We start from the raw sequence: 69,671 nt of genomic DNA, 5'->3' as shown, positions 1-69,671 counted from the left end.
GCAGAGCTATGACAGCACAGTAGATGAGGCACTGCTGTTAGGGCACATCAGACACGCACACATGAAAGCCACAGTCGGCCCCCTCTCCACAGGAGGAGGGAGGCATCGGTGTTCTTTGCATCACAGTTCATAGCCGAGGACAGGCGGATGAATTACCAATTTAAAGTTTACTTGCCAAAACCCATAAATGCAGGTATGTCATACAAATATTCTGCAAACGGTTTCCAAGTCAATGAACCAGGTTTATACGGCTGCAGAATTTGGCATCCTACGGTATTGTACACGGGATAGTTTTAGGTGTGTTGGGCCTACTCTATTTGCGAACAATTTTGTCGACAGTGCTCTTCTAACAGTGACAAAGGTCTACTATTCGGTGAGGGTATTTGTAAAAGATCTACTAACTTCGCTGTATGTCTGTAACTGAGACAAAGGTCTAGTAGGCCTTTGTCTCAGTTACAGACAAAGGTCTAGTGGTCTAGTACGCCCATTAGATATGTGCAACTGGCAGCTTCTCAGACCTGAGAGATCACGTCAGGACCAAGAGAGTCCGGGGATGGATGAAAGCAGTGTTGGCTGTGCGTGCACCTCCTAGAGTAATGGCACGAAACATAAGCCTTTATATGCCACACCAGAAGTATTGTACAGTACTTGTACAGTTAAGCAGACACTAAAGAGATCTGTAGATTGACGCTGAACGCATTTCATCTCAGGAGAACAAGGGTACTGTACTTCGGGTTAGTTGTACTGCATGACTGCAGGATGCAGTCGGACTCAGCGACGTCCTATCTTTCGCTGCACAGCAAAGGAATTGCTACGGCATTGCTTACGGTAAACTCTTACGTCGCTTGAGCAATGTATTTGTTGAGACTTAGCGAGAACCATCCACAGTGACGCACTCTTCTTCACGTTTGAATTTCAGAATTCTGTGACTGCTTCTTTCCGAAACCCTGTAAAAATAGTGCTGGGTAATCGTGCTGGGTAATCGTGCTGGGTAAGCTCTCTACTTTTTTTGTCCATACATTCGCTTCGCGGGAGCCATGTGTTGTGGAGAGAGTATCTTTCTTTTCTTATCATGAAAGCAACCTCAAATAAGGACACGTGCCATCTAGACTCTGCGTAGCCTGGCGGACATGTTAAAGCTTTATGTGCCTGGCGTGAAGACGCGCTTCACCAGAGTGACGATGCGCCAGGTTGGCATGTGGTGTTACAGTACGTCTATACCACACCACGCCATTCCCAGAGTAGAGACAACAATAGGATGGGGCCGCAGGAGCGAGCATGGCGGGAAGAGGGATAAGAGACATCGATGGGAACGGAGGAGGCTCCATCGTGATTTCCTCCATCTCACGTCGCAAAAATGCAGCTCACCGCCTTCAGTTGATTACAGCTACTGTACAAGTACGAAGGTACAGTATTCGTGCCACACCGTATCCATTTTGCAATTGCACCTACGTATCAAGAAAGTACGCAACGCATCCATCAGTCGTCGTCTGTAATCTCTGCCCTGCCTTTTTCTGTAGCCCTTGAGTTGCTTACAACATTTGTGCTTAGGGTGACCCCACCGCGCCTTGCCCAAAATCGCAAAAAGCAGACAGTTGTCCTCCGGTAATTGGATCTACTATCTTTTAATCAAGCCGCGCTTTGGGGGAGGTGGTGATTCAGAGATGAACCCCACCGCGCCTGTAACACGATACATCTATTCATATTCAGGGTCACCCCAATTAGGCTACAAGTATGTCGTAGAAATACATTTGGCGCAAAGAAGCAAGCTACTGCACGCGTCTGTTCCACAATTGGCGGCAACTTTTGCTCGTCACTTGCCCGCTCTCCATAATATGTAGGCTCCTGTTTGGGAATTATCAACTCGGCAAGTACACCACGCTTTCAATTCGCGGCGTTCTCAGACACTGCGCTCTCAGCAACGCACAGGGCAAGATTCTCCTCGTCTGACCACCCCAGTCCCTTACCCTTTTTCCTCACTCTTAATGCCGAGTCATCAGTCCTAGTAACCACCTCAGCCATTGCCTGCACTTCTCAGAAGACGAGAAGGAGGGAGAAGATGGGAAATGTCCACGAGCGAAGGCTGCACAACACTCCTTTTTGCGTCCCACACTATTGATGGGACTTCAGTCAAAACAGCCCCAAAGCCATTTGGAAGAGCTTTGGTAGAGCTGTAAGCACATGAAATTCAGATGTTTTCTGTACCGTTACTATAGAACGAAGCTCGCCCAAACGGCGCTTTGGACAAAAATCTCGACCAAATAATTTTGGTTTGGAAAAGAATCCTTCCCAAATTCTAAACTTTAGGACAAATGGTGGCGCGGTGGGGTTCAAAATTTCTTCCGTCGGTCCGAACTTTAGTCCATCGGTCCAAACTTTAGTGGTTGGAATTTTAGGACAGAAATTTTGTTGGCGGTGGGGTCACCCTTACAGGGGGGGGGGGTCGCGATATAGTGCCATCTTTGTTAGTGCCAGCTCCAATATAGTGCTACCGTTCTGCGGGTGGCACGCATTTTGAGCCAAAAATGAAGGGTCTCCAGAGAGGCAGTTGGATGGACGTACTGCCCGAGAGCCACTGCCGCCACGGAAAGTTATTATGCAGTTGCTACCTCGAATAGACTATGGCGGAAAAAGGCAGGGTCGATGATGCAATTGGACATCTGAAAAAGTGTAGGCTGGCATTTATAGCTGCGAGAAAGGAGGAAGTCAATGCGACGGCTCGGCAGCCACTAATAACAGAAATGCTTGATTAGACTTGAGTCCGTAGTGAAGATACAAAGCATGAGTGATGGCGTCCTGCGAGCGATCTTTCTGAGCAGTGATGCAAGGAAGTGGCTGCAAAAAAGCCGTAAATCTCATTATCTAACAGTGCCTGGTTCGATATAGTGCCGTTTTCGGCCCACTGACACAGGGTAGCACTATATCGCGACCCCCCCTGTACATGATTATCCTGCATGGTTTCCAAATCTTAGATGCCTAAGGGTGACCCCACCGCGCCTTGCCCAAAATCGCAAAAAGCAGACAGTTGTCCTCCGGTAATTGGATCTACTATCTTTTAATCAAGCCGCGCTTTGGGGGAGGTGGTGATTCAGAGATGAACCCCACCGCGCCTGTAACACGATACATCTATTCATATTCAGGGTCACCCCAATTAGGCTACAAGTATGTCGTAGAAATACATTTGGCGCAAAGAAGCAAGCTACTGCACGCGTCTGTTCCACAATTGGCGGCAACTTTTGCTCGTCACTTGCCCGCTCTCCATAATATGTAGGCTCCTGTTTGGGAATTATCAACTCGGCAAGTACACCACGCTTTCAATTCGCGGCGTTCTCAGACACTGCGCTCTCAGCAACGCACAGGGCAAGATTCTCCTCGTCTGACCACCCCAGTCCCTTACCCTTTTTCCTCACTCTTAATGCCGAGTCATCAGTCCTAGTAACCACCTCAGCCATTGCCTGCACTTCTCAGAAGACGAGAAGGAGGGAGAAGATGGGAAATGTCCACGAGCGAAGGCTGCACAACACTCCTTTTTGCGTCCCACACTATTGATGGGACTTCAGTCAAAACAGCCCCAAAGCCATTTGGAAGAGCTTTGGTAGAGCTGTAAGCACATGAAATTCAGATGTTTTCTGTACCGTTACTATAGAACGAAGCTCGCCCAAACGGCGCTTTGGACAAAAATCTCGACCAAATAATTTTGGTTTGGAAAAGAATCCTTCCCAAATTCTAAACTTTAGGACAAATGGTGGCGCGGTGGGGTTCAAAATTTCTTCCATCGGTCCGAACTTTAGTCCATCGGTCCAAACTTTAGTGGTTGGAATTTTAGGACAGAAATTTTGTTGGCGGTGGGGTCACCCTAATCTCTGGGCGCACTGCCAGCAGGAGACCACGTGAGGCTGAAGGAGGCGACACACAGTGCGTACATAGCCAAGTACAGTGAACCCTCCCGATAAGGATCACTCTCCATATGGATATCCTCCGTAAACAGTCTGGATCCAGGTCAATTTTGGGATGGGTAAAGTCCTGGGCGAGCAACACTTGTCAGGCAGATATTGGATTTAAAAAAAGCATGTATCTCTCTCCTATTGGCAGATGGTGGTGGTAAAGGTTGCGCCGTCGGTTCCTGGGGTAGTTATGCACATCGTTAAGGCCGTGGCGCTGCGACCGACGCCGGATCGCACACAAACGCCAATTGCGCGACAGTGGACGCGGCTCCGTTCCAGTTGCGGGTGCAGTCTGAAAGAGGAGATCGAGGGAAGGGCGGCTGGGGTATTTTTTTGGAGAGGAGATCGCGGATACGCCGCGCGCAGACGGCGCAGCGGTTGCATGTGAGTTGGCTCACTGCCATGAAGAGCGCACTGGGTGCGTTGGTTGCGGCCGTGAGAATAATGCAAGGAGGAAGAAGCCGCTCTATTCGCTGGAAAAATTCGTAGGAAGGGAAAGGGCAAATCGTAAGCTTGTTCCAAGAGAAGTGGCGCTCTCGTTCATTACATTTGGACTTAATGTCCGCGATGAAAACGTTCCAGATTGGATGCGTGCTGAGGGCACTCGTGGTAATATAAAACATGCGATCGAGAACCCTTTTTATCAGTCGTGCTTTTCCCGTGCTGTCGTGACAGGTTTGCTATGTGACGTCATATACAAAGTGGCCGTAAGCGCTCATGACAGGCATGTGAATATTCACAAAGATACGAATTTGGGTTCAAACGGAGATATTGAGCGAGCAGCTAATCTGCTCCTCTCTGCTCCCATGTGCGCCAGCTGCTACCAAGACTGGGGTGTCCTCACAAAGAACTCGGCACGAGCGAGAGCGAAAGCGACCAGCGCGTATCAGAGATGGAGAGCAAGACGGCGGTCAGAATCAAGGGTCGATATTGGACCTTTCGGTTGCCGAAGAATTAAACCCGACGCCAATCACTGCTACGTTTGTGTAAATGGAGTTGCCGTTGTGTCTACTGAAACGCGGCTGTCACGGGCAACGCGACTGTGCGCAATTGGCAGGACCGACTGGGCGCAGTTCACTACATTGTTCGCGAATACAACCTCCCTGCCAGCCGATATGATCGAGGCTCTTCGCGATTCTGCGGCCCAGGCGAAAGTATGCTCAATTCACAGCAATGCGATTCGAAGGTGTGAGGATGCGGTCCACAAGCAAAAATTTACTTGTGGTCTCTGCCGGCGGCGACTACCTCGAAATTCAGGCAGGCGGCTTTCTGTCCCGGAAGATGAGGAAGAGGCATTTGAATTTGAGTGCAGAATGGCGTCTTACTTTGGTCGGTCTGTGTGCGCAAATTGGACCTGTGAAATGATTGTATGTTCGCATTGTCGTCACTTGGCTTGCGGATCACCAGGTGAAGGGCTGGAGCTAAATGGATCTACTACATTCGGGAGACAGGTGCGCGCTGCCCAAATCTGCATATCATGGGTATGTATAAAGCTTTCTGTACTTCCTCCGGCCTATATTTCGGAAAGATGCATCTCTGCGTCACGGATTCTAGGCGAGCATTCGTCTGGCAAAGCAGTCATAGTTCGGTTACGTGATGTCAAAGCAGTCTTTGCAAGCTGTTCTACTCCAGGAAGAGTGCCTGACTCACGCACCATACGCGACTGCGTCATGCCTCACATTGCATCCGTTGGAATTAGGATGGAGATCGCGCCCGGGAGGGTAGGGGCTTTCTTCTACAATTCTACAAGCGCCTATTTTCTGGCTTTGGAGAAGCACGCAGCGGAGCAGACAAGTAATCGTAGCGCAGAGGATCTTTTGACTTTATCTCAGCTCGCAGAGCAGAGACAAAACGACCTTAAGACGCTCGTCAGGTCGTTTAGGTTCGACGCTGTTTTCAGCTCTGTAGTCGCTGCCACATTTTCTGCGGAGTCCTCCATTGAAGCAGTTCCACGTCGTTTGTGGCTTTCAGAAATGCTCACGCTCGCGAGTCGCGGCGTACGACAGCGAGCGAAGCGACAGGTTGCCGTAATGAAATCAGCGGCATTGGATGGCGACAAGAGCGCACAAGCTATCGCGAGAGAATGCCGCACATTTCGTGACATATTTCCCTTCAGCAACACATCAATTCCACCTTTGGATGGAGACGATGTACCGCCATCGCTAGCCCGATTATGTACTCAACTATACAAACTCGAGATGGAGGCTCGTCTTGTAGATCACCGAGAGCGAAAGACTGGCCCCCTCATGCTGGCCGCGTCGTCTAGTTGCGCTACATGGATGTCCAATGCTGCACACACAGCTCTAGCAAGGCTTGGCGTTATAGCACCGGATAAAACTGCATATCGCGTACAAAATGCATTCGAGACTATGCTCGAACGCGCGCCCCTGGGGCCCATGTCTCTTCTACCAATGCTCAAATTCGAACATCAGTTGTTCGTGGCTTCTATAGACAATATCAATATCAAGAATTTACACGCGTCACTCTCCGATAGCCACTCCCAGCGTGGCTTAAATGGACTTGCAACGCAGGTGGTTGGATGGGCAAGGACCTATCCTGATAAATATATGGAAGCTGATGAGGACTCCTCATCCGGGCAGCGCAGAATGGGGTTTTTACCGCAGAGTATTGCAGAAATTCGACGGAAGCTTACAGGTGGTATTTCGTCGAGCACTGCCTGCACAAGTGGTGTTATGTAGTTAGAGGGGCAGCTTGGTACAGTATGTTGGCTGGACTTGAGGGCTACAGCTGGTAGGCAGGCGCCTTGGTTTGCTTTTATCAGATGCTGTGTTAGTGCTGTGCGTGTGCCCTGCCTCAATACAGATGGGCGAGGGAGTTCTGCTTAAATGCACTGCTAAAAGGTTCATGAAAGAACAAAGGAACATACGGATGGGATTCTATGCTACATTATTTGTTTGTGGGGAGCACCACATAATTACACTGGAGAGAGTGCATTCAGACTGCATCGGCCATGCAATAATTGCATTCAACTGAGTTCGATGATCAGAAGCAGGTTGCATTGCTGGTGTACTGCCATGCAATTATATGAGATCAACCAGTAATGATAGACATGCATTGCTGTGATACACTTGTGCAAAGCATAATTAATACTCTGCCCTTTTTGAGATAAACCGACTAGCCCAAAGGGGCATTGGAAGATCTTGATTCTGTGTTGTCAAACTGGAGCGGTAGAGTTCCATCGAAGAGCATGAGTTGCAGAGTCTCGGCTAACGGGCTGTCACGCTTCGTCAATGGATCAGCCGGATTCGCTGAACCAGGTATCCAAACAACTCTGTTAAGCTGATGTGTTTCGAAATGATAGCGCAGTAGTGACACATCCGCAATTATTGACTTATCCTGAGGTGTACGGCACGTCGAGAGCGATGAAAAAAGGTATTTGGAGTCGACAACGACACAAAGATGGAGCTTTGTGTCAAGCAAATGTTTGTAGACCTGTGCAATCAATTTCCCTTGATCGATGGCTTCACCTGCTGCGAGTACCTCTGCTGAGGCAATAGATTTGGTAGGCCTCTGGGAAAGATGGGAAGTCCATGCAATAGTGTGCATGTGAGAACCATGCGATAGAGGTCCAATCAGCAGTCCGCCGACATATCCAAGCTGACCATAATCTGAGGGCCGTCCAGCATCTGCAAATAGAACAATAGTGAGTGGATGGGGTCCTCTTGACACTGGCTTCGAAAACGTCGTGACAGTTCCATACTGCTTAACTACTTTCAACATAGTACATTGCTTGATGATGTCATGTACAGTAGCGGACCCTTTTGTCTGCTGCAAATGACTGGACGTAAATGATGCGAAAGGACTCACTGTTGTCCCTAGAAATCCTAGCTTTCCATTAATTGACTGGAAAGAAAACAGCTCAACTGAATTTAGAATATCCTCTGGGCTTTTTCTGCGGAGTCTTGTCAACGTGTGCGGTGATATGGCTTTGAGTTTCTCCTCGGCTGATAACCTGATCGTACCGTTGTCTTCTTGCTCGATAACCATTCCAAAAAAATTGAACTTACCAGGGAGATGTACAAGAGTTCCAATTCTGTAAAATGATGATAAATCATGAACAAACGCTTTTCTGTCTGCATCGCATCCTGCGATCAATAAATCGTCCACCACTTTGGCGACAATTAGCTTCAGCACTCCATTGTGCTTTTGAAAGAAGAGCTGAGGTACATAGGCAACAACATCAAGACCCATGCCCAATAGTGTAGTGTCGGAGTGGTTCTGCCATTTGGCATTTGCGTTCACCAAGCCATATGATGCAACTTTCAACAACCAGTAAAAGTGCTTCTTTGTACTATCACGTGGGGGTACCACGTACACATCTCTTTGTGCTTCACCAGACTGCAAGAAGGCACTTTTGATATCGACCTTGGTTATGAGAAAATTGTGGAGAACAGAAATGGAAAGTAAAATTCGCATTCCAAGCGGAGGACACGCTGCTGAATCCGTGCGGAGGTCATTCTTATCATGATCGCGGTTTTCATGAGGGGCGATCCGAGCTTTGCATGTCTTACTGCCGTCATCTAGATTTTTGATTTTGTAGAGAACGTGGCTGGAAATGATGTTGGCATTGCGAGGTATGTTTGAGACATGAATGATGTCGCATGATTTTTTGAACTCTTGTTCTTCAGCTGTGTATGCATTTTCAGTGATGTGGGTAGGCAGTCTTTGTGCTTGATGAAGCATGAATTCTTTGCTGGCAAATCGGTTATAGAAGAATTGTAGATCATGCTGTTCTGACGAAGTGAGTTCAGTTCCAGGCTGAATTTTTATATCGGCTGCAAGTGCTTGATGTGTAGCGCTGCGGAGGTTCATTGGGTGTACTGATGGGCAACCGGGCATATATGTAACGTTATCGATTCTGGGTATAGACAGACAATCGCTGGCTGTGCTGCTGTTGGTGTGGTCGGCCTGAGCTGAATCACTCTGAGGTGGTACATTATTATTGTTAATGCCATCGAATTGCGCATCTGCTTCTGGAGATCTAGAATTATGTTAAGTGTTGGTAGAACAGTCATCATCCAGTTCATCAAGTTCTTGCATCATAGAACGTTCGCAAACATCTAGCGCTTCCTGGACAGCGGTGAAGAAATCATTTTGTGGCATGAAGGCGTGTCTGGTGTCTTCTATTGCTGGTTGGACATATTTTCCTTTAGTGCCGGCTACAGTGACTGTTTGCGATTCTTGATCATATTTCAGAACAGTTGTAGGCACGGTCCAATGTCCTCGTTTCTGCTGCGCATGCTTCAAAAATACCTGAATGGTGTCACCGACTTGCAAATGACTTGTTTTGATCGGCTTAGTACGCAAAATACGGTTGAGCTTTCTCTTTGCGTGGAGCTGCTCATGTGCGGCGCGAATGTCCATTGGGAATGTCAGTGGTGAGGAAAGGTTGCCAACCCGGCGGGTGTATCCCTTTGCGAGCTCGTGTGCTGAAGCTATGTCATTTCCGTATAGATTGTTCGAGATTAGGAAAGCCTGTGTTGCGAGAAGGGGCAACGATGTGCTCTGATTTGCAGAGAATAGCCGAAGAAATATATCTCTTATAATTCTGTGTTTCGACTCTATAGCATTTCTGCTATGCCGACGAGGAGGGATAGAATGAAATTTGGTCCCATGAGATTTCAGATACTGCAAAAACAGGGCGTTGTCGAAAGCTTTGTCGCCTCTGACAGTGGCTGGTGACCAAAAGGCAGATATCCAACACAACTCGAAAGCCTGAATACAATTATTCATATCGGTACTGGGAACAACTGAGCCTGTCGAATATCGCGTCTGATAGTCCATCATATGAAAAATGTTAAGGTCGTTCAGAAAAAAGTGGTCAACGCAGACGACATCATTAAAGTTGGCGGACATAGAGCAAAGGGAGACAGCTCTATTTTGCGTAGGTAGAGATACAACATGACAATGAGGACACGATTCCAATAACTGAGAGAGAAATGACACACACTGGTCATCCCAAATCTTATTTCTCTGCATGAGAAGCTTGATGTCCCGAAAATTTGAATGGCCGCATGTATGGGCATGTACACGCTGAATAATTTTTTCTTCTCACTCCATGACACTTGAGCTGAGGCCGAAAGGCCGCATATCGCTGTAGACCTTGGGTCATGGACTGAAACGTACTTATCATCAAAACATTTGTGGCTCGGCAAGTAGCTGTGAAAATCGTGATCGATCAATTGCAATGTGTTTGTGTCATTGGATTGTGGTAAAGAAAATTGTAAGAAGTTTCCTTTGCGGTGAATAATGTCAGTATGGCGAGTTACATTGCGTCCAATTATCCAGGGTGAAGACCCTTCAATTATTAAATGTCGGATTTCCATCTTGACGCCCTGATCGGACAGTAAACTTAGCAACTGAGAGCCAAGTATTTTTCTGCGCGAGCTGGCATGGTTTTCCGAACCATACTGCCAAAATGGCCTACACGCAACTGTAGCGGGTAGTGGGTCCCACATGCCGTCAAACGAAGGCATAATTGTGTCCTTCAATTCCAAGAATTCTTCTAGACCTATGCCACTGTACGGAGCGCCGTCATCAATCAGAGGGCCTAGTTGGATTTTCTCGTCATGGTCTGCGTGAGGGCGAATACTCGAACGGATCTTGGTAGCATTATTGCTGCTGAGACTGACCATATGAAATGTTACTGTACCGGTAGAGCCCCTATTAGATTTGGTTTCAATGCATTTTTCCAAGTCATGAGTGACGTCGTTATTGCTGTTCTTACACTCCTTATCGCCCGCCCAATGTCCCTTCTGCTTACATGACTTGCAGGTGGAGACCTTCTTTAGGGAAGCTAATTGTTCAGGTGATCGGCGATACCTAAACTTTCCATTTTGTGCGCGCGGCGCGCGATAGTGCGGCGGTGGGCGATAGTGCGAAGAGTTTGCGGTAAGAGTAAAGGAGTTGGCGGGGTTGGTCATCGATGCATGAGACTGAACTTTGTCGAAAGAGCGGATTATCGATGCTGAGTCCTCGTACTTGATTTTGTTTAAAAGAATCGAGGCGTTTTCGTGAGATGTTTCTTCGGTATCCGATTTAGGAGCCACGGCTGAGAGGACAGATACTCGCTGAGTGTCCTCTAAACGCGCATTCGCAATCATGATAATTCCGACCAAAGATTCAGGGAGAGAAGAAGTAGTGCCCTGGTATCGGCATACTGCAGCTTCAAAACGAGATTCGTAGTTAACGAAAGATTCGTTGCTTCCACGAATAGTCTGCAACAAACCGTTAAATTTGCTAAAGGTGTCCATGACAACTGAAAGAGGATCACACTTGTAAATACATTTTGCTACAGCCATTGCCCCATCTACAGCAGTAATGTCATCGTCTGGGACTTTTTCAATCAGATGTACTGCTCGACCAAAAAGCTGTGATTTCAAAATAATTCCTTGCAATTCGTTGGGAATCTTGTTGCTGTTCATCCCCGGTAGCTTGTCGTGAAAGGATTTCCATAGCAGCACTGACTTGTAGTATTTTTCTTGCGCTTCTTTGGCGTCGGTCCAAGGAGCATTCTTGATATCCCAAGAAAATTTGGGACGCGAAGGTAGGTCTGGGCCCATAACTATGTAGTTAGAGGGGCAGCTTGGTACAGTATGTTGGCTGGACTTGAGGGCTACAGCTGGTAGGCAGGCGCCTTGGTTTGCTTTTATCAGATGCTGTGTTAGTGCTGTGCGTGTGCCCTGCCTCAATACAGATGGGCGAGGGAGTTCTGCTTAAATGCACTGCTAAAAGGTTCATGAAAGAACAAAGGAACATACGGATGGGATTCTATGCTACATTATTTGTTTGTGGGGAGCACCACATAATTACACTGGAGAGAGTGCATTCAGACTGCATCGGCCATGCAATAATTGCATTCAACTGAGTTCGATGATCAGAAGCAGGTTGCATTGCTGGTGTACTGCCATGCAATTATATGAGATCAACCAGTAATGATAGACATGCATTGCTGTGATACACTTGTGCAAAGCATAATTAATAGGTGTGGCGAGTCAGCGTGAAAATTTCTTGCAGCACATGATTCCCAACCGCACCGACCCCGATCTCAAGCTTTTCAACATGGCGGCGCTTGGTATCATCCACGACATTGGCGCTCGACTGGACGGGAGAGATGAGTGTAATCCTGTATCACTTCGAGCCCTTCTACTTTCTATGGTTCATTGCGTAGCAAGCAAATACAGCAAAGTCGCATACATTTCTGTCACTCGAAATGATGCCTCTGAAGCTGCTTGCATCATCGCTCGTGTCTACGAGCTTAAATGGCGCTTGAGAATTGGACAAGAGGGCGGACCAAAGTTTCTCGTAGTGCAAGGTGACCAAGTGACATTTCACGTCATCTTCGAGAAGCTGATGGCATCAGTTCGCGCGCAAGATCCAGGCGGATTGTGGGAATGGTTGGTGGTTATATGTGGAGTTTTTCACGGCGACAAGACCTACTTGCTGGACACGGTCAAGATCCTATGTCGTGGGAGTGGAATGTGTGAGCTTGTGGGCGATGCGGGCGTAACGAAGGGATTTGCGGACCTATGGATGAAAATGAGCCACTGGCGAAAGTGCCGACAGATTGTACACCAAGTCATTACCGCATTTGCTTTAGAGTTGATAGAAAGAGTGAGTGAAGAGGACGAGGATACGAGGGCAGCCTTGTGTGCGCGCGATGATGACTCAGAGCAATTATTTAATTCACTATTGCCGGAAGTCGCAACTCTGCAGCTAAACCGGAATATTGTGACTGCTGGGATGCTAAAGCGGGGAGATGCAATTCTCAAGGGACTCGAGCGGTGCTCCGGGAAGCTCGTCAATTTTCGCTGGTATGCCCAGGTCCTCTTATTGGCAGTGCTTCTTCCATACTGCGCGTACATGGTGTGTTCGAGACTTGGACAGACTCATGTCATGGACAAATTCTTCTTCGCGTTTGCTAGCTTTGTCCACTTAACAAATAAGAACAAGTATCAAAGGCTTGTATTACAGTACTTTGTCTCTAGAATACTTCAACCACCTCAAGTATTCGCTTTGCTCTACTCGAATTTACCAGGCCAAGCAGTCATAAGCCTTTCAGCTGCAAGAAAGAGGAGGCGCGAGGGGGTCCATGTGCATCACGACGAAGCTCAAGAGCTGGGAATTATTCGCGATACGAAAAGAGTTTGCCGTCGTCCCGATAAAGACGACCAGCTGAAGAAGGCGCCTGCCAATGCCATGCTGCATAATCAGGCTGTGGAGGTTCTACGCGCAGCTGTGGGAGATCCAACGAAGTCCTGGGGGGCAGGTGACAACGATATGGACGAAAGTGCGGCTGTATCTCGTGACTCGTACGATCGCGAGAAGGGAAGCATGAAAGGAGTAGCCAGAATGAGAGCACGGATGAAGAGCTTAGGCCATTTAGGATTTGAACACATGCAATCAGATCGTCTCGAAAACAGACTTGTGCCTGCGCACAATCGAGTAGTGCTCTCAACTACGAAGCAACTGGCGTTTTCGGAGTGCGAGCGTCGAGGAAGAGACGTTCTCGGTTTACACGCCTCCTTCGTGTTTCCAGAACATGCTGGCCCTCTCTCACGACAAGACGTCGACACATATCTAGGTGGCAAAAGACCTACAAAGCACTGGCCTCGAAAGTTCGTATTTGACTTCAATGCACTCATCCTGGACTCTGGAAAGAAGTCGGCAGCTAAGAGAGGTAGGAAAGCGCGCTCGAACACTGTAAAGCTACGCGAAAATCGCGTTAGAGAGACACGGCTCGCCAGCGATGCCGTAATGCAAGCATTACGCCAACTCGCGCCTATGGACCCAAGACATGCAGTGCTCTCGAAGCAACTTGAAGAGATTTCGAAATCGGCAAGATTGCTCTCGCCGTACTCTTTATCCTACTATGAAGGTGGAGATCATGAGATGGGATCTCCAAGGCATGGCACGAAATCAGAATTTTGGCGTCGCTTAAGTCAGCTAGTCCCCGATCATCTCAGGTTTGAGATTAAGAGAAGCACAGGATTTAAGGTGAAGATACACGTACTGCAGGTGGATCTGATGAATCCGCTACACTCTGCGCCAAATGTACTCGATCTATTGACAGGAAACATGCGTTCTCTACGAGCTGCGTTGCTGGACAAGATGATAGGTTATCTGCGCCGCTTCTTCTCCGATTCCGACTCCGCGCTTGCGATGGTACATTTGCATTTGGACAGCCCCGAGCTTCTCAGTGCTGAGAAAGGAGCAGAGCAAGCTCGACGGGATCAGGCTCGTGTCGTGGCGGAAAACATAAGTCTTGAGGATTCATCTAGAGATATGGTGCGGATTGCGGACGGCGACCCAGATGCGATTCGAGAAGTCGATTTGAATGTGACCTTTGACATGGGAGCTGAATTATGGAATTCTGTGGTGATACGCAACCGCAGCGAGAAGCGATACGTGGCAAATTGTCTCTTGTTTGTGGCGGGAGAAGCCATCTTGATTTTGAACAGCGGTAGGAACAAGCGAACGGGGGAACAAAGACAGCTATCTGTGCACCTTCATGGTGGATCATTCGCGCTTTCGCCAGGCGTGTCTACAACAAAGCCAAGCAAAGTCTTTCTGGTGAGATCGAGGGATCGTTCTTCGGTGGCTATTTTGCCACAAAACCCAAATTCGATAGGCACAGAACTGTTGCAGAGTGTGAATGTGGAAGCAGTTCACGTTCCAGCACCCATTGGCTCTTGCTTCATCTTGACAGAAAAAGGCATCGAGAGGGACGCGAGCCGTGATTCGTTTCACGGTGAGACTGACACAAGGCTAGCATACGTACAGGGAGAGATCATCAGGCAGCAGGATGCGATCAAATTGCGGAGGCAGGCAAGAACGTTTGGGGGCATTGATGTATGCTCATACGTTTTGTCCTGTGACTCTGATATTCCCTGCGTTATGCTACTGGATGAGAGGAGAAGAGATGAGCACATTTATGTCGAAGTAGGCTCGTCAGTGTACGATCTGAGACGTGCTCGAAGAGCAGCGGATTCAATCGGAATACCGATTGAGACACTCAGCTTGCTTCTCGCCTTTGGTGGCTGCGACTGGACTGCATTTTGCAAGAAAGCGACGCAGGTACACTTCCTTGAGAGCTACGTCTACCTATGGAAGCAATTTAACCCGCCTCTATCAATTACATTATTAGCAACAAACACACATTTTGACACGCTTTGCTTGTTGGCGCATCTCTGGAAAGCTGTGAGTCGCCGTGGTGGAAGAGCGCCATGGCCGTTGTTCCCTTCACAGTCTGTTCCCGGCTCGAAAGAATGGAATATGGACGCTCGCGTTTTTCTAGAGAAGTCACGCATGGTTTCGGCTGCAGACGATATGCCGCCCGAGCCGGAAAGTACGCACTTGAACGCTCTGTGGGCGAAATGGGCTGTGCAAATGTGGCGGAATGGACAGGATCGAAGCAGCAGGAATCATCATGAGTTGGGCGAACATGAGGAGAACGGTTTTGTTGGAAGAACCGGTGCTTTCGTAATTGATCAAACTGACGATATCGCGAAGCGAGTTGCGGAGATGGCTCTCGCGAAAGCGGGCTGTGGTTGCGCAAAAGGGTGCAAAAGTGGTTGCGGCTGCAAAAAGAGGGGCTTGCTGTGCTTGTTTGGATGTGGGTGCAGCGGTTTATGCAGCTCAGGAGCCCATCGCAATGCGGCTACGTCGAACTTGAAAACGAACATCAGCGTGGTGCACAATGCCACTGTTGTTGGACGTGATGGCGATATCGAGTCGTCAACTTTAATGCGTTAGCTCAAGGGAACCGATGCACTGGCAAACGAGCAATGCTTTCAAGGCCTCAATGAGGTTCGCAGTAGTGTACAAACGGAATCCGACAAATCATGCGATGAGCGTGACTCCGGTACTGAATCACTTCGAGAGCGAATCGGCTGCGTTTCTGACTCCGAATCTGAGTGTAACTCAGCTTCGGATAGCCTAACTGGAATGTAAAAGCTCACAAGATATACAAATCGGCCACTACGACCAGCGGTGTCTTGAAAGCCAGGCATCCATCTGCTGACACCGCTCACCGCACCGCCAGCGCACCAGTGCGCTTGCCCCTCCTTCGCTCGCCAGTCATGACGCACGCTTTGTGTCTCCATTGTACCCTCAGAAGGCAGACAAGGCCAATGAGAATGTCTTAGGCATTGATTCTGGTTTAGTCCACGACTTCGATATGGATACTCATGACCCAGAAATCGTTGGTGCAGAAAGAAGTGTATGTTGGGAATTATCACGCCTGATGGCTCACTTTCACCCAGCTGTCCGTGGAATTGCAGAGGTCATTGCAGTTGGATTCTGCGAGTACAGGCTGCCCAAGACATCAGAGAGCATTATTTTGGCTGTGGAAGGATACCAGAGCTCCAAGGGGGGTTCCAATCCCCCACCGCCAGAAAAGCCACTCACGGCCAAAAAGCCCAAGAGGCGACAAACACCCCTAAAGCAAGACGCCGTTTTGCAATTTGTATTTTCTTCGGAAGCTGAGATCAGATATTTCGTAGACGGAGACAGCGAAAACCCAGCGGCATGCTTTGAATCTTTTTCGGTAACGAATTGAACAGCCTGTTGGCCAGACGCAAAGAGAGAGATAGGGCTCTAGCACTGAGCTGTAGTGCAGAATCTATGTATCTATGCATACCAGGGAGGGAACAGCGCATCAGTGATAAAGAGCGGTGGGTGCAACCGAACCGTCGCACAACTTGTCGACGTCTTGGTTTTCCCCTCGAAACAAAGGGATGGCTTTCTGCTGATCTACTCCATTAAAATTTTTTTCGTCGTAGAATCGCAGCCATGCTCTGTGGAGAACTTGTTCGAAACCTTGTTATCGAGGTGGCTTCATCACGAGTGCACATTATTCGTCGAGTGGACAAGAAGAAAGCGACCCAGAATGAATGCTGATAGTGAAATTTTCAACGCCACCGTTGATTGACCACAGCTCCGGTCTACGTAATGCATTCCCCACAAAATAGCTGAGTCGCTTTTTCGCCCACGAAATCGCTGAGTTGCTGAGGTATTCGCCGTCTCAAACGCAAACTCCAACGCCGTTTTGAACGTCGGCCGGGAGTTTGCAGCCTTCTCCATATCCGGGGCGACATCAGTCCTGCCATCATCTGCGTCTTCGGGAAATACTCCTTGAGCGACATGGATACGATTCCTCTTGCGATCTGTGCCCAGGACACAGGGAACTTTGGCCATGTCCATCTCTTCTTCCTGCGTGATATACTTGATTTCGCTTGGGAACTTTCTTCCAGCTTGCGAGAACATCTAAAGGCAGCTCTTCTGTGTATCTCGTCTCGCGGTAGTGTCAAAAACACAGAAGGCACGAAGAGCGCCACGCAGCTGACTTTTTTGACGCTCAGAACTGCATGACAGCAGCCCAAAGGTGAGTCGGTGCACCATTCTGGTAGTAAAATGCTCCCCCGCAGTACCTTTGTTACTGTAAATCCATGCAAATTGCGGTCATGTGAACCTGTCCACCAACCATGTTGTTGAAAACGATTGCTACTACGTATGCTGGCATGAAAGCACTCGATATAAATTGTCATGTTGTGAAGTGAGCACCCTCCGCAACCTATTCAGCCGCAAGAAAATGGCTGGCGCACTCAAGATCGCTGCGTCTGTCGTCCGGGAATGCATCTGCCAAGTTCTGACGTTCAATTTGTACTGCCGTGGCGTCTCCAAAGCTTGCCAGGCTCCAGCATGATAGGGTAAGCTCAATGTCATGCGCAACAGGCTGACCTCGCAGGAACGAATCGTTAACCCAGACTACAATTGCCAGGCTCTGTCGGAAGTGCGGGGTGGGCATTCGGTTCGGGAGACGGAAAAACTCCAACTGTCTGCGGAAAGCCATCGTATGCTGTGGTATTTTAGCGATCATGTATACACCAGCGTGAAAAGACTCGTCGTAATAAACTCCGATGCGCAAAGGCAAAAGCAACACACGACAGTAAGGTGCATCTCTCTTCACACATCATTCTCGACAAAAACATCTTTCTAGCATATACTCCTGTTGGTCCTCCCCCAATAAATCTCCTCTGATCGCAAACATTGCGTGTTGTCAGCACCGTAGCCATCTGCCCCCGTCAAGCGACAATCGTCGATGAAGCGCTCTGAGCTTAACCTCGCCCAAAAGCAACAAATATTTAGCATTAGCAATTGTTAAGTCTTTGTTGGAGGATTGCGACGACATTTCCCCAGATATTCGAGTTGTGATCAATCGTCAGCGGCGCAGTTTGCGTACCAAGAAGGGGAATTGCGCAGTCCAGACGACGATAGATACATTTTTTAAGTAAAGCACAGACATTCTGAGAGATGCACCGTGACACCGTTATGATACGGTCTCCGGATATGAATATCCAACGCAAATGGATACGGATTACGTCCACCGAGCGTATCCATATCGGGAGGGTTCACTGTATTGTACTCGTACTCGGGGCATATCTTCGCTGGGACATACCCCCAACCATTAGGGAATTAGAGGATTGTTGACAATCCTGACATCAGGCCTGGCACTCGCCACTTGAACACATGTGAAGTCCTCGTGGGGCAGAGAATCAATGAGGTACAGCACGTCTAGGCCGTAAGGGCCAGCATGTGTTATATGGGCTGGCGGCGCGAAGACTTCGCAGAAACAAAAAGTAACGCACAGCACTGCTAGCAGTACATAAGAGCCGCGCCTTGCTCCGCTTTCACTCCCTCTTCACTTAGTGTGAGCAAGACGCCACATTCTTCAGTTGCCATCCGATCTACATCGACACCTCCCTCAAAGATCATTCACATCACCACTGCACATCTCAATCCAGACATGGCCCTCTCTACCAGAATGACCAGTACGACATTATACGTCCTGCTTTTCTTGCTTCCTCTGTGGCATGGCGCCAATGCCCGAGACCTCTGCCCTCCAGGAACTGTAAGCTCGACTGGGGCAGAGCCTTGCAGGGACTGCCCCGCCGGCAGCTTCCAACCTGATACAGGAAAGAAGTCATATTTGGTTTGTCCTAAGGGCACCTACCAAAGCTACGGTGGACAGAGCTCCTGCTACACCTGTCGCCAGGAGCACTATCAACCAGAAACAGGCAAGACAAGCTGTCGTGAATGTCCGTCCGGGTCGTTTGGGAGATGGGAAGGCGCAACTAGCGCGGCTACATGCAAAAAGTGTGCGCCTGGAACGTATCAAAACTACAGCGGACGAAGCTCCTGCTATACGTGCTCTCAAGGAGACTATCAACCAAAGGCAGGAAAGAGAAGCTGCTTTGAATGTCCGCCTGGATCGTATGGCAGCAGGGCAGGTGCAACTAGTAGGACGACGTGCAAGAAGTGTGCGCCTGGAACGTACCAAAACTACAGCGGACGAAGCTCCTGCTATACGTGCTCTCAAGGAGACTATCAACCAAAGGCTGGAAAGAGAAGCTGCTTTGAATGTCCGCCCGGATCGTATGGGAGGAAAGCAGGCGCCACTAGTAGGGCAACGTGCAAGAAGTGTGCGCCTGGAACGTACCAAAACTACAGCGGCCGAAGCTCCTGCTATACATGCTCTCAAGGAGACTATCAGCCAAATGCTGGAAAGAGAAGCTGCTTTGAATGTCCGCCCGGATCGTATGGGAGGAAAGCAGGCGCCACTAGTAGGGTAACGTGCAAGAAATGTGCGCCTGGAACGTACCAAAACTACAGCGGACGAAGCTCCTGCTATACATGCTCTCAAGGAGACTATCAGCCAAAGGCTGGAAAGAGAAGCTGCTTTGAGTGTCCGCCCGAATCATATGGAGACAGGGCAGGTGCAACTAGTAGGGCGACATGCAAAAAGTGCCCGCCCGGCTACCGCCAGCCCTACAGTGGAAGGAGCTCTTGCAATAAGGTGCGCTGAGGTGGATTGTCATTCTGGGCCGCCAATGGCTAGGTATCTTGATTCCGTGGTTTTTGTGGGGGAGATTTGGGGTACTGTACAGGGTACAGTACCCGGGAGTGGCCCCAGGACCAAAGCCTTCAAAAGATGATTCTATTGGTCTACGTGTACGCCAGGTGTACACGTGGACAGTCTCCCTTTGAAGGGCGGCGGTCCTGGGAAGTGGAAGATGCTGGCGGCCCCTCTATAAGAGAAAGGGGCGCGCCGCGATACCCCGCGACAAGAGGGACAGAAGAACAACACACGAACAGACCCCCGCTCTTGCAATAAACTTCACGCTTCTGAAAAAAAAACTTTCCTCTCTCCCCTACGCGCGCGGCCTTCCTCCCCCCTTTTCGCCGCCAACATGGTACTCTTGTGGAGGGGAGGCAAAGAAGACGGCTCCCTGTCACAGTTTGACGGGTCGAAGCCGGCCAACGTTCACAAGTTCTTCTTCGTCTTCGAGAATATTGCCACCTCTGGCAAGTCGGACGAAGAAAGGGCATCTGAACTCCTTCGCTACCTGGAGGGAGATGCATTCGACTTCTTTTATCAAGCCGTGGTCAAGAACGGAGATATCAGTGCAGATGGCTCCGACTACCAGAAGGTCAAGAAGGCCTTGGTCGAGCGGTTCGCCCCGGTTGAATCACCTGAAGATGTGATTCGGGATGCGATGGCCGCTCGCCTTTCTTTCGGGGATCTCAGTGGGTCCCTTCGAAACTCAGACCGTCTCTACGAGAAGGCGGGATTCAACGACGAAGCGAAGTTCGGACTGCTTCGCAACGCCGTGATGGAACATCTCGAGTTGGCCCAGTTTGCCATCTATCGAGGTGCGAAGACCTACAAAGCCGTATTCGATGCAATCATGGACTTCTGGTCTGGTCGCTGCGCCTTTCAGGCGGCGGCGAACTCCTTGAGCAATTCGCGCTACCAGGGGTCAGAGAGCTCGCAAGTTATGTATGAGCCGAGAGAGCAAGGTGGGTCAAAAAGGGTCATGATGCGTTCAAAAGCTCCCTTGTCTCCACTCGAGACGAAGGTTGTCGCTTTAGCTGATCGACTAGCTGATATTTCCCTTATTATCAAGAAGAATCAGTCGAGGGATGACGCAACAGCATTCCGCCCCGCCCACGATTGTACTTGTTCTTATTGCAAACGACCGGGTCATGGCGCTAATAGATGCGATGCGAATCCGCATAGGGACACGAAATGCCCTCGCTGCGGAAAATTTGGTCATTCAGAGACAAGCTGTTGGGCTAGAATTGGTCCAGAGAGGGGAGGTAGCAGTGCCTACCCTCCTAAGAAGACCCAGACGGATATTGCCGTGTCGGATACACGGACGGGCTCCGCAGGAAACCAGGTGAGTGTTGTGACGCACGACGACCTCCCTGCTGATGAGAAGTTAGTGGCATCAGTCAAGAGAAACGCTGATGGAGAGCCGGTGGCCAAGACGCGAAAAGATGGTGGCGGCGAGCCAATCTCGTCCCTTCTCAACCCGCGTAAGTACTGGACTCCGAACCACATGAGGAAACCTCCTAAGCTCGGCCGTCGAACAAGAAAGAAGAGGACAAGTAAGAAGAACGCCGTCCAAGAACACTCGGGGAAGTACGATGTGGTTTCTTCCCTCGCGAACGCCCCCTCTGGTTTGAAATTCGGTCAACTGATTCGAGGAGATGGCGACGAGGCTAAGAAAGAGATCCGTCGTTTGTTCAACAGTCGCCCTAGACGCCCCGTAGCTGCTTCGATCGGTACTTTGCCGAAACGTCTGAAAGTAGTTTCTGTACAAGTCTACGGGACACAAATGAGAGCGTTGTTAGACTCAGGAGCTATCCCTAACGTTATGAATGCGTCTGTGGCATCGAAGCTCTCTCTGTCTCCAAAGCCGACCTCGACGAAGATTACGGTCGCTAATGGACAAAAGACAACCTGCTTAGGTTCCATCGAGGAAGTTCCTGTCACGTTCAATGGCGCTGTTACTTCACTCAACTTCTTGGTTGTTGAAGGATCCCCAGTTGATATCTTAATCGGATATCCAACTCTCGAAGAACTTCAAGCCTGCATCGATCTAGGTCACCAGTCTGTTATTATGTTGATCGGAAACAAAACCGTGAAAATGAGTCTGGAGTTTGATCAAGTACGTCCTATCGTCGCGGATTGGGAGACTGATAGTGAGGACTTCACTTCTGATGTCGAGTCGTTCGCCTCAGAAAACTCGTCGGAAGAAGAGACTTATGTTGTCGCCATCCTCGGCGATGGACCTTTCGAGCTAGACTTAACTCTGAACGGAGCGATCGGAGAAGATGAGGAAGTAGAATCACCTGATTCGAATGTCATCAACAAGGCCGTGAAAATGCTTCGGGAAAAACTTGTGCATCTTGACAATGAAGCTCAAGCAGTCATCGAGACCGCCCTGATGGGTAAGAGTATCGTTGCTACATCCCTTGACGACCTTCGGCCTGCTGAAGTCCCAATCAAGCACCATTTCGAGTTAGATGATACTAATCCGATCTATCACTCGGCGAGGAGAATGGCTCCCTTGCATAACGAAATCGTTCGGAAAGAGCTGGACAAAATGCTGGAAGCAGGAATCATCACGCCTTCCAGCGCCGCATGGTCCTTTCCGGTCGTCATCGTATCCAAAAAAGATGGGAATCCACGCTTCTGTGTTGATTACCGTTCTCTGAACCAGAAGATGAAAGCAGACGGATGGCCTTTGCCGAAAATAGAAGAGATATTTGATGACTTGGAAGGAAGTGCGTACTTCACTTCTCTGGATTTGTTCAGTGGTTACTGGCAAATTCGGATGGCACAACAATGCAAAGAAATGATTACTTTCGTCTGTCGCTACGGGACGTATTAGTTCGAAGTCATGCCCTTTGGATTGATGAATGCGCCTTCAACATTTCAGAGAATGATGGATACAATCTTTCGCGGAGTGCGGTTTGTGCGTGTGTACCTCGATGACGTTGTGGTGTTCTCTAAGACTATAGAAGAACATCTTCGCCACCTCCAGCATGTATTTGATGTGCTTGACGAGGCTGGTCTTAAGCTTAAGCTGACAAAGTGTAGCTTCGCCCAGGCGAAGATCAAGTTGCTCGGTCATGTTGTCGACAAAGGCGGGATTGCCGTTGACCCGAACAAGGTCGAAGTGATTCGGAATGCACCGATCCCGACTACTACGACTGGACTTAGGAGCTTTCTGGGGTTAGCAAGCTACTACCGTCGTTTCATCTGCAAGTTTGCGGACATTGCTGCGGTACTCCATGCGGCTACATCCGGAAACGGCAGATTGAAATGGACCGGAGAAATTCAAGAAGCCTTTGATGAACTACGCATAAAGTTAACTTCTCCGCCAGTGTTGGCTTACCCAGACTTCGAGAAGCCCTTCGTCGTTGAGACGGATGCGTCATCGGTCTCAGTCGGGGCTGTGTTGGCTCAAAAGAAGGAAGATGGGAAAATACACCCCATCCAGTACGCAAGCCGTACTATGAATACATCTGAGCGCAAGTACTCCGCTTGTGAGCGGGAGGCGCTTGCGGTCATCTTTGCTTTGAAGAAATTTCGTGTTTACGTGCTTTCGTCTACACCTTTTAAGTTGGTTACGGATCACCAGGCTCTTAGTTACGCCTTTCGCAAGAAAGACATCCACGGTCGTTTGGCTCGTTGGCTAGACTTCTTAGCCGAGTACGACTTCACCGTGGAATATCGTCGTGGATCCGCAAATAGTGCGGCCGACTACCTTTCTCGCATTCAGCCCAAGAACGGCGACAACCCAACTTGCCAGGAAGAGGGAGACCTTGCCCTCGCTATCACGACCCCGATCTACTCTCCAGAAGATCTAGAAGAGTCTTGCCAAGATATCATGTCCTATCTGCAAGGCGAAACCCCGGTTGGGTTGGATGATTACAGGAAGTCTCGCTTGAAGAATAATGCGAGGAACTTTCTTGTCTGGGAGTCGAAGTTGTTCCGCCGCACCATTCGTGGCCTTCGTGTTGTTGCCCCAATTCCCGATCGCGAAAAGATACTGAAGGGTTTCCATGACGACATTGGTCATTGGGACTTGAAGACCACTCGTCAATTTGTCACGGAAAGGTACTGGTGGCCGACCGTTGGTATGGACGTGGGAGACTACGTGAAGAGTTGTGACGGGTGTCAGAAGGCACGTCCGATTCCCAGGTATAAGACAACTTTGCGCCTTCCCATCACAAGCTTGTTTGATGTTTTCTCCATTGACTTTGCTGAACCCTTCCCTGTCACTTCGTCTGGAAATCGCTTCGTGTTGGTTGCGGTCGAACACCTCACAGGATGGCCAATTGCTCTATCCACTGCTGATAGTACTGCTCAAGTGGTTCTCGACTTCGTCAAGAGAAAAATCATGTACTCATTCGGCCCTCCGAGAACCATTGTCTCTGACAATGCTACCTGCTTCACAGCCTCGGCCGTTTCTAGCTTCATGGCTCGACACGGTATCACTTGGCGCACCGTCCTCGCCTACGCTCCCATGTCTAACGGTAGAGCAGAGAGAATGGTTGGAACTTTGAAGGCTGCCGTCCGTAAGACAGTTCTTGGAACTGGAATGGAGTGGGACAAAGCACTCACCCAGGTCCTGTATGGATATCGCCGACGTGCCATGAAGAACGGCGTGTCGCCATTCGAACTGATGTATGGGATCCCGCCTCGGATGGATTCCAGTGCAGAGACAGGTGCAAGCCTAGTTGTTCCTTCCTTAGACCATCATCGTCGTTTGGAGCTCCTGACTGGATCTGTCCCACGAGCGGTTCGCTCGGGAGCCTCCGTGGAAAAAAGGCTCGTACCGTCGTCGTCTCACTTCTTGGAAGTAGGAGACAAAGTTCTTGTCGCTCGGGGAACTTCATTCGGTGGTACGAAATGGCCCGCGTTCGTTTCCAAATTCTACGGCCCGTGCCGGATCTTGGAAGTTCACCACCCGCGATATGTGCTAGAGTCGCAGCACGGCAGAGTATCCAGGAAGCCTATTCATGCTCGCCGACTCGTCCTATATCGTGAAAGGAAGTTCGAAGCCTAAGTCCTTTGTTAAAGCTTAAGGCTAAGTCTTAGGCATAAAATCGTTTAATGCATGTAGAGAATAGATGCAATTGCTATCATGAAACCCGTATAGGCAAGAAAAGAGAAAAGAGCGTGGCTATTTCGACTTGTTTCTTTCAGCTTTCAGCTTGCGACGTTTGCGACGCTTAGTGGAAGCGCTAAGCGCTCTTGTGGTGGAAGCACGGACAAGACAGACCTTTCGCATTTCACGAATTTCGAGCAGACTAACTCCATCACCAAGACAGAGTTTCAAAGCTTGAAGGGAGAAGGGCATAGGGTACGGTTCCATACAATCCAATATGATGTGATCTTTTGAAGATACGCACACCGTATGCAACTTGTTTGAACTCCCCTCAAGCGTGACAACAAACACTCCCGACTCGACATCAAGAAGTTTGCCTATTGTTGGGACCGATCCGAAGGTATGCTCGAGAACTACTTCCTCTCGTTTAAGATGCTTGTTGGCATCTCTCAGACCACGAATACGTCGTGGAAGACTCCCCTGCTGCACGAACGACTTCGCAGTTTCCTTGAAGTGCTCCCAATACGAATCGGCGAGCTGTCGTGCGCCGAGAACACATAACGAGTTGCAAACGGCAGCTGGGATGCACAGATCAGTTCGATCTTGATAGGGAGTAGCACCAAGGTTGTGGATATGGAAAGAAGACGCCAAAGAGCTCTCTGAGCGGGCACCGGAAGTGGACATTGCCAACCAGCGCCCTGGATACTTCTGGCACCACTCATCAATGAGAAGGTAAGCTGACACGCGGTCTCTGCCGTTCGTGTAGAACTTGTCGTTCTGGATCTGGTGGCCCGAAGATTTGTTCCGACCACAGACTTGTAGGGCATACAGCAGAATGGGGTGCTTCGACTTATCGCATGCGTCGATAGCGACGTACTTATTTGCGAGTCTATCGTAGCAGATAGACTCAAAAATTCCAAGCATCATCCTCCACGTGATCATAAGCACGCTTATCGTCAATCGATTCAGTCAGCCCGACTCGGGAAAACTCATCTACCGATACCCCGTGCTTTCCTCGCGCACTTAAGCAGATGACCACATGTCGACCGAAAAGGCGGAGCGTTTCCGTCAAATCCAAGTCATACCTTGTCAGATTCGGTCCAACCCAAACATGGTACGGAAAACGAGGCGAAGCTTCTTCGTTCTTCGACACCTTCATTACGTCCGTTCTTTGCGACAATAGCCACATTATCCTCTCACGAGCGTTGTGCTCTTCAACGGATACTCTCGCCGCCTTCGACGCGATATGTTTACGGGGCGCCTTGCCGCCAGTACTGCGGCGCGCCGTCTGCTTGGTTTTCGCCATCCTCCTCAGATCAGCTTTCTTGCAAGGGGCAGACCCGAGGATTAAAACCTCACCTGAGTCCGCCACACAAGCAATCAGCGATCTCTGAGACTGGAGGCAATTAGAACCTGACGCGTTGACAGGTTCTTCAAGAAAAAAACGCAGGAACACCGAAGTTAGTTGTGTGAAAAGTAGAGAAGGTGGGTAGGTTAATGATAGAAGTGATAGCTTACAGTGATGATGAGCTGTACACGTGTATACGTGGAGCGATTGGGGGATTGGTGTCGATGGTGACACTAAATTATGTCAAATGGGATCGTCGAGGTCGAGCGCCGGTTCCCTGACTCAAGCCGATCACCAGGAGCAGCAGCGGTCAGTATATATGTTGCCCCTGCCCGGGTGTGGGGCTGGGGAGGGGGTCGTGTGGGGGAGATTTGGGGTACTGTACAGGGTACAGTACCCGGGAGTGGCCCCAGGACCAAAGCCGCCAAAAGATGATTCTATTGGTCTACGTGTACGCCAGGTGTACACGTGGACAGTCTCCCTTTGAAGGGCGGCGGTCCTGGGAAGTGGAAGATGCTGGCGGCCCCTCTATAAGAGAAAGGGGCGCGCCGCGATACCCCGCGACAAGAGGGACAGAAGAACAACACACGAACAGACCCCCGCTCTTGCAATAAACTTCACGCTTCTGAAAAAAAAACTTTCCTCTCTCCCCTACGCGCGCGGCCTTCCTCCCCCCTTTTCGCCGCCAACAGTTTTCATGCCAGGGGCGTTAGAGGTTGGCACAAGTACCCTGCCCCGCGTATTTGAGGGCGGCTATATCCCTAATGCCACTTGTGTGAAGTATACTTCACATAACGGGTTTTGGGGTTTTTGCCCAAAACCCTCATATGTGAAGTATACTTCACATATGACCGTATAAAAGGGCTCTTTGGACGGCGACCTGAAGTCTACAGTATTGATCTAAAGAATTCTGTAACATTGGATTCTTGATCCTCAGCATGTTGTGCGTCTCTCGGACATTCAAAATTGAAAATTGGTCAAGCACAGCCGAAATGGCCGCGCTCACTTCGACATCGTCTCAGAGATGCCCTCAAACCCCTCTTCTTTGGCTAGTGGAGCTCAACCATCACCAACAGGAACTTCAAATGATGTTTCAGGAGGTATAACAGCAGCAGCTGAGCCGGGTCCGAGCAATAATTCCGCACAAAACCTGCGCCTCGATGCGTCAGGTCATCCTCGACTACAAACTGTGACCCATGGGAACGCAAGGGGACGACCAAGTGTACCAGGACGAGGTAGGGGCTCTCAGGGACGTACTACAAGAGGAAGGGCACGAAGCGGTCGTGGAGGTGCATTGGGAAGGGGCAGAAGGCGTGCAAGCGGAGAAGGGAGGGCGGGAACAAATATTCAGGATCCAGCTTCAGGGTGGAATATTTGCACCTCAAGAACCAGTGAGGTGGTAATGGAGAAAGAGTTTGCGGATTCTATAATACGAGAACGTGCGAGGCTGCTTTGCAGCACAGCAGTTAATAAGATGAAGTTGCAATGCAACGTTAGAGGAATCACTCCCACTCGATCAGGATTTGTGGTGCTAATAATGAACGGAATACTGCAACAACTGACTGAGTGGATGAATGAGCTTGTCCGAATGAGGAATATGGAAACAATTATCACTATGTCGGACATGCATCGCTATGTTGCTGTCCTTTTGCTTTCTCACACAACCGGATTCAGTTTTGAAAAAACTATTATGATACAGCGTCAGAACGGCTGCGTAGCGCCTTCCTTGGAGATAACAAGGTTTATTGCGGACAACATTCTTGCGTTTTCACCTACTGGACAGGGAAGCGATGAATCAAGCACTTGGAGCGCGCAACGGGACAGAACACGGCAGCTTTCAGAGTTTGAAAGCCTTGCTTTTCGTGAATCTAGAAAAGTTTTCTTTGAGCCCATGCATTTGTTTGCGACTCTAGATGATGACCTGTTTGGGACCAGGGATTCAGATAACCAAGTCAAAATGCTGAGCTCCAGAAAAGCTGACAGAGAGGGCCACTCAGCAGATGCTGTGGCCGATGCACTTTTCAGAATTGTTTTAACTATACGATTCAGAAGACGAGGGGAACAACAGACAGAGTCTGTTCGAAAATTACTTTCTGGTTTGATGGACGGGAGGGGAGAGGAGGCTCTGAATGGATGTATAGTTACTGCCGATCGCGGTTACGGGAAGCCCAATTTTATGGAGGTTCTTTCATCTTTCGGTGTTAGCTCTGTTTTTGTAATGCCAAATCATTTACTTCGAGTCCACCCATTTGTTGCTTCCTCCTATCTCGATCCAAGAAGAGGAGACTTGGAAGACACAGACGAATGTACTAGTGCAAGGTCAGATGACCTGGGAAATGCTTCTGCTGGAAGCAATGCACCTACCGAACAAATGCCTCTGCCACCTTCGGAAAATGTGGGGAATATGGAAGTGTTGTGCGACAGAAGAAGGAAGTTCATTATTGATGACAACCCCGCGTTAGGACCTCATGCGTTCATTGCCACAAAAATGGCGGCTGCAGCGGGCTCTGGAAACCGAACGGGACAAAGAAAAATCACAGCAGTTGCTGTTCGGGAACACGGAACCGAAAAGTTCTGTAAAGTTCTTCGTTCCATGTACACGGTTCCTGAAGGGATTCAGGAAGCCCTTAAGAAATGGATTGCTGTGCCAAAAAGTAATGAGCCATTACGACACACCCTTTTCTCAAAAAAAAGTGAGAAGCCACCGGAAGTTCAAGTTTTAATGAGTGCAGTCGAACAAAAACTTCTTTCAGTATGTTCGGTTCTTACGATCGGACAAAGGTGTGCAGACTGGTTTATTTTGCGACAGTTTCGGATAACGGGAACTAATGCTGGTCTTGTAGCAATGAGCAGCTCAGCAGTGAGGTTGTCTTTGGGTTTAGAACCGGCTTCTGCCGACACGGAGAATTTGCCCGAACAGTGGCTAGAAATTTTTCAACGCAGCTGGTTTTGTTCTAAGGTTTCGACAGAGCCTATGATGCGAGGCAGTGCAAATGAGAATACTGTACTAGCTGCTCTCAGATCAATGAGTTTTATCAGAGATGTTTTCGAGGTCGGCTTGCTATGCTTAAAAGATGTGCCTTTCCTAGCTTGCTCCCCAGATGGCGTCGCTATCCTGGATGAAGAAATTGTAGAAAGGCTAAACCCATTTAGCAGTATTGACAATCATAATGTTACTGGAAACATGGAAGTACTTGCATCTGTCGAAATCAAGACCAAGGTGACTGCACGAAGTTTAGCGAGCTCTATCTCTTTGTCATCTGGCGATTCTGTGCTTTGTACAGTTGGTGACGAGCTATTCAAAAAATATGTCGCGAAGGAGCACATGGCTTAAATGTTACAGCAAGTGATAATTCTAGGCCTGCAATACTCTGTCTACCTTGTTGCTTCTGAAACTGGCGTGTTGTATACAGTGCTTTATCTACTGGTCTCCGGATATCATTGAAACATGTCTTGCCGTCTTAAAGTTCACTTGTGGTCCAGTTGTGTCATGGGCATACGAGGAGGCCACACCAATACCGCAGTTTGTAAGTAGTGAACAACGCCCTGTTATTTCTTCGAGGCATTCGTTTTGGAAAATGATTGATACCCATGTCAAGGTACACGGCCCATTTGTGCCTTTGAAGCTATTCAAGCATGCTTGAGAGAGTTTCTATTCTAAGACAAAAGCAGGCGTCGACGGTGCTACTCAGCAAAGAGCAATACTGCGATGCTCAACTTCTCCCTTCAAGTGGGAACAGAAGCTTATCTCGCAGACTCTTAAAACGCTGGCAATTAACGCATTTATTGGTTCGCGCATGTTTAAAAGAGAAGACCTGTTGGAGTCATCTGACACATTTCGTTCACTAGACCACTATCGTAACCTTCTAAACAAGGTGCAATCTACTGCTGACTTCATGTTTGATGTCTCGCTGGAACTGCTAAACCATGCTGCTAACATTCTGGTTGACAACCAGAATGACACCAGTATCCTAGGAGTGGGCGAGGCTGTATCAGCTACAGAACTCGACCGGCTTATGTCTCTTGCATTTAATCGAAAGAGAAACCGCATCAAATTTTTTAACAGCACTGACGGTGCACTGTTACGTCTCACTGTTCGTGGCCATGTACCAATGCAGCCTGGGGCGCTCAAATACTGCGCAAATGTGCGGGAATCACAGAAACGGGTTTCGAGGTCACAAATCCTCTTTTTCCTGCCCAATGTGCTCGGTTCATCTATGTGTAAGAACATTTACAGGTCTTCGGAAGAGTTGTTGGGACATTTGGCACTCTGTGAAGCTTTTAAAACCGAGAAAGACACCAGCTTCTTCGCCTCAAATCAGCAGCACAAACAGTTCAATTGGTTACGACGCAGGGGGCGGCAGCTACGAGGAAACGGAGAGTAGTGTGCTTTTAGGTACACAAGAAAAAAGTCTAATTGTCGGTGTCAGAACAGGAAAACCGGTTAATTTGTCGACAGGGGCGGTGAATTTGTCGCCAGGGGATGTTCTATCGCCCGACAGTGTGCCTGGATCAGATGCTATTTTACCAGCATCTGAAAGAAGAAGAGAAGCTCACCCTCTACTGCTCCAAGAAGGCTACAAAGCGCAGGTTCAAGTGCTGAAAAAGACCGCGCACCACAACAGCAAGTTGACGTCCGACTAGAGACAGTGGCAGTAAGCAGATTGTGGGGGGTTCCATGAGGAGAAGCGTTCGCAGGAGGGGCAGTCAGCAATAAGAAACGTAAAATGATATCTAAAATCCGTTGATTCTGTGCTTGAAAAGGGGTTTTAGCTGTGTGAAGTATACTTCACATAACCGTTTTTCGAGCGTTCTCGAGAGTCTTCGAATGGCAATGTTGTGACTCATATATCTCTTCAGATTTTTATTCAAACAAGACCGCCCTTTTGGGGGTGGATAGAGTAAGGCTTTTCGTGTGCGGCAACGTAAGAAGTTTTGAAAAAAGCTTCAACGGGGGCAAGTACAAGCACTCAGAAATTTATGTGAAGTATACTTCACATAACTTCCTGGCATTAGGGATATGGCTTCTCGATGAGGGCTTTGATGGTGACCAACGCGGCATTTGAGGCGTCTTCCTGACGCTCAGAGTGTTACGATTCGTTATTCTCTAAGGCACATACTGTACCGTGCAGTCATTTCACCTGTACTCGACGAACATAGTAAAAAGATACCCGAAGATAGTTAGATGCCAGCTGAGAGGGACGCCCGAAGAGTCGTTCACATTTGCAATTTGCACCGGCCGCATGCATTGCTGACTATGGGCGTGTGGAATGCGATGTTGTGTCCGCTGAGCACAAAAACCATTCTCATCGTTAGGAAACCTTGCTCAATGTCTCGAGATAAACCAATGCTCAATGGCGTTAAAACTCGCGATCGGGGCCGCTCTGCAACTTCTTACTTCGTGTGTCACATTGCCACAGCGAACTGTGCATTTCGCAACGTGCCTGCACTCTTCTTCTCGCAAGACGTCCATGTACACTCCTTGCAATGCTCGGTGTGCTTTTCACCCATGCGCTCCTATTCCCTGACACATCGCTCAACCAACATATTTCCTCTCTCCGGTCTCCCGACGCCTTTCTCTCTTCGCAAACCTATTCGCGGTCTCGCAAAGGCGTCTTCTTCGGCACCCCCGGCAACCTCGGAAACGCCCGTGGCGTTGCCTTCACCTTTCTTACGGCCACAATACACTTCTTTCTTCTGTCAATCTCTTCCGCATCTTCCCCCTGCCCCTGCATCCATTCCCACTGCCACGCCTTGTGCACACCTTCCAGCTTCCCGCCCAGCCTTCTGATGGCCTCCTTCGCGGCGGCGATCTCCTCAGCGCCCGCGCCCACGCTCTTCTGCGCGAAAAACACGCCCCCCACCTTTGCCAGCGGCACGCACAGTTCACAGCAAACTCGCATTTCTGCCAACGACCGTGCCACGACCGCGTCATACCGCCCACGATGCATCTTACTCTGCCCGACCTCCTCTGCCCTCCCCCACACGGACGTGACGTTGCGCAGGGCCAGCTCGCGCTCCACAATGTCGTGGAAGCGTGTCTTCTTGCGCGCCGCCTCGAGCAGCGTGACGTCCCACTGCGGCCTCGCGATGGCGAGGACGAGCCCTGGGAACCCCGCACCCGTGCCGACGTCGACGACGCGCAGCGCGCCGGGCGCGGCAGCGGCCTCCGCGTCCAGCACCTGTAGCAGGCTCAGCGCGTCCACGATGTGCTTGAGCAGCACGGTATCGCGCGTGCGGATCGCCGTGAGGTTGTACCGCTTGCTCTCGCTCAACAACAGATCCGCCAGGCGCACTAAGGAGTTGAGCCGCGCCACGTCCAGGCGCTGCGAGTCGGCTGCGCGGCGCAGCACAGCAAGCGCGGGGGCGATACTTTGCTGCGTAACGCAGGCGCGCAGCGCCACGCGCCGCCGCGGCGGCGGGCGGCATGTGGGTCGCAGCACGTGACGCGCGCACTGAGTTGGCAGCGAAACGGCGAAAGCGATGCGGCAGGCAGTGAGCCACGGAGCCATGTAGACAAAGATGGTGCGTGGGGGCGGCGGGCATGGGATGTAGGAAATATTTATATTCCCCGAAAAGGATCTGTGGGAGGGGACCCGGTTTTGGCGGGCGTCGGCGGGCGTGTTGCCATTCGGTGTGAAAGCGGTGTGAACGCGGTGTGATGGATCTTCGAGGCGGGTGGTAAGCCGGTGCGGCGGAGCTGTCGGAGGCCGACTGAGGGATGGGCTAAACTGGGCGACCGATGGATTCGGGTAAGGGGGTAAGGAAAGTCGGCTACTTTGCCTTTAATGGAAACGGAGTACGAGTGGTACCGTTAGCGTACAGATGAGTGTTTTCGATTAACACCGAGTCGACGTTGGCCACAGGTGTCGAAGACTCGCCCGCAACTCCGCCGTCCTGCTGCGTCCTCCCTTTCCCTGACTTCCTCTCCGGCTGGAAGGAGAAGACCATCGCGGCGATGACGAATGCACTACTGTACTGTACACGTGTTACTGTTCATAATATTAATTACACCCAAAACAATTACACCAAAAATAGGTTACACAGATACAGTCTAAGAGCACCCCTATCGGTTTGGCTAAATTTGGTGGCTAAATGTGTAAAATTTTGCGTTTGCATATCCCTAGCGTTTCCATGGATCCATATATGGAACCATAGGGGTTTTCAGTAAATTGTCCAATTGCCCTACGGTTCCATATATGGATCCTTAGGGCCAGATACAAGGCTCTGTTTGATTACAGATTTACTCTGTAGTTCGCGCCGGCGAGACAATCCCACTATACGACTGCGGAGCTGACAGTGAGTGGATGCAGATGAATGTTCAACCTCATAAATCGAGCAACTAGAACGCATGCTGCGATTCAAAACACCCACGACGAAAGAGCAGGATGGCTACAGTCCTTCCAAAGGACCCGGTACCTGCAGTGCGTAGTGAGGAAGCCGAGGGGGCTACGAGAGGCGGAAGGAGACGAGGGAGGGGCCGCACTCGCCGTGGGCGAGGTCGATTGAGAGGAAGGGGATCAGAAAGGGCAAGTCCAGCAAACTCTCAAAGGGATCCGACTCAAGGGTGGCGTACGTCAAGAGTGACAGGGCAACGTCTCATGCTTGAGGATGAATTTGTTTTCGAGGTCATTAGGGAGAGAGCGAGGCTTTTTTGCTCATCCGCAATGGAGCGATTGGATGTCGAACGGGAGGTCCGGGAATTGCAGACAACGAGAACAGAATGTGTTGTTCTTTTCATGGATGAGTTGTTGCAAACCTGTCTGGGTTGGCTTAACGAGTATATCGTTCTGCAAAAACTTGCTGTACAGCCGCTGCGGATGTCCGACATGTACCGGTATGTATCCGTATTGCTTTTGTCGCACTGTACGGGATTCAGTTTTCAAAAAACCATCGAGATTCTGCAACGGGACAGTTGCACAACGCCTAGTCTGCAGACAGTACGCTTTATGAGTAGCAACATACTGGCTTTTTCACCAACAGGGAGAGGACAAGAGGGATGTCGCACTTGGCTAGCTCAAAGAGACCACACTCAACTTCTCACGCAGTTCGAAAACACTGCATTTCGAGTGACATGCAAGATATTTGTTTCTCCTACACACACCCTCGCAACGCTCGATGACGATTTGTATGGAACTAGGGCCACTGATAACCAAGTCAAGACTTTGAGCAGCCGAAAGGCTGACCGAGAAGGCCATTCTGCAGATGCAGTCGCAGACGCTCTTTTCAGAATAACATTAATGGTTCGCTTCCGTCTTCGCGGTGTGCCCCAAACAGAAAATATCTGCAGTTTGTTAAAGTCAGTGCTCGAAGGTAGGGGTGAGCGAAGTGTTCACGGTTTTATCATAACCGCTGATCGCGGGTATGGCAAAGTTTCCTTGATGCGTGAGCTACTTTCTCTTCGTATTGGATCCATCATGGTTATGCCTGAGCATTTGTTAAAATGTAACCCATTTGTTGGGAAATCTTTCCTCAGCATCACAAGGAATGATGAAGAAGATAATTCGGATTTGGGCTCGAGCAGCGAAAGCAATGTTTTGGATGGGGAAACCATGACGGTAGAGGGGGTTCAACACAGCCCTATCCCAGACCCTAGCACTGTTGTCACATCAGCTGACAACTCTATTCTAGATCGTCCCCGCGCATTTGTTGTTAACAACAGCCCCGATGAAGGCCCGGCATCGTGGTGGGCAGTGAAAACCTTAAAGGCCACTGGTAGAAGCCGAGGGATCCCAGGCACGAGTTCTAAAGTCACAGCTGTTGCTGTCAGGGAGAGAGGCAGTGACAAGTTCAGTAAGATTCTCCGTTTTATGTACTGTGTTCCGACAACTGTTTCGAAAAGCCTTGAAACGTGGATCGCTGTTCCCAAGAAATCGTCCCTTGGGCAAAAGCTCTTTAGTAAGCGCACTGATGAAAATCGCATCTTCACTCCCGCTGTCGATTCCTTACACTCTAAAGATGTACTCGAACGCCATTTATTGAGCAAATGCACAGTGCTGACTGTTGATCAGCGTTGTGCGGACTGGTTTATCCTGAGGCAGCTCCGACTTACCGGCACAAGTGCTGGCAAAATTCTCGTTAAAAGTGACGACGTACGTCGCGTCGTCGGTATGACAGCGAGGGCGGAAGGGAATGAATCATTGAAAGATGTGTTGAGCTCGTTTTCCGAGACATGGTTCAGCTCCGTACGCTCTACAGAACCCATGATGCGTGGAACCGCCAATGAAAGCGCCGTTTTGTCCGCTCTGTCTAGTCGGCCTTTTGTCAAATGCATCTATGAGTGCGGTATGATGGGGAAAAACATGAGACCTGGCTGGCGTGCTCTCCAGACGGAATTGCCTTGATTAGCAGTTACGGTCTTGGCATATGCGATGAAACGACTACAGATGGAAACCTATCGATTGCCTCAATCGAGATTAAGACAAGCGTTGCTCTATCTAGTCTAGATAGAGCTCTCAATTTGGCTACGACGGACGTTGTGACATGCTGTGTGGGTGATGCCAAATTCAGACAGTATGTTCCAGAGGAGCACACTGGGCAGGTTATTCACCAAATGATAGTTCTTGCTGTCAATTACGTCATTTACATCTCCGCTGCAGAAGCAGGGATAATGTATACATTGGTTGTGTACTGTAGTCCCAGCAACATTGAAAAATGCTACAGTACACTCAATGACATTGCGCGTCCCACAGTTGCCTGGGCCCATGAGCAAGATCCCCAGCCTCCTGGTTTCACCGAAGCATCTACACGACGCATCTTCAAGTCTCGTTTGCCATTCTGGCTGATGGTGAACAACTACGTCAAGAACAAGGATCCTTTTCCTCCGTTAAAACTTTTTAAGCATGCCTCACAAAGCCTTTATTCTAAAACGAAGGGTGGAGTAGACGGGAGTGCAATGTCAAGGGCAATCTTTCGATCATCAACATCCTCCTTTAAATGGGAACAAAAAATCGTTTCCCAGACTATCAAAACAATTGGCGTCAATGCCTTTATTGCTTGGCGGATGACACGGACGAAACATTTGCTAGAAAACAGAGCGTCATTTAAGGGGTTGACTTTTTACCGAAGCTCGCTGAATGGGGTGGAATCGCTTGCAGATTTTACCTACGAGGTATCCAGAGAATTGCTCAACTATGCTCAGTCTATACAAACATCAGAAGAAAACGAGTTGAGCAACGATGAGGCAATCAGCCAAGAAAATATTCACAGGTTGTGTAGACTGGCTGCTAATCGAAAGCAAAAGAGGCTTTTATTCTTCAATGGGGCCGATGGTGTGGTCTTAAGGTTATCGGTTCCTGGGCACCTTATGAAGCAACAAAAAGAGCAAAAGTACTGTGCATTGTGCGGGATAAGGGGAGTCGTTGGGAATGAAAACAACTGGCGGGGACATCGATCGACGTATAGATTTGTGCATTGTGCGGTACATCTTTGTACTCGCATGTACCCTGGGCTGCAAAAAAGCTGCAACGAAATGTGGCACACTCTTTCTGTATTGAAGCCTCGTAGTACTCCGCTGCCTGCAGCCCATGTTCCGCAGAGTTCAAGCCGAATAAGTACAGTCAACACTGCAAGCACACCACCTGCAGTGTGTAGCAGGGCGAGGCAGCGCAGCAGCACCGAAGATGCAGGTCGTGCTCGCCAACGACAGAGGATGTCATGAGCAGGCACTGTCTTAACAAGACAGATGATGATGCAGGTCTTTTTGTCAGCAAGTACGTTACAAAAGAGTCGTGGCCCATTAAATTGCTAATTTTCGAGATATTTTAGGGATCTATATATGGATCCATACTAGAAATGCACTTCTGAGAGGGGTAAAGTGCTCCGATTTGTACACCCTCGAAAAGAGGGTCGGCTTGAGCCAATTGAATTCCGCTTTTTTGGAGCAGGTCTACAGGTTGCATTGAGCAATCTGGCAAAGACGCGACTCAAAAAATAAGAAACTGAGGGAGTTAGAGGGTTCAGGAAATTAAGGTTCCATATATGGAACCTAAATTCGAACGCTAGGGATATACTGTAGCATTTCTGTGCGCAAACACTATCGGTTTAGGAGTAAATTTGAAATTGAAGTGCCTTGATAGGGCATAGTGTACGAGGGGTGCGGGGCATCGAGTACGAGAGGTACTGTATTGACACTGTTCTATGGTCTTTTGGCCAAGTGGCGCCATGTAATTCGCGTCTCTATATGGTCAAATGAGTAAATTTGTCGCCATCCGGCTTTCAATATAGATAGATATAGCCAAAAAGGCCAAATTTTTGGAGATAACCAGTCCGATAGGGATGAAAGAGGCTATATGTATCTCTATATGCCAAATATTTACATATACACAGCACCGATAGGGGTGCTCTAAGGCTATACTGTACAGGGGAGAAAACCCGCCGAGTAGAACGGCCCTGAGAGACAGCAGTGTCCATTTCATCAAAGCTAACGCCCACGTGTAACACGTGGATGATCGGGTCACAGATGCTCTGGGTGCTGGGCGGCTAGGAGATGTCGGGTTTGCAGCTAACGTCCGAATGCATGAGGCGGCCTTGAAGGTTTCTTAGTCGTTTGTCTGCAGTAAGGACAAGGAAAGCCTTCACAACGGAAGAACCGTACGACATTCACACGTCAGGTCCGCTCCCACTCCTAGAGTTGTTTACTGTGTGATGAGGGGAAGCTGATTGATAGACCATGCACACAAAGATATGGACTGACAACGTCCATGAAACAAGACTCTAAAGCTTTCGTAACATCAAAATGAACTCCCCCCCTCCCCCCCCCCCCCCCAACTACTATGACGCACCATTGCAACACGTCACGAATGCCTGGGGTGGCAAGCGTCTATGGCTTTTCGCGTGGTCACTTAGACCACTACCTTCATGCAAACAACCAGATTAGCCACTGCAGCAACTACCATTACATGATTGTGCCATATCAGTGAGTCTACTGTAGTCTCCAATTGAACCAGGACAGCCTCAGACCCGTCCTCTCGCCTTCGCGCAACTCTTCCCTTGCGTACAGTTTATGTGCAATGTTTTTCCTGTACAACACAGCGCCCACGTCTGCGGTCCTCAGAATTCGATCCGAGATGTCTTCCTACTCATCGATGGGTAGTCCTCTGCCCACTCGCTACCAAGTGTGATCCCTCTGTCGACGTCCCACACCTTTACATTCTCGTCCCAGGATGCAAATATCACATGTCTTTCGTCTGCACTCATGCCAACACTGTGACCCCTGTCCGTGTCCTGTCAACGAGCCCCCTCCTTGCACTCCGTCTGGTACGAATGTGGCAACCGCAGTGCAGTGTGCGTACGTCTCGTTGTCAGAAGATGGACTAACGTTTCATAAAGCCGGTGATGAATGCAAAACAACAACTCAGTTCTTGTTTTGCATGCATCACCAGGCTATGAAGACCTTCATGGCTCCTCCACTTTTTGTCATGACGATGGCGCTCCCGCCAAAACTTTCGCACTTTCTTTTGTACTCATTATAAAGCACATACAGCTGATGCCACGTGCAGAGCGGCTCGTCCCAGACTACACCGTCGAACACGTCAACTCAGCCAAAAAATATGTGGTCACCATTTCCTTCTTCGGTCACCACAGCAAACGACGGATACTTTCCTCTAGCCAGTGAAGGGCGTCTTCCCGGGGAGCACCGTCTTCCGCTTCCCTAACCATGTCCAAGTATCTATATGCTTCCACAAGCGGCGCAAGGTTGAAGAATACTTTCCTCTTCAACTTTAACAATCCGTCAATGTCAGCTATGTCCATTTCCTGTGCATAGGGCTCTAGGATATCCCGGTTGGACCAGTCAACATCAAACAAAGGATGACCTGCGAAAGAGCTGTCAAAGTCGAAAAACCGGACCCCTGGACCCTCATCGGCGCCCTTCCTGGTTAGGTTCCCACTGGTCGTGTCATTGTGTATCAAACAGGTAGGCATTTCCAAATCAATAAGTTCTGTCAGATCATCTTGCAGTTTGACCTTCATGCTCGACAGTTTCTGCCTTGCTTCCATTTCTAGCACGGGCAAAAGCTCCTTACACTGAAAAAGTGAGGTCAAGTTCTCACGCATCCACAGCGGTGAATAACAGGGTAATCCGGCCTCCAACAAATCAGGCAACACCTTTGCGCTTGCGCGGTGCAGACGCGCCAGATCTCTTACGCCCTGCTTACACGCTTCATCTTCCAATCCACAGAAGCTAGTCTCGTCACCGTGGTCCACAAGGATCATTTGACGACGTTCCACGTCTGCGAACAACGGCTTGGTGACAAGATCAGGAACAACGCTAGACATTATTGACGTGACTCCAGCATCGTTTGACGTGGATGCACTGCATTTAAGGTAGTAATCACTCTCATTCGTCTTGATCCTTAGCACGGCTCCTCTGGATGACGCACGGATCTGAACCAAATCCCCCATCACATGCACATTGTGTCCATGCAATATTTCGCGCACCTTTCGAAGCGTTTCTTGATACCATCCAACAGAAGCCCAAGGCACCCGTCTAGGCGGCGTAACGTTGGCTACGGTCTGTTCCAGTTCTCGTCGAATCGCTTGCTCCGCTTCTTTCTCCGAGTGCGACACATGGACGACACCCCCTCTGTGATCATTAGTGATGGCCACCCAACTGCATCTAGAAGGCACTTCTTGAGATTTCTCATGGCACTGAGCAACGAGAATAGCGCGGACCTTAGTAGCTGAAAAATTAGGCGTTTCAACGGACAAATCCTCAGAGTAACAATGTCGAAGAACAAGAAACGGAAATTCGATACCAATGACTGTCTTGGCAGCGCTGCACACACCCTCTATCGAGCTGTCACATACTTCTTTAGAAAGAAATCCCGGAAGCCTCCACTCATCGGGACCACTTGCCACAAGCAAAACGTATTGATGGCTCACATCAAACGTAAGAAGTTGCACCTCATGAACCAAATCCCTTTCACAGCGTGCTCTGGACGACTCGTAGATAGGCTGTTCGCTGCGGAGTGACATCTCTTCCGATCGTAGAAGCAATCTTGCGTGCTCGTTTAGTCGAGCTTGAGATATTTTCCGTTGAGGACTAAGGTCAAGCGTGTACCAGATCGCAATAGATCTCACCGTCCGGAGTTGGACAAGTCAAACAAGGAGTAAATGAGCCTCGTGCTACAGGCGGCTGCGTAAATTTTGAATTTCTTTTCACAGCGAAAAAACAGGCCAAATTGTGCTGGACCGCGTCTGCATTTCGTACTGTAAATTCTGACCCATGCGACAGCACTGTACTGTAAATACTCCAACCACATCCTGAATGATGTCGACGTGTACCTGCTACAGTACTTTGCTCTTGACATCGCCTGCTACAGTATGAAACCGCCTGCTATGAAAGTGGCAACGGTACGGTATAGCAGTGCACAGTGGACACGTCTCGTTACTAGTGTCTATCGGACCATTGTCCTCATATGAGGACAGTATTCGACCTATTTTATTCTTGACTTTCGCTTCCCCGACAAGAAAGAAAACGATACCTCCGCCACCGTACTTGACTTCTGACTTGGGACCAGAAAGAACTTTGTGAGAATTGCATGTTCTCGGTGGTCGTTTTTAGATTGTCTGGAAAAGAAGCTTTTTTAAACCACCCTAAAACCGCATGTAAAATAACTTCGAAACCAAATATGCCAGTTCAAAAAGGCAACTTGGTACTCATTCTGCATTATATTGTTAAGCTTTCCGCGCATTCAAAGCTGCTATCCCGGTGTTCTGCAAGATGCTATTGCCGAAAACAGGCACGTTAAAGAAATAGTGCTTAAGGTAGCTTTTTGAATGTTCAATTTAATGTATTTTTTTTGCAAAAAAAAGAGCTGTCCTCATATGAGGACATCGCCGTCCTCATATGAGGACAAAGGCCGGTCGGATAGACACTAGCGTTTAGCAAAACATGATGATGGATGCAAAAATCGAAGAACATCGAACAGAAGTTTAATACTACCGACTGTCTCCGCACCGATGCACACACTACATGCCGCACTGCCACTATGTGTGCAGAAAGAAATCTTGGAAGCCTTTTTTTAGCAGGACCACTTACCACAAGCAAAGCGTATTGATGGGGCACATCAACAGCAAGAAGTTGCACATCATTGACCAAATCCTTTTCACAACGTATTCTGGACGATTCGTAGGTAGGCTGTTCGCTGTGGAGAGACATCTCTTCGAATCCTAGAAGCAGTCCTTATATTCTCTTCCGTCGGTCTTGTGATATTTGGACAGGTGTTTCTTCTTTTCATTTTCTGCAGAGCGCGTGCTGAGTGCATTAGCCACTTCCACCATGCGACCGCAGACCTTGCACATCACGTCCACCATGTTCGTGATGTAGGCAGAAGAGGAATACTGGCGGAGGAGTCGGAACAGGCGGAACGGACAGGAATATCAGGACAGAAACTCCTTCGACAGAACAGTTCGGTACTTCTCTACTTGCTCTTGGTCTGGGCGAGGGGGGGGGAAGGGGATAAGGGCTAGGTGGACGAATAGTTTCGCAATAATAAATACACTACCGGGTGCGAGACCAATAGACAGAGTTGCTCTACTTTTGTATCATGCAACAGTTGTCCAATGGAAACGGATTCAATAGATTTTTCTTTCGATTCCTTGAGCCGCTTACTCTAGATTGTTTTATGATTGTTTTTCATCGTTTAGTGGCCGTTTTGCTTCAAGATAACAAGGGGGCAACAAAGCAAGCGTATGGTCAGAGTTGCTCTACTTTGTATCATGCATCAGTTGTCCAATGGAAACGGATTCAATAGATTTTTCTTCCGATTTCCTTGAGCCGCTTACCCTAGATTGATTTCTGAGTGTTTTCATCGTTTAGTGGCCGTTTTGCTTCAAGATAGCAAGAGGGAAACAATGATATTTTGACCAGATGCGAGTTGGAGGACCCACGGGTACAGATTGTGAAAATACTTGAGGAAAAATTACGCGTTAGCTAAACATTATAGAAAAAACTAGGGTCAAAGTGTAGATTTTAGGGCGACACCCGGCCAAAGTGAAATCTACGTGGGGCGATTTCAATGCGGTGGGGGTTTTTATAGGGCGACACTACTAAAAAGTGCTTTGCTAGTAGGGTGATTTTGGTCCATGGTGTCCTTTTCAGGGGGTGACAATGCACGTTTTCTAGGGTGACAGAAAAACGATCGTAAAGTCACCTCCGACAAACTCATATTCGGGGATGTCACCCCATAAAAACGTATACCATCGTGGCATTTCGGCAGAGACCTAAATGTTAGAAAAGTCGCCCTAGAAATGCATGATTGTTTTAATGTCACCCCTATAAAAGCACGGCAACGCACGGTTTCGCGCTGGATAAAGCGCTCTCAAAACTGAAACAATATAGTGTGGCTATAGAGGCCGCCCAGTGCCCACCACAGTGGCATACGGTGACGCGCGGTCACGCGGCGTACGTTCTGCCTTCTGAACCCGCCATTTTTCGGCGTCTACGTTCCCCAGCTCCCCCCCCCCCCGCACATCTCGCCGCAATGCCCTCACCCGTCTTCTTCATCGCCTTGCTCACCCTGCCTCTAGCACGGTGCACCGCGGCCGCGTCTCCAAGTGACCCGGACCCCGCACCAAAGAGCCCGGCGCCCATCTCACGCATGTCCATTAAGAACGGAAGTTTGTGCAGATCTCCGGGGAGGTGCAACATTCCTAGTATTCTTGGACACCATGAGCTGGGCGATTGACAGGGTGATGATTGGTGATGGCCGACAAGGGGCAAGCGGCCACAAAATGCAAGACGGCGTTTTGTACGCTGCCGCCGGATTGACAGGCGGTGACGAAAGTTTCTGGCCTATCGATGCCAATTCGATTACACTATCCGTTCACACGATGCAGGCTCTATTAAACGCTATAGATGATGGTACCAACGACTTGCCGCGCAAGAGAAAGTTTTTGCAAGAGATGTTCCGTCGACTGTATGCGTGGATGATGGCCCATCGCGGTGTGCCGATACTCATCGGTGGTATTGGGGCACGCGGTCAAATCACTGGATCAAGAAGGTTTGAGGTGCACCAGTATGGCCCGAACCTCGTGCGCAGCAACGACGATTCATGCGTGTCGGCTGCGCTGTCCAACGGCACTTGTGCGCTATATGGTACCACAGGAGGAACAAGCGTCGACAAGTACCTTCGGAAGCATCCGATGAAGATCAAAACACTCAAGCAACTCTTTTCTCTGGTTCACCAAATTCCCGCTCAACTATCAGTGCGCCGAGTTCCTAAAGCTGTGAAGAAGGCGTTCGATGCAAATCCTTTCAAGTGGCTTGCGCACCATAATCAAGGCGTGTGGATAGTCCGAATAGTGGAACACGGAATTGTAGATCATTGCGTTGCGCTGGACTGCAACCGTGGTATTGTCCATGATAGCGCTTCAAGGTATCCGTTCGCATTAACTGAAGATGTGCTTCGTCTCCTTGGCGGAGATGAAGCAAAAAATTTGCGCGTGGCTGAAGTGAGGGAGCTAGTTAAAGTCCCTGTCAATTCCAAGAAGCCCTCACGCTGCTCGTGTTCATCCCCCGCCCCTCCCGCTCCTTCTTCGCCAGCTTGAAGTACTCGGGCGTCGAGCAGGGGAGGCTACATGCGTGGGTGCGCAAGTTGGAAGAGAGGGAGAGAAGGGTCGGCCACGCGGAGGAAGCAGGGAAGGACCGCGTTGCCGAACGAGTTGCTACTGTCGCGAGGAGGGAATCGAAACAGGGCGCGCCAGTCCTTCTCTCTTGTATCGGCTTCAACGATCGCAGGGGCTAGCGCAGCAGATGAGAATCAGCGAAATTTAAGTTCTCTGAATGGAAGCCGGGTGAGGGCCTCCGTATCCCATCGGAACACCAAAGCGCTGGGAGTTACCGACAGCGAAATCGGCACCTATCTAGCCGAGTGACTTAAGAGTTGTGAGAGCGAGAAGATCAGTGGCCATGACAACCTTGGCACCAGCAGATTTGCTTGCCGCGATGAATGGTTCGTAGTCATCAATGGATCCATCAGTGGCCGGGTATTGGATTAAGGTACCGCAAAGGTCCTTGTTCGCAGCGACGTCATATGTCTTGTGGTCACCGACAATGACCTCCACACCAAATCCTTCGGCACGAGTCTTGACCAGATCGATGGTTTGAGGGTGAACGAGCTCACTGACGAAGAAAGACTTCTTCTTTCTACGGGCGATGTTGAAGCACATAGACATGGCTTCCGCGGCGGCCGTGGCCTCATCGAGGAGAGAGGCGTTCGCAACTGGAAGACCAGTGATGTCGGCCACCATAGTTTGATAGTTGAGCAGGGACTCAAGCCGGCCCTGGGCAATCTCTGCTTGGTACGGTGTGTATTGGGTGTGCCATCCAGGGTTCTCCAAAATATTGCGGAGGAGGACATGTGGGGTGAGAGTGCCATGGTAGCCCATGCCGATATGGTTCTGGTAAAGCTTGTTCTTGCTAGCCATTGCCTTGAGTTTGGCTAAAGCCTCGGTCTCGGAAAGGGCCGGGCCTACCTCTAAGTCGCGATTGTTGCGAATGGAAGACGGAACAGTCTGGTCGATGAGCTGATTGATGTCCTGCAAGCCGAGGAACGCAAGCATTTCTGACACGTCCCTCGAGGTGTTGTTATGCCTTTTCGCGAAGAAGTCCGTGGCGCTGAAGAGCTCCGGGACAGCGGAGAAGGTGCGAGCGTATTGGGACAAGTTGGAAAAGGACGAACGCGTCGGGACGGATCGCGAGAAGAATGACGAGGCGTAGGAGGAAGACGCCGGAACCGAGTTGGCAAAGCTAGATACCCTAGGGGCGACAAGGAGCCCGGCGCGACGCCTGACGGAGGCGAGGGAGCGGAGGGCGGCCATTGGGTTCTATCGTTGTTCGGGGGAACTCGAAACAATAGAGGATGGTTGGGACAAGAGAGAAGCGGCTTTGGTCTTCGAAGAGAGGGTTCGTTTCGAGACGAGGGTAGAGTGAAGACCAATGACGATTCTGCGGAGTCAAAAGGGACAAGGATGGGCAGAGGGATGACTTAAACCTTATTTAGATGTTTGTGCTGAGAAAAGATGGGAAAAAGTCGAGGTGCGGTGGTCGAGGGAGGGCCGAATCATGAGGCTGAAAACGGCAAGGGAGCCACTGTTTGGCTCTTTGTGTATCTCCACGGCACACTGACAGGCGCATGCGCTTCGGCAGCGGAAGGGGGATATTTGATGGGCGTTGAGTGGCGATGCAACCTGAGCCGCGAATGGCGGTAGACTGGCGTACACGAATCTCACGCTGCGCCCCAGGTGAGCAATATGAGCCGGTCGTTTGGACGTGGCCCGCCGCCACATTGTTCATGGCCAAACCATTGGCTGTTCTGAGTAGTTCACGGGACAGTGCCGATTGGATTTTCGATCTTTTGTATGCGCGGATTTTCGGGGGCAGGAGCTTGAAACGCGCGTGTGGCAAGGGAGAGTGAGGTTTTCGGCTCTGCTCCCGCCACTTGTTGCTTCTTGTTGGTCAAACTCGCCCTTGGCCATGTGCTCGTTCTTCTTCATCTCCTTGAAGGCCTCACGGACCTTTTCCTTGCACAGGTCTGCGTACGGGATGCCGCCCATCTGCATGACGATGTGCGGCTCGATGGGGGGGGAGTCATCCAGCTCGTAGGTGGCGGTGGGCTTCTGGACCGGCTTGATGTCGATGGGCAGCGGCGGGCGGTGGTCCGTCGGGTGCATGGGCTGCGGCGGGAAGGAGTGGGCGGAGACGACAGGGTGGCGGGCGTATTGCTGGGCGTGCGGGTCATGGGAGAGGTGGTGCACTCGTATTGTTGATAGTGTAGGTTTCCCTTTCTTGTCTCTGGTGCGGCTGAAATGCAGCCGGAGCGATGGGCGGTGCCCACCAGCGTCCTAGCGTCCATTTTAAGGGCGAAGTCAATTTACCGTCGACAACCAGCAAGATCACACATTCGCACTGTGAGGCGCGAGCTGAACAGATACATCTCAGCTGCTCGAGCCGTTGACATGGCTGCCCTGGAAGGATACTCTGATCTGTTGAGGGAATTGGGGCACAGGGTGGACATTTTCATCTTGTCCGGTACGGAAATGAAGGCGCAGCGCATCAAGGCTGCACGATTCATATACAAACAACAGCAAAAACTTTCATACTCTGAAAAACTAAGATCCCTACAATCCGGGTTTAATGTAGAGGATGTGGACGTCTCGGATATTGCGGATGAGGGTAAATATTATGGCGGGTTCCTCTTCGTCCCGATGGTTGCAGAAGCTTTCTGTAGAAAGGGCAGGATGACATGCGCAGCGGATGCCGCTCATTGCGAGAGTTTGGGCCGCCGTTCTTACGGAACCACATTTGAAGTGTTCGGATACGACACTAACCATCAACTCTGCCCCTTGGTGTTCGCCCATTTCGTGGGAGCTGAGGGAATGGACACGTGGGAGAAAGTTTTTGCTGCCGCCGCGGATATCCCAGGGTTTGATGTACCTACGAGGACGACAATTGTCGACCAGGAGAAATCTATCGACTCAGCGTACAAGCGGTGCATGCAGCACGCGAAGTTGTTCCTGGACCCACTGCATGTCCGAAAAAATCTCGCTACAGCACTGGGTGCGGGAAAGGTTGTTGGTGTGCGCATGTACGATAAAGCGCTTCGAAACCCAAGCAAGGATGAGGTTATTCAAGCCAAAAAAGACTTCCCGATGAAGATGTCAGATTACCTTAATAGGTTTGATGACAGTGAGCTGTACAGAGCATGCTCGATGTTGCAAGATCTAATCACGACATCTCAAGGAGCTGAAAGTGGCATGTCCGCCGCCCTGCGAAACCAAATCAGGACAGTGGAGCCTCAAAAGATGCTGGAGAAAGTTGTGTCGACACAGCGAACTGCCTTTTTGAAGCGGCAAGCAACTGCAATGAACTGCAAGAGTCCCGTACCACCTCACATTGAACAACGTCTTGCGCTACTCATTCAGAGATCAAGAGTTTATAAGGAGTCTGTTAGGTTTGTAGAGGGAACGGGGCAAATGGAGGCGACGGTACGAAGCGTGGTGGACGGAACGCGTTTGAGGCATGTAGTCATGCGTTCAGAGCCAAACACGCCCCCTTCATGCTGCATGCATTCACGAGATGGTTCCGGTTTTCCTTGCTATCACGGAACGGCTGTCATATGTGAGAAGTACGGATCTAATAATTTGTATAAGCACGTTGCGCGACGACATTTGACGAAAGCATGGAAAGAGAATTACTACAGCTTGTGTTACTCAATGCCGGCGCAATACTCTGTCGACAAAGTTATCAAACAAGCGAAACGGTTAGTAGCTTTTGGTCAGAACTTAAGAATTCCCAAAGCTATCCCTCCTCCTCGTGGGAGGCCAGTGAAAAACGCGGGAAAACGTAAGAAGAGCTGGTATGAGAACGGACCTGCGCCATCAAAGAGGAAGTATACTTGCTCTCTTTGTCGTTCTGAGACGCATACTGTTACTGATTGTGCACTGAGACAGCTTTATGGGGATGAAAACACTAGGTAAACATGCTTCCGTGGTATGGAAAATACGGAAAATACTGTATGTAATTGTATGTAGATAGAGTGGGTAGAAGTTGCCGGTGTTTCGCATATGAAGTCACCCTATATTTCCAACTGAAATCACATCAATCTCAGAAAACGATCCAATGTCGCCCTATAGACACAGACAAAGATCGGCATGTTTCAACATGTCGTTTTCTTAGGGCGACGTCACCCTCGGAATTGGATGAATGAGGAACGTCACCCTTCAATGCCACCTCAATTGGGGTAGTCGCCCCCAAAACACCCCCAGGGCTAGAACTTCACCTCCCCAAGGGCATCAAAAGCCGCACCTGTCACCCCAAGATCCGCAAATGGCCCAAAAAACTATTGTCTCACGGCTCTGACGGCTGTCACAATTATGGCATATTAGTGGGATTACGCAAGCCGGATTCTGCAGAATTCTGTAAACAATTCAGTAAAGAACATTACACTGAAATTGCATAAATGGAATTCTGCAATGAGGTTGTGACGAAAAGTGCAGAAATGTGACTTTTTAGTAAAGACAATTTCAACATCGTCATCAGAATTATAGGGACAGGTGTCGTGTAATTGGCGAGAGTTTGATAAGATAACTGCATGATTTGAGGCTACCAGTTCGCTTTCGATGCCACACTGAAACACAGGTAAGCACACAAATATGTCTGAAGTGCTTGGTTCTGAAAAACAAGACCTAGCCCCCACTAAAAGTGGGAGGTACTCGCGCTTCACGACACCGCATTTCTAGCGATCGTCAGTGAGGTTATCGCTGTGCAAGCGCATTTGGCAGAGTTTGGCGAAACGAGGAAACTATTCTTACTGTGGCGGAGATAGTAAGTGAAAACACACAGTCGGCGGACAAGGACAGCGTCTGTTGGAAAGCAGTTCAAGACAGGTACAAACGGCTGCGGGATCAGTATGATAAAAACAACACCAACAATCAAAGGTTGTCTGGGGTCGGTGGAGGAGAGATGGTGGAGCTGGCTGACCTTCTCATGAACTTTCGGGAAGGTCCGGATAACCGAGATGCGCAACAATCCATGAATATTGTAGTACAATTCCGTACCACAACCCCCTGGGGAGATGATAACCGCGCGGAAGGGCGGGTGCTACTGTGGCGAGCGGGCGTACACGCCCCGCCACCCTGTACAGTAGTACCCCAAGGGTCCGACAGCGATAGCAGCGGGCGTTAGAGGATATTCCCTTTTATAATATAGAGTAAGGGATTCAGGAGTAGGATGGTTTTTGTACTTTAGGTACTATTTTTAGTTCTGGTGTCAGTTCCCGCGGGACGACACATTTTGGGCACATGTCAGGATCGATACGTAATGACAAAAAACGTATCGTCCAGGCCTGATTCGACGTATGTGCGATTTTGGTACTGCCTACGGTATATGGCCCAAAATGTATCGTGCCGGGCGGTTTTAACGGCGACAGTTTTCTGGTGGGACGATACGTTTTAGGCCGATTTACACGGCGGCACCCCCTACCGGCTGTATTTGCAACATTGATGTTGGGAATTTCTTACTAAAAGTTTGCCCACGGCGGCGCACAGCCAATAAACTGTCAGTACGCAAAATTTTGTTTTTGCCGTGTGCGATTAGAGGCGCATGAGCAATATTACTAACTTCATATTTTATCACGTACCGTGTCCCTCGTCTGTCAAGATTGGCAGATGCCCAAAACGTCTCGTGCTGGGGGGCGCAATACAGGAGGCAGATGTAGTGGCAGGGCCTTATACTGCACTAACGGCGTCGCAATGCGCATGTACGAATTTCACAATAAGGCGGCGTAATTTATGTCCTGAACATCAAAGCTTTCTAATTTATTTACTGCGCGAAATTGAATGCGCCGTATGCATGTTTCGATCATCGTTGCCTCAACGTCGCATTTTGTACGGGTGTGTCAGCGATGCGTTGGGGAGGGATGCGCGCACGATGCGTTCTGGAGGAGTGCGTGTAGGACGCGAGCTGAGGGGGTGCGAGAATGATGCGTTTGAAGGGGTGCCAGAATGATACGTTCGAGAGGGGTGCGCCCATGATGCGTTCTGGAGGGGCGCGAGAACGATGCGTTTTGGAAGGGTGAGAGAATGATACGTTCGGGAAAGGTGCGCCCACGATGCGATCTGGAGGGGTGCGAGAACGATGCTTTTTGGAAGGATGCGTGCACGATTCGTTCTGGAGGGGTGCGACAATGATGCGTTTTGAAGGTGTGCCAGAATGATACTTTGGAGAGGGCTACTCGCAAGACGCGTCCTGCAAGGGGCTTGAACGATGCGTTTGCATGTTTCTTCTCTGTTTCAGCTACTTCTGTAGTAGATGGCCGTTACCAAAGCACAAGTGTAATTTTTGTGGGGTTGTTTGCGTAGTGGAGAAACAGCAAAACGGCACAATTGGTGAGCAGAGCAGTAGGATATGACGCGACGTAGAAGATGTATAAATGAACGATTAAACGGAAACGGCGGGCAGTGATCGCACGGGCACATGGAAACGTGAGGATCGCTGTGACATGTGAATGGTTCCGTTTTCGAGAGAATTGAAGATTTCTGTCGTTGAGAGTTTATTGAAAATGTGGTCCTAATACTGCAGTATGTGGAGATAGAAATCTACTGGCAGTCCAGTTGGAGAAGACCTTGATGTATGGCCCAAGCCAGTGGGAGCCATATTGTCAAAGGCATATCGTCGTTATTCCCATCAGCGGACTCTATGGCTGCATCCGAGAAGATGACGGCTAAGTCCTTCTCAGTGATCCGGGCCGGGCGGTCACGGGGAACGGAGTTGAAGCAGCAAAGGATTTCGGAAGGGAACAAGTTTTCAGCGATCTGTTGCTGGAAAGACTTCATTCGCCAAAGGTTCCAGGCGAGTGATATCATAGGACGTAGATCGCAACGACCGTATTGGCCGAATGTGAGGTGAAGTGGTTGGCCAAGGCAGTGCGAGAGGCGGCAATCATAGCACTTGAGAGGGACTTTTCTTGGGACGGGGCAAGACGGGACGAAATGGGTCGTAGAGAAACAGGCATAGCAGCTTCTTTCCATGAATGGATAGTCATTCTAGGGATGTTGCGTACCGGAACGGCGGGGAGAAGCGTGGCATAAGAGAGACGTTGTTTTGGTTAGGAAGAGCAATTGAGTTACTAGATGAACGGTGGATTCGGTGTCAATTGCCTGAAAGTGACTAAATGGCAACGAAAGGGGAGGTGACGGGGAAGGGAAACGGTTTGTGAGAACATTAGGTTGGGTTTGGCACGCCATACTGGGAGAAGTCCGTAAGCTCTTGAATGAATTTCTTCCGGATGGTGAAAGTGACGCGGGCCGTTTGCCCGAAAGGACTTGCTTCGAAGATGGTGACGCCGTCGGAAGTGACCGTGGACGGACTGGAAATGGTGCTTGCTGCATTGAAGGTGATGCTGAAGGCAGCAAGCGTTCACTTGATTGTTATGGGGAGAAGCTAAGGATTCTTCGAACTGGAGGGGCTGGAGGGGGGTTGGTTGGAGCGCATTGCTCAAGCAAGAGAAGCATTTCATCGAGGGTGTGCTCCGTGGATGTGGTGGCTCCGATTTGGTTTTGCCGTTGAGGCTCGAGATGGTTTTGATCTTGATCTTGATGTGGAGGTGCCAACTGCGATTGCGATGATGTGGTGGGAAGCGAATGTTGCTGAGACTGGGATTGCGAATTTGTATCCCAAGGTCTAGAGGTATCCGGTGTGTGAAATTGTAAACTCTGAGGGGTGTGCGGTGCATTAGTTGGCTGGGAGGGGAACATAGATCTGCAAACATCGCACCAGACTGCGTGCTTGTCGAAGCGATAGACACCAGAGACTTGGCCATCCATGGCTGTGTAAAGTGCATCCTTGCGGCAATCCGTGGTATTGAGGACCCAATTCATCATCTCGTTTCGGTTCGTTACTGCGAGATCGTTTTCGTCAATGTTGCCCTTTTTGAGGAGGGAGGATTCGAAGCTCTTATTGTACTGGGTTGAGTTCAGGACGAAGACGAATGCGTGGTGTCCGTCGCGTCCAGACCGGCCACTCTCCTGTGCAAAGTCAGCGAGGCTTCTTGCGGCGCCAAGATGAACTGTTGCTCGAACATCTGGAACATCTATTCCGGTACCGAAGGCGGACGTACAAACCATAATACGGAACAGAGTTGAAGGTACGAGGTCCTTGGTTGTTATGATGTCGTAGAGCTCTTCGTTTGCTGTCCAGTCGTTGTGGGCCTTTTCGCGAGCTTCGTTAGTGAGACCGGCATGATATATGAGCGGATCGACTGCGATGCGTTGATTGGAGAGGGCAACACTTCCTTGTGTATATGCGGTCGTCAAGGCTTTGTGGAGAGAAGTTGTTTCTTGGCGGGTCAGGGCGAAAGCGATGACTCTATATATTTTGGGCAACGGCTTTGGGGCGTTGGTGCAATCGAGGAAGTGCTGATGCAGAAAGCTTACTGCATTCATCTTCATGACTTCTTGTGCGGTGGCAAAGGAGCCTTCAGGAGTGCGAGTGTTTAGGCCTGGGTCAGAGTCTTCACAAAGTATCTTACGGCATGAAAGTGTGCCATGCAGAAGTGTTCTTGGCCGTCAGAATAACAGAACGGTTCTGACACAAAACGCTTCTGCAAGTACCAAATTCGATGTATGTGCGAAAACAGAACCGCCAGTGGGACATGCCCCCCATGGCTCCCGCCACGCCCGATTTCTCGTTTCCAAACATTCCCGTCCGCAGAACCGTTTTTCGCACACTATCACGTCGACCCCCCCATGCGCCCTCTCTGACGCACGCACCCACTCCCCGCACATACAACAAATTTACAATACTGACAAAATTATTTTTTGATTTTTTGCCATCCCCCAACGCAGGCGCACGAGCAATATTTTTAATTTCAATTTTCTAACCCTTCTGTTCAACTGACCAACCTTTCTGTTCCAACCGGCTAAACGCTTCTGTTTTCACACCTTTTCATTACTACGTACTGACCCAGGCGCACTCATTCAATAGTCAATCCCCTTCCCTTTTGCGCACCATTTCATCATTCAAATACGACCATAAAACGAATACCGCCGCAATTGCCCCAAAACACCTCATTTCAAAATATGCCACCCTCGCAGAACCGTTCTGCAGGGCACCCCCAAAACACTACCGCACGGCACGATTTCCCTCCTGTCTGGCAAAATTCCTTGAAACCCCGTTCTGCAGGGCAGCCCCCGAAACACTACCGCAAGGCACGATTTCCCTCCTGTCTGGCAAAATTCCTTGAAACCCCGTTCTGCAGGGCAGCCCCCAAAACACTACCGCACGGCACGATTTCCCTCCTGTTTGGCAAAAATCCTTGAAAACCCGTTCTGCAGGGCACCCCCCAATACACAACCGCACGGCACGATTTCCCTTCTGTTTGGCAAAATTCCTCGAAAACCCGTTCTGTAGGGCACCCCCCAAAGCACTACCGCATGGCAGAAATAATGGGAGTGAACGCAATTCTCCTGATTGCATTCGCAACAAACTCGAAACGACTCCTTCCCTTTACTGATAGTTTTATGTACCCTGTGCTTCGTAGAGCGAGGGGGAGAAACAGGAACACAGACAATAAAACGACCAACTTGTAGCATAAACACCCCCAGCGATAGGGGTGTATCCGCAGTTCGACCGAGACCCTTGTCGATCGGGAAGACGGGGGTGAAGCGGGACACCAGCTAACGGCACCGGGCAGCGGGCCCGGGTAGCGTGGTAGAGCGGGAACGGGGAGGACGCCGGTACGCGCGAGCGGTTCGACGCCTCGACGCCCCGGTGCGGTACTGGGTAACGATCCAGTACCGACGGGCGGAGGCGGAGCCGGCTCGTGCGAGTACCGCGCGCGTCCTCAACCCGCGCTCGGTGCCGCTCTAAGGTAGTTAGCGAGCGCTACTTTAGAATAAGCGGGAAGTCGGACCTTGACGGTCGGTGGGTGACAAGTCCGTGCTTGTCCCCCTCTAACGCCGCCGGTCCGCTCCATATTTAATGTACATAATAACCTATCATAATAGTACAGTACCGATGTACTGTAGCGGTCGGTCGACACTGTAATACTGTCGGCCATCGGGGCTGACAGTACACGCGTGCGCGCACTTCGGTCCCGCGTGTACACGTGTACACGTGCGCCCCCTGTACTCGGGGGTACACGTGGTGGTACTGTAGAGCATCGAGCCCTACAGTAACCGATCCGATTCTGAGTTGATCTAATCTAAAATAAAGCCCCAGGGGGGGGTTATACTACACGGCCCCCCCTTTAAGCGGGGATGTCCGCGTCCACGGGTGCTTGTAGAGCGGAAGCCATGGCTGACCGTATAATCGATACGGTCCCTTCTACTCCCTCCCACGACCCCGCTCTCGGGTCGGCATTCTCAGTGTCCCGCTCCGCCCTCGTTTGCACGCGTGTCGATCTATCGCCCCTCTCTCTGGCGTCCCGAGACCTCGCCTCCCCTTCGTCGCCGTCGGCTCATTTCTGCCGTTCGGTCGTGCGTGCCCCCTCTGGGCTCGCCTTGAGCGTCGACCCGTCACTCCCTTCGGAGGGGTCCGTTCTTCTGCATCCGACTTGGCGGGCACCCTTTTTTCTCCCTACCCAAGAGCCGGCCTACTCCCTCGTCTGCTTGATTGGCTCGCGTCCTTACGTCATCCATATGTCGCCCCTCACTACCCCTGAGGGCGCCCCCGCACGTCCTCTCTTGGCCCTTGGGATTGGATCGGACGCACCGGTCGTCTGCTCCCCGACCATGGATCACCCCACCCCCGTGGAGGAGGTGGCATCGCGGTCGCCTTTGGCCGCTCTCAACCCTTCCGCGCCGCCGCTCTGGTGGCCTCCGAGGCCTCTCCGAAAGCCTCGAGAGACCCGAGCCTCTACAGTATCCGAGGAGGTGGGTCCCTCGCCGCCCGTTGCTCCGCCGTTGGCTGCGCCCGTCAGTGGCGCGAGTGGTTCGCACGATGGGGAGCTCGCGGCATGGCCGAGGGATGGTTCGTACCGTCCCGTCGAGGGCTCTCACCGGGCCACTGGTAGTTGTCGGCGTCCCGGGGCGCCGACACCTTTTTCCCGGCTCGGCAGGATCGTGGAGGAGGAGGTGTCCGACACCTCCACGCAGTGGCTGGGCGTTCCCTTGGAGCAGTCGATTCCGCTACCGCTCAGTCGCCTAAACTACGCGTGGCGTCGCCACGCGCGGTCGGGCATCACCGTCGGTGAGCTCCTGGCGCGGGCGTGTTTGCGACCGGATCTACTCCGGATTCGCACCATATACGCAGGTGGCCGAGCTGAGGGGGCGTCCCTTGCCTTAGGGCGCTTGCTATCTGTGGGTGACGGTGCCCCCATCAAATTCCGGACGAGATACCCAGCGATAGGACGTTCGTCTATAGCGTAGAGGAGGCCGAGTACGTCGACCGGATGTCGACGTACCTTTTCCATCGGGGCCCCCGAGATCCCCGTCGTTTCGTACTTTCGGAGGTAGCGGGGCTATACGTCAGCTCCCGTACTCGTGCCCATTCGAAGGCTCGGGCGGCCCTTCAAAAATCGGCCTGTTCCCTGATGCGCCTTCACCACATCGCGTTGGCGCCAACCGATTGGTCCGCGTATCGCGATGCTGCGGAGGAAGACGGACGCATCTTCCCGTCAGCCGCATTCGCCCCCGGTTTGTCCCGAAGTGACTTTCCCGAGCTTCCCGCGGTTGTAGGGGAGCACTCCCTTCGTTAGGGGTGCATCCGTTACTCCCCTACACTCTGAGGCACTTTGGCTTCGCTTGTAATGACCCGGTACACCCGGCTTACGCGGAGCTGGTCTACAATTTCGAGTGCGAGTGGGCGTGGTCCCTATGCACTGCCTTCATGGCCGAGGTTTCATTGCATGGTAGAGCTTTCGTGCAGCCCGTCGGCGTGCTGTCCTTCCTTGGTCCGGTCGCGCCGTCGCTTCCCGACCTGACCTTGCACCCCATGGAGCGCGGCTCCCCGCACGTCCCATGGTCCTACTCTTTGGTTCTCGATCTTATGCACCGCGCCGTAGCGGTGCCCCAGCGCAATCAGCGTTCTTGGACCGATTACACAACCAGCACCCGGAGCCTCTACTTGGCCTACGATTGGAAAGGGGATGCTTTCGTAGCGCGTCCCAGTCCGCTCGGGTCGGATCCCTCCCGGAGCAAGGGAGGCGTGGGGTCCGTTGCCCGAGAAGCGCGCCGGAAGCGGTACCGCGATTTGGATGGCGAAGCTCCGTCAGTCGCCTTCCGAGATGCACGTTCCCCACTTACTTCCCTCTTCCCTTCGGGGGAGGGGTATAGCGCCGCGGTAGGCGCTCCGTCGTCTCTCCCGCTCCCTCTTGGGGCCGACTCATGTCTTGACGTAAGTCCCAAGACCACGTGCAGCCTTGATCTGAGTCACGACGAGATCATTGCTATCCCAGGAGTGGTCCGCGCTCTGGGCCGTTCGGTCGGCCGAGTTTGGCAAGTTGGAGGTCTCCTCCGGACACTGGCCGGTTGGTACATAGAGCGGAGTAACGAGGCTCGTCGCCTCGGTGCACAACTCCGCCATGCCCAGGGGGAAATCGAGACCCTTCGTGAATCGGCGTCGCGCCAGAGCAGCATGCTACAGCACTTATCGGTCGAGCGCGATCGATATCGCCAGGAGCGAGACAACCTTCGGGCTTCCCCTACACACGTGCCTCTCCCTCAACTTCGGGACCCCTATGAGGGACGTGTGCACGACTCCTCGGTGGCCGGCGGACCAGCCGTCCCGTCCAACTCGCGTCCGAGGTGGTCCTTCCACCCGGAGATAGCGCTTCCGCCCCTCCACGATATGGAGTCGGACGTGCCGTCGCACCCCAGCTACCGTCCCCCGGAGAGGCGTACCCCCGGGTCGTCGGTGCCCTCCAACGGTACGAACCGTTGAGCGTGCAAGCATAGCGACCGGCTCTCGACATCCTTAGTCATTTCTTTTCCTGTAAAGCCCCTAAGGCAGTTCCTCGCGAGTCTTTCTCCTACGCTCGCGGAAGACCTCCTCCCTGGCCTGGACAAGACAAAAAAGGGGGGGCTCGGATTTGTTGCCGTCCCACCCCGCGTCCCATCATGCTGTTCGAACATGGATCCCTTTGTAGAGCAACGGGGGACGTGCGAGTGAACGCTCCTTTCTTACGACCGCTGCGTCTGATGCGCGGGAGTCCGTCGCGTGTGCGATCTGCTTCCATAATTGCGCTTGCGACGGTCGCCTCGCTTGTCGCGCCACTTCCCATCGGGCAAGGGCGCGGGTGCGTACCCTTTCCCTATCTCTCTCTTTTTTTTCTTGCCGCCCGCCGTCGAGGCGAGGGCGCGAAGACGCAAAGTCCGTCTTCTATTTGGCGTTCCTCGCCGTCGTGGGGAGGGCGCCGGCGACTTCCGCCGTACGGTTCGCGGCCTTATACCGGTGGCGAGCGGGGGCGCTCTCGGGGGCCTGGGCCTCGGTTTGAGTAACGCCGCTCCACGACGGGTATGCCCCGCTTAGGGTCGTGCCGGGGAGAGGGAGTTCGTCGAAAGATTAACGGGATGACGGCAGCTGAGATGGAAGTCGCTCTTCGGCTAAAATTAACGAGCTCCCATTGGCTGAAATTAACGAGCTCCAATTGGCTGAGCCACTCCCGTTACCTTGCACCGATCCAGAGCCGTCTCAAGTCCTCGGCGTTATCCTTTCCTTTCTGCATGCAGGGGTCCTCCTATCACCCTTTGCAACGGTGGCGCTTCCTGCCGCTTTTCTGGACGCTCTCGTAAAGTCCCCATTGTCGCCGTTGTGACCTACGTAAGGTTGGTGAGCAGTGACGTTCCGAGGTCCGAGTCTCCGCTCGGATAACGCCCTTCCTATGCTTCCATTCGTCACCAAAGGAGGCATTTCCTTCTCGACACGGCGTAGCGTGTCCCACCGTAGAGTGATGGGGTATTACCTGTTCCTCGCGGGCCTCCTGGCCCGAGCTGTCCTCGTTCCCCTATCAACGGAACCCGATCCCCGATTCGGTCGGAGTCGTCAATCGTTAAGTCCGCTTCTAACTCATGAGCCTGATCGTACAGTGCCGTCCCGCGTTCGAACTACCCCCAGCGCCATACACACAGTGATACTATTCTCAACTGCCTTTCTTTGTGCCGGTTTGTCTTGCGTTCTACGCAAGCGAAAAGCGCTTCGAAGGACTTCCTAGTTCGTCCACGCTCAGCCGATGGTCCGGGTCGATAGCTGCGTGAGCGGCTGAGTACGGGGACGACATGCTCCCGGATTCGATAATCTACGTCATGATGTTGGCGGCAACCCTCAATCCGTGGCCGTTCTCTTCACCACCCGTACGCGGCGTGTGGTTCTGCGTGAGGCCCGACTCGGGAGCGGTAACTGATTTTTTTTGTAGACACTCGCAACCGACGTGCGAGGGGCAAGCGGCCCGGTGGCCACAAAGGCGATCCAGCCCTTCGCGTGTAAACAGTCAAATCGGTTCGGTGTATTCCCGCGAAGGGCGAAGACTTGCCCGTTTCGACGGGGTGGCCGGGGGAAATTCCCTCTTACCGTGCTCCAGCGTGGTGCTCGCGGCGAGCGAGCGACGGTGCTCTGTTGGGGCGTCGTTTCTTTCAGGTCGCTGCCTGGAGGAGTGGGGGAAGGGCATCTCTACGCCCTCTCGCGGCCGGTGCCGCGAAGACGACATTCAAAGTCGTGCTTGTGCTCTGGAGGGCGTCCCGAGTCCCTTGCCGCGGTCTCTTTCCGTCGCTTATCAATTCCCACGCTCAGCGGCATCCCTTTTCGTCCTTCCATCTCGCCGTCGGCCCGTGCAGTCGGTCGCGAGACGACGTCGGCGCCGCCTCCAGTTGCACTTGTGGACGACGGGTGCGATCCGAGTTATCCGACTGTCTATCTGATCCCTACGAGGGGCATCGTTTTGCGCGACGGATCGCGGCGTCTTGTTTCGCCGAGGCTCGGGCGACCGTCATCCTCCGCTTCGCCCTGAGCTATCCGCGGCGCTGTCCCTTTTGTCGGAGCTGTGCCTGGTGGTGGAAGGGTTGTGACGACTTCTAGCGCCCTCGGCGCGCGTTCCTCCCTGGGCGTGGTATTTGGGGTTCCGGGGCCGCCGGGGGTTCGTCGTCGGTACCCGTGCCTTCCTTCGGCCATAGCACGCTTGTTCGAAACTGCGGTTCGCGATCCGCTTTGCCAGAGTGGCGTCTTACGTTCGGCGTCTGCCACAGGGCGCGCGCGCGTCATCGCGGCGAGGCGTCGGTTCGTGCGTTCGTGCTTGCAAAGACAGAGAGGTTAGTGACGTAGGATCCCGTGGGGGAGGTGTCTTCCAGCGTTGTTCGCCGTCGGCGGCGACGGTTCGGGGGCGCAGGAGTCCCCTGCGCTGGTCGTCTCCTCGACTGTAGTCACCCGTTCCTCCGTTGGTAGCTGGAGGGCGGCCTGGGCCAGTCGCTCATCCTGTGCTTGGTCTGCAGCGCGCGCGAAGAAAGTTAAAAAGCCGATCCGGCGGCTTGTCCCACGTCGGTTTTCGAGGCACCCGCTCGGTGCGCGCGTACGATTCAACCTCACGCCCGCGTCCCTTTCTTGCCAGGGGGCGGACGTGTGTACCTTCACGCGGCCATTCATTGTACCCCTCGGGCAGCGTCGTCCGGTTTCAACCTTGCTTGTCGCTGGCGCACAGTACCCAGGTGCGCGATGCACGTGCTCGTGTAATTTTCCCCGTTAATTTTTCGTAATTTTTAGAGGATGGTGGCGGAGTGATTTGGTGATGACGCAAGCGGTGTTGGTGCCTGGCGCGCACCCCTCCCCCGGCGTCGCTCACGTGTAACGCTCTCCTCTCCCGTAATCTCCCGTATTACGGGGCATATGTTGGCGATGGATCCGGCGTGTCCCGCACCTGTGTGCAGATATCACTGCCCCCGAATTGCGTTGCTCACGCTTGCTCGCTCTTATTTAACTGCCCGGTCGCGTGTTCTCCCGACGCAGCTCCACTCGCCTGCTCATCTACTTGCTCGTTATCGGACCCGGATGCGGACTGAGGGCTCGGAGTGAGAGTGGCTTCGGGGTGTTGCCCGCTCTCCGGGGGACTCGGTGTCCCCCATCAATAATGGCCCTATCGTGGGCGATCGCGCGTTCTTTGGGCCTCTCGGCTCGAGTTTGCTGGACTGAACGGGACGTCCAGTGACTTCGAGCTAGAGATCGTCTAACCCTTCAGCTCTGAAGGGGGGTACTTGGGGTCCTCGTAATATTGGTCATTGCGAGGGCCCAACATTTTTTTTCAGGCAGTTCGTACTGTCCTGTTCTTATGTCTCGCGTCCTTGACCTCCGAGAAGTCAATACGACTTGACTTTAACACGTCCCCGGCTGTGACCCTCCGATAGAGTCCGCTGTCCTCCTTCGCTTCCCCTTTTAGTCTGTTCGTGCAGGCTGGGGTTAATCCGCGAAGGAGCGGTTGAGGCCCCCCCCTTAAGTGAGAACGTCCGCGTTCACGGTTTGGGTGAGGTCTCTGCCGGTACGTCTCCGGAGGCGTTGGGCGTAACGAGACACCAACTCCTCCGGGACGTGAGTCCGGGCTGTCCAAGTGGGTTGGGCGTAGTCCGCCCACTTGATGAGGAACTCCGTAGTTCCGTCTTCCATGACTGGATGTCTCAGTAGCCGTACGACGGCATACTGCGCTCCCGCAGTGACCTTATCGGCGAGGTCCCGTGGGGTCGTCGTACTTGCTCGTGGCGCGTCTATCGGAGACGGGGCGTACACGCAGCGGTCGGCGGAGACTCGCTCGGTGACGCCATCACGATCGATCGTGATGGTTCGGCGGTCATTGGCGAGCACGCGGTAGGGTCCGACAGCGGGCGAGGCGAGCTTGTTCGATGTCTTAGCCCCATCGGTGGGGTTGAGATATACGTATTCTCCGGGACGGAGCCGGGAATTAATACGTCGTATGCGCTTATCGAAGTCGCGCTTGTAGCGAGCCTGCGTGCGACGCAGGCTCCCGTAGGCCTTTTGGATAGTCGAGTCCAAGGTCTTGAGGAACTCGGCACGTTGGTTCCCCCTATCGGAAGGGGGCGCGTCGCCGTCCGCCTGTCGGAGAGAGAACTCCGACGGTGGCCTGCTGAGCACGAGCTCAAACGGCGTGGTGCGTGTGGTGCGATGTACGTGGGAGTTGTACGCATACGTAAGCGGCCCCACGTACACATCCCAGTCGTCCAGGTGTTCACCCACGTAGTTCCTCAGTATTGAGGCGATTGTTCGGTTATATCGCTCGACTTGCCCGTTCGTCTGGGGATGGTACGCCGAAGTGTACAAATTCGTTATCCCCAGGACGCGGCACGTGCTGTGGAAGAACTTGGCATTAAACTGAGAGCCGTTGTCCGAAAGCACCGTGCCAGGGACGCCATACTTGAACACCCACGAGTCGCAGAACGCAACTGCGACCGTGTACGCTGTTATCGTGCGGAGCGCAACGACTTGCGTCAGCTTACTGAAGCGGTCCGTATTCACGAGCAGGAACCGTTTTCCTGCCTTTGTCTTGGCGAGCGGCCCCAAGATGTCGATCGCGAGGCTCTCGAGTGGCCTCGTAGCTGGAAACAATCTCAATCGGTTGAGATGTTTCCTCAGCTTCACCCGGTTCATCGCGCAGGTTCGACACCCTCGCACCGTGGCTGCGACGTCTGCAGCCATGTGGGGCCAGTAGTACTCGCGTCGAAGTGCGTAGTACATACGGTTCTGGCCCGGGTGCCCCGCAATGGCCGGGTTGTGGCACAGGCCAAGGAGCCTGGCTCGGAGCGTCCGAAGTACCACCACCTGAAGGATATCAGGGTCGAAGGGATGTCTCCGTTTGAGCACCCCTTGGTGGTCCTCGAAGAACGCGGAGTCCCGGGACTCTGACTGTCGTGCCAAAACGGTTTGGCAGAAGTCATCCACGCGTTGCTCCTCGGCTATCTCCTCTACCGTCAGAGGGGCCGGAAGGTCGTCCTGCGTTGGGGCGACCAGGGAGTCCAGCGCGCCAGCCTCGGGGTCTTCGGCGCGCTGGATGTCGGCGGCGTCGAACTCGTCGCTCTCCTCCCAAAACGCATTGGGTCCTTGGAGAGCGGGGGCTTCGTCGTCGCCTCGCCGTTCGCCGCGCGTCTGTACGCGCGACCTTGTCCGGGCTTCGGCTTGGTTCCGTGTCGTTACGAAGACATGGACGGCCTGGTGATCACAGCTCGTGGTACAAGCGTGGTCCACGAGCTCGTTCGATACGTCTCGAACTGTCGTGCCCCCGTCGAAAGTGGGGATGTCGTCATCCACCTCGACGGTGGGGCGAGGGTCATCGGCGACCTTCGGCGACACGAGTCGTGACAGGGCATCCGGCATCTGATGCACGCGTCCAGGGCGGTACTGAATGGTGAAATCGTATTCAGCCAGACGTAGCCGCTATCGGGTCAGTCTTCCGGAACTCTCGGTGAGGGACATGAGCCATCGGAGGACGTCATGGTCCGTCCGTACGGTGAACTTCGTGCCTTCTACGTACGGCCGTAGTGTGCGGACGGCCCACACTACGGCGAAGCACTCGCGTTCGGTAGCGCTGTAGTTGCGCTCACTATCGGACAGTGAGTACGACCAATACCCCACGGGGCGCCAGTCGTTCGGCTCTTCGTGCTCCTGAAGTAAGGTGCAGCCGAGTTGGTAGGCACTCGCTTCGGTGTCTATCATGTACGGACGGCCGTGCCGAGGCAACGCGAGGATAGGCGGAGCGATCATGCACTTCTTAAGGTTCTCGAACGCCTGAAGTTGCAGCTCCGTAGGGTTATAGAAATCGGGATCTGAATCCTTGCGCGTCATGTCGGTCAGAGGACGCGCAATCTTAGCGAACCCCTTAACGAATCGGCGGTATACGTTGCACGCCCCGAGGAACGAGCGCACTTGCGTCAACGTCCTCGGGAACGTGAACGTCTTGAAAGCGTCGGCCGCCGTATCGGCCACCCTCAACTTGCCTGGGGAGATGACGTGCCCCAGGTAGTGCACCTTCGGTCGGAAGAAGATGCACTTCTTGAGCTTGAGGGAGATACCGGAACTCCGCAGTAAGCTCAAGACGGTATCGAGATGCCTCGCGTGTTCTCCGTGCGTACGGGAGAACACGATCACGTCGTCGAGGTAGACGAGGCATATTTGCCAGCGGAATCTGGAGAGTATTATGTCGAGCGCACGTTGGAAGGTGGCCGGTGCCCCTTTGAGTCCAAACGGCATGCGCAAGTGGCGAAACGTGCCCATGTGCGTCGTAAACGTGGTCTTATCTCGGTCTTCCGGAGCGACCGGGATCTGCCAATAACCGGAATTGCAGTCCAACGTGGTGAAGACGGCTGCATCTCCTAACGAGTCGATGCAGTCGTCCATACGCGGCAGCGGATACGAATCCGCTGCAGTCTTCGCGTTGAGACGCCGATAGTCTACGCAGAACCGAAGAGAGCCGTCTTTCTTCGGTACGAGCACCACCGGGGAAGCCCACTCGGTGCTCGCGGGTTCGATAACCCCTGCGTTCAACATCTTGTTGACCTCCTTCGCGACCATTTCGCGCATCGCGGGCCCCTTACGGTAGGGCATCGAGCGTATCGGCTTCGTACCCGGTTCGAGGGCAATGCGGTGCTCCGTTGCTCGGATAGTTCCGAGCGCACCGCTCCACAGACTCGAGTGCCTACGGAGCATCTCAAGTACGTGGCCACGGAGCTTGTCATCGTCGATGTATGACAAGTCAATCTCTTTTTCCCAATCCATCGGTGGATTTTCGGGATCCTTATTCTGTGGGGGTACAGTACCCCCCGCCGTCGGGTGGTATAAAGGTGACCGTTCGTCCGTGTCAACCCCTCCGTCACCCGCGGTGGTCTGGTCGTCGGAGTTGGATCGGCCAACTCCCACCCTTCCGACTTGATCGGTCAAGTCGGTCAGGTGTAGCGCGTGCGCGATCCCCTCGGCGACCCTCCGTTCGGGCGTGAGGATCGCGAGGGGGTTGCGCTTCGCGTATCCCACGACGGTGTGCTTCGGAAGCCGCCTCTCCCGTCGCGAGAAGTTCGCGACGATGACATCGAAGGTCTGATTCGGCAGAACCTCTGCGACGCCATTCGTCAACCTCACTCCATGTCGGTGTTGGAGTGAGGGCTTGGGCTCCAAGAACACGAGGCCCCTCCCCGCGGTTGTCACACGCACTCGGGCTTGTGACATCGCGGTGATGGTAACCCAGCGGGCGATTCGGATCGCCTGCGGGGCCTCCTCGCGTACATCCGGTCGGCTCGTCTGGCGTCCGCGTCGCCTAGTAGGGGGAGCCGGCTCCCCCTTCCCGTCGACGATGGCTACGGAGCCACCGTGGCGAAGTTCGAGCTTCTGGCCATCGATATCTATGCTGCGTACGTGGGCATCGATGAACGCGGTCCCAAGTAGGACGGGAACAGCGAGCTGTTCGGCCACTACGAAAGGCATGCGGAACGTCGTGTTCCGCAACCTGACAACGAGATGGACGACGGCCGTAAGTCGGAGCGGGTTACTGTTCGCGCCAGCCAGTCGGGGTAATGGCGCGTCCCGTATCACGTAGCGGGTCCAGTCCGGAGGAAGGTCGGCCTTCCTCACCAAGTTGTACCCCCAACAAGTATCGACGGCGATCGTGTGGGGCTTGAACGCGTTGCCTCCGGTGGCCACGGAGCCCAAGACGTTATATATTTTTGACGTCATGAGGCACACGAGGCCATCGACTATCTTAGGCGCGACCTTATCGGTGAGGTCGTTCTGTCGGGGCTTTCGCTTTCGGTGTTGACCCCTCTTGCGCTTCCTTCTACGCGTTTCTTGGGGCGTCCGCGGCTCGGTGACGCCCCCTCGAGTGCTCGGGTCCATACGCGGAGGACCGTTCGTCGGTGGGCCTTGGCTCACGGAAGCTAGGAGATCGACGGGCTCCTTTCGGTCTTCATTACTTCCCTCGTGTTCGCTCAGCATCACCGGGGTTGACGGTGTCCCGGCGGTGCTCTCCTCCAGCGTCGGGCTTACGGAGGCCTCGACGCTCCCGTTCTCCTGCATTGGCGCCGCAGGAGTTCCCGTGCTCGCTCCAGCACACGGGGGATGTATTATCGGACAATACCCCCCGTGTCCTTGGCCAGCACGCCGGGTCCGGTCTAGTTCGTAGGGATAAGACGGCTCACGCGACCGCGTGTACGTAACCGTCTTTACCCTTTTTTCGAACTACCGGTGCTATCTGAGCTACCTTCCTGGCCATCGGTGGCCAGGTCTTCTTCGGGTCCTTGGCCGTGTGGGTCGGGACGATTCCCCCACCGCGGCCGCGCGACGTCAGCGAAGTATTCGGGTACTTCCTGACCTTGGCCTGTGACGTCCGGTCGTCGCAGGATATGGGGGACGAGGCGAGTCGGGTCTCCTTCGCGCCCCTCCGTGGGTAGAGAATACGGGTCCTCTACCCAATCCTGCATGTACATGATCGCGTTTTGTACCTGTTGGGGTAACCGAGAACGGTCTCGGTCCCCTCTCCCCCCTTGACGGGGATACCTTGTGTCCGACGGGCGGTAATCCGGTCGATCACGACGATCGAGTTCGTTACGAAGATACCCGCCTCCGCGTGGGGCGAAGCGTGTGCCCCCACCCGAACGATTCGGGAAACCTTGACGCGGGGGGCGGCCCTCGCCGACCGACTGCCGGAGGAGATTACGCGCGCCGGGGCGCGTCTCCATCTGGTAGCGGTAGTTCCTGTACGCCGTGAACATTCGTTGTTCCGGCGACAGGAACGGGCACGCGTACATGGCGTGTCCGTACGTACGGCATAGCCAGCACACGTACGCGCTGCCATCCGTTGAGGCGAAGGTCGCTGCGTGCCGCGCCTCCTCATCGGTGAGGAGGGGTACGCGAGGGGCTTCAGCTCCTGCATCTCGACTCGATATGTCGAGCTCTGCGACCCGGGGATCCGTACCCCTTGCCACTCTTGGAGTGGCCGCGAAGGCGGTCGCGTAACTGGATGTCGTTCCGGTCGACATCGGTGAGGGGGGTCGTCCCCCCACGGGTCCTCCTCCTTGCGTAATGAGGACAGGGTCGGCCTGCCACTCATCCTCCTCGATGTGGAGGGTCGTAGCGGGCGAACTTGTGGCGGCAGACTTCGTAGTCCTGCCAGCCCTCCCTGCCGGTTTCGTATCCGGCAGGGGTAAACCGCGCCGAGCGCGGTACGTCGTTCCTTCCGCCGTGGCGATACGGCGGATGGTTGGAAGATCGGTCTTCTGGCGGCTCGGCAGCCGCTGTACGGTTTCGGAAACTGCGACACGGGTCGCCGGTGCCAGTCCCCGCACGAAGTAGTGCGCAAGGGACTGTTCGGAGAACACCGCCGTGCACCGGAACGCAGCAGTTTCTAGCCGGTCCGCGAACGTGCTCTCCGTTTCATGAGATTGCTGTCGCGCCGTGGCGACAGCGTCGTACGCTTCACCTAACACGTCGTCGGTTAGGTAGCGTTTCAGGAACTGGTTCACGAGCCCCGGCCAGCTCATGTCGTCGTGTAGCTGGCCGGCGCGGAGGCCACGCATTGTGTATCTCGTATACAGGCGCTCCGCGTCGCGCTCTAGGAAGTGCGCGAGGACTCGTACCGCAACACCTTCGGTAAGGTGTTGCGAGTTGAAGGTTATTCGGACATCCTTCAAGAACGGTAGGAGCTGGATCGGGTCCGTACCGTCAAAGCTCCTCATCGTAGGTCGGATCCCACGGCAGCGTTGAACGTACTTCGCGATCCGTCCCGCGTCACCCGAGGTACCGAGCCTCGAGGTGTTATCCAGCCGGTACATACGATAGTCAGCGACGGCGCTGAACTCTTGGATCATCGTATGTACCGGCTCGAGTCCGGGTTCGGCGGGACCCAGCGTGCCGAAGGGGGTTACGGGTAGCGTACGGACGTCTACCGGACCTGGATGCTCGGCGTAGTTCGCCGGCGGGTAGCCGCCCCAGCGGGGATCGACACAGTACGTCGGTACTCCGGATCAGCGGGCAGTTCCTCCACGGTCAGGGTCGTCGCGATACGATACGCGTTCCATCTGCCGCCTACTTCCGGGGATAGGCGGCAATGCTTGGGTCTCAGACGCGTAATTCGCGCCAGTCGGAAGGCGGTTGCCTTCCGCGGTTCGGCTGGTGTCGGCACCAGCCGGTCCCCAGCGGTCCCGAGCGACGGCGCTCGGAGGTACGGTACCACCGGGCCCTCTCGTGGGGGCACCGGGCAGCCTTGCAGCCATGGTCCGTTCCATGTCACGAGCACGCCGACGCGTGGCGTTGAGCTCGGCGGAGAGGTGCGCGAACGCACCCAACTGTTCCGCGGACGGGGAGGATCGGTCCTCAGGTCGTCTCGTAGGGGTCGGCCCCTCGGGACGACCTTGCCCGGATGGTCCGGGCGATACGAGACGCGAGTCTTCGACGAGCACTATCCGCGAGTGTAACTCGTCGATAAGTGCTCGGAGATTCTCTAAGGACTGCGTCACTCTATCGAACCTCCCTTCACGCAGGGAGCGGAGCTCGGCCATACATCGAGTGTATACATGGTCCGATACATCGATCCGAAGGGAAGTACGGACTTCCTCGATGTATTCGGCTATGCGTTCGAACATCGCCGCCGCTCTTTCCTCGGAGGATCCGAGCGACGGTTCGCGGTCACGAGGACCTGCGTCGCCGTCGCCCGACGGGGCGGATGGGGATCGCACAGCGTCCGGACTCGGATCCGCCGCTTCGGAGCGGATCGAGGGCTCGTACTCCTGGCTCATCTCAACGCGTTCGGACGCGGAGGGCCTAAGAGGTCTTCTCGGAGAACGTACTCCGGGGTCTTCTAGGTCGGGAGACCACTGTAGTATAACACCCCCCAACGGAGAGGGGTGTATACTTAGCTCGACGTAGACCCCGTACGAGGGGTGAGAAGACAGGGAGAACACACAGCTAACGGGACAGGGAAGCGGGCCCTAGTAGCGTGGTAGAGCGGGACGGTCGGGGACGAGCGTACGCGCGGGCCGATCTACGCCTCGACGCCCCGGAGCAGCGCTGGGTAACGTACCAGCGCTGACGGGCGGAGGCGGATCGAGGCTCGCTCGCGTACGCAGCTGTCCCCTACCCGCTTTGTCCCGGTTAACGCGCGCGAAGGCGGATCGCGCTCGTTAGTTAAGCTGGAAGACGGACCTAGGCGGTAGGTCGTGGACAAGTCCGTGCTTGTCCACCTACCCCGCCGCCGGTCACGCTTGTATTTAATGTATACAATGCGTCTATCATAATACTACAGTACCGGTATGCTGTAGTAACTTACTGTAGCGCGGGTCGTCCCGCGCTGTAATGCTGTCAGCCGTCGGGGCTGACAGCACACGTGTGGGACGCGTACTGTGCGCGCGGTGGTACGCGCCTCCTACACGTGTACGCGTGTGGTCCCGCGTCCTCCGTACACGTGGGGGTACACGTGTGCGCGCGTGTGGTTCGTATTGATCTGATCTAAATCTAATCGCGAACCGCCGTTATGCCACACTACCCAGGCACAAATGGCGCTCGGCCTATTTCGAAGCTGACGTCGCCAAAGAAATCCCGAAGGACCCTGTTGACATCGATGACAGCCCGGCTGAGAAACACTCGGACGTCATCGCTGATATCGCCATTGGACCCTATCAGTGGTACAGTTTTCTTTATTGTGGTTGCGATATATTGTATGATGCACCTGGCGAACGTCAGAGGTGTAAAATCCAAAACAGAAACTAGTTGTATGGTATAACTCTGTGAGACAACATGTTGTCTGCATGCATGTCGACGCCGGGCAAACGAAGGTGGATGGGAGGTGCCCGTACTGTTTTCTTAGAGTGTTATAGCATGAAACTAGTTTCTGTTTTAGATTTTACTTCTCTGACGTTCGGGTGTAGTATAAACACCCCCAACGCAGGGGGTTGTATACTCTGTTCTTGCGGAGACCCCGATCGGCGGGAAGACGGGAAGCAACCCCAGCTAACGGAACCGGGCGAGCCCGGGGTAGCAGTGGTAGAGCGGGTACGGTTGGGGACGCGCGCACGCGCGGGCCGATCTACGCCTCGACGCCCCGGCGCAGCGCTGGGTGACGTACCAGCGCTGACGGGCGGAGGCGGATCTAGGCTCGCTCGCGTGCTTGCGCGTCCCCTGCCTGCTCGGTTCTTAACTTGATACGGGCTAGTGGAAACCCGTTCTAGAATAAGCGGGGAGTCGGACCTTGACGGTCGGTGGGTGACAAGTCCGTGCTTGTCCTCTTCCACCGCCGCCGGTCCGCTCCATATTTAATATACAAAACAATCTATCATAACACTACAGTACCGAGGTACTGTAGTGGGCTACTGTAGTGCAGGTCGGCCTGCACTGTAAGACTGTCAGCTATGTCGAGGCTGACAGTACACGTATTATCCCGTGGTGCGTGCGTGCTTCGTTCGCGCGTGGTACACGTGTGCACGTGTATGCGCGTGTCCCTTGTTCCCGTGGTGTACACGTGGACACGCGCGGTTGTACTGTAGAGCGTCGAGCTCTACCGTAGGGGATCCTGTTGTTGATCCAATCTAACGAAAAGCCCCCAGGGGGGGTTATACTACATCGGGTGAAGCTGTAGAAGATCGACTGCTACGTGAAAAGTCATCAGTGCCGTGCTGGAGCTCTGCCGGGACCTCTATTCCTCTTCCCTTCATCAAGGCATTAAGTTGCATAATCGTGTTCTTCCTCTCTTTGGCCTTCTACCTGGCATCTTTCTCTTTGTTCCTGGCATCATCTCTTTCGCGCTTTGCATCATCCCTCTCGCGTTCCGTCGTGCGCACTTTGTTCCTGGCATCATCCCTTTCGCGTTCTGTCGTGCGCACTTTGTTCCTGGCATCTTTCTCTTTGTTCCTGGCGTCATCCCTTTCGCGCTCCGTCGTGCGCACTTTGTTCCTGGCATCTTTCTCTTTGTTCCTGGCGTCATCCCT

The 69,671-nt window shown here is 52.3% G+C and overlaps 9 protein-coding genes; 5 read left to right on the top strand and 4 right to left on the bottom strand.

Annotated features, from left to right (window-relative positions):
* Positions 1-1,278: 1,278 nt before the first annotated feature.
* Positions 1,279-1,768, top strand: CHC_T00007768001 (hypothetical protein). XM_005711479.1 is given in 2 exon segments: positions 1,279-1,527; positions 1,528-1,768. The coding sequence occupies 1 exon segment, from the start codon at positions 1,279-1,281 to the stop codon at positions 1,525-1,527; it is 249 nt and encodes an 82-aa protein (XP_005711536.1). The 3' UTR covers positions 1,528-1,768.
* Positions 1,769-2,972: 1,204 nt separating this feature from the next.
* On the top strand, positions 2,973-3,220 carry CHC_T00007767001 (hypothetical protein). XM_005711478.1 is given in 2 exon segments: positions 2,973-3,059; positions 3,060-3,220. The coding sequence occupies 1 exon segment, from the start codon at positions 2,973-2,975 to the stop codon at positions 3,057-3,059; it is 87 nt and encodes a 28-aa protein (XP_005711535.1). The 3' UTR covers positions 3,060-3,220.
* A 1,311-nt stretch (positions 3,221-4,531) lies between these two features.
* Positions 4,532-6,643, top strand: CHC_T00007766001 (hypothetical protein). The gene has a single exon (XM_005711477.1). The coding sequence runs from the start codon at positions 4,532-4,534 to the stop codon at positions 6,641-6,643; it is 2,112 nt and encodes a 703-aa protein (XP_005711534.1).
* Positions 6,644-31,870: 25,227 nt separating this feature from the next.
* CHC_T00007765001 (hypothetical protein) lies at positions 31,871-32,791 on the bottom strand. Its single transcript, XM_005711476.1, has 2 exons — positions 32,044-32,791; positions 31,871-31,995 (listed from the first exon to the last, which is right to left on the bottom strand). The coding sequence occupies exons 1-2, from the start codon at positions 32,789-32,791 to the stop codon at positions 31,871-31,873; spliced, it is 873 nt and encodes a 290-aa protein (XP_005711533.1).
* A 5,652-nt stretch (positions 32,792-38,443) lies between these two features.
* Positions 38,444-38,752, top strand: CHC_T00007764001 (hypothetical protein). Its single transcript, XM_005711475.1, has one exon. It carries the CDS (start codon positions 38,444-38,446, stop codon positions 38,750-38,752), a length of 309 nt encoding a protein of 102 aa, XP_005711532.1.
* Positions 38,753-38,855: 103 nt separating this feature from the next.
* CHC_T00007763001 (hypothetical protein) lies at positions 38,856-40,256 on the bottom strand. Its single transcript, XM_005711474.1, has one exon. The coding sequence runs from the start codon at positions 40,254-40,256 to the stop codon at positions 38,856-38,858; it is 1,401 nt and encodes a 466-aa protein (XP_005711531.1).
* Positions 40,257-44,147: 3,891 nt separating this feature from the next.
* Positions 44,148-44,846, bottom strand: CHC_T00007762001 (hypothetical protein). The gene has a single exon (XM_005711473.1). The coding sequence runs from the start codon at positions 44,844-44,846 to the stop codon at positions 44,148-44,150; it is 699 nt and encodes a 232-aa protein (XP_005711530.1).
* A 729-nt stretch (positions 44,847-45,575) lies between these two features.
* Positions 45,576-45,839, bottom strand: CHC_T00007761001 (hypothetical protein). Its single transcript, XM_005711472.1, has one exon. The coding sequence runs from the start codon at positions 45,837-45,839 to the stop codon at positions 45,576-45,578; it is 264 nt and encodes an 87-aa protein (XP_005711529.1).
* An 82-nt stretch (positions 45,840-45,921) lies between these two features.
* Positions 45,922-46,131, top strand: CHC_T00007760001 (hypothetical protein). Its single transcript, XM_005711471.1, has one exon. It carries the CDS (start codon positions 45,922-45,924, stop codon positions 46,129-46,131), a length of 210 nt encoding a protein of 69 aa, XP_005711528.1.
* Positions 46,132-69,671: the final 23,540 nt, after the last annotated feature.

This window comes from Chondrus crispus, genomic scaffold (assembly GCF_000350225.1).
Source record: "Chondrus crispus Stackhouse genomic scaffold, scaffold_84, whole genome shotgun sequence".
In the NCBI taxonomy this organism is placed as follows: domain Eukaryota; phylum Rhodophyta; class Florideophyceae; order Gigartinales; family Gigartinaceae; genus Chondrus; species Chondrus crispus.
This window is presented reverse-complemented; position numbering and strand designations above follow the sequence as displayed.

Coding starts and splice junctions, on each gene's coding strand:
- CHC_T00007768001 (XM_005711479.1), top strand. CDS start 1,279: ATGGCGGGAAGAGGGATAAGAGACATCGATGGGAACGGAGGAGGCTCC.
- CHC_T00007767001 (XM_005711478.1), top strand. CDS start 2,973: ATGCCTAAGGGTGACCCCACCGCGCCTTGCCCAAAATCGCAAAAAGCA.
- CHC_T00007766001 (XM_005711477.1), top strand. CDS start 4,532: ATGCGTGCTGAGGGCACTCGTGGTAATATAAAACATGCGATCGAGAAC.
- CHC_T00007765001 (XM_005711476.1), bottom strand. CDS start 32,791: ATGGCTCCGTGGCTCACTGCCTGCCGCATCGCTTTCGCCGTTTCGCTG. Junction 31,996..32,043: donor GCTGGGCGGGAAGCTGGAAG/GTGTGCACAAGG, acceptor GGCAGGGGGAAG/ATGCGGAAGAGATTGACAGA.
- CHC_T00007764001 (XM_005711475.1), top strand. CDS start 38,444: ATGCAAATATCACATGTCTTTCGTCTGCACTCATGCCAACACTGTGAC.
- CHC_T00007763001 (XM_005711474.1), bottom strand. CDS start 40,256: ATGTCACTCCGCAGCGAACAGCCTATCTACGAGTCGTCCAGAGCACGC.
- CHC_T00007762001 (XM_005711473.1), bottom strand. CDS start 44,846: ATGCTTGCGTTCCTCGGCTTGCAGGACATCAATCAGCTCATCGACCAG.
- CHC_T00007761001 (XM_005711472.1), bottom strand. CDS start 45,839: ATGGGCGGCATCCCGTACGCAGACCTGTGCAAGGAAAAGGTCCGTGAG.
- CHC_T00007760001 (XM_005711471.1), top strand. CDS start 45,922: ATGGGCAGCGGCGGGCGGTGGTCCGTCGGGTGCATGGGCTGCGGCGGG.